General features: G+C 35.1%; 1 protein-coding gene across 3 annotated transcripts; it reads right to left on the bottom strand.

Moving 5' to 3' along the window:
* Nucleotides 1-27,726: 27,726 nt before the first annotated feature.
* Nucleotides 27,727-65,471, bottom strand: NFU1 (NFU1 iron-sulfur cluster scaffold). Of its 3 annotated transcripts, none has more exons than XM_074287135.1 (8): nucleotides 65,110-65,471; nucleotides 58,892-58,995; nucleotides 54,663-54,798; nucleotides 45,137-45,203; nucleotides 38,769-38,883; nucleotides 36,031-36,091; nucleotides 31,307-31,485; nucleotides 27,727-28,162 (listed from the first exon to the last, which is right to left on the bottom strand). In XM_074287135.1, the coding sequence occupies exons 1-8, from the start codon at nucleotides 65,166-65,168 to the stop codon at nucleotides 28,152-28,154; spliced, it is 732 nt and encodes a 243-aa protein (XP_074143236.1). In that variant the 5' UTR covers nucleotides 65,169-65,471; the 3' UTR covers nucleotides 27,727-28,151. The 3 variants fall into 3 exon arrangements, with proteins under 3 accessions (XP_074143236.1, XP_074143235.1, XP_074143237.1); XM_074287134.1 differs by having other exon boundaries at nucleotides 31,311-31,485; nucleotides 65,110-65,470; XM_074287136.1 differs by lacking the exon at nucleotides 65,110-65,471 and adding an exon at nucleotides 61,991-62,043 and having other exon boundaries at nucleotides 31,311-31,485.
* Between the last annotated feature and the right edge of the window lie 531 nt (nucleotides 65,472-66,002).

Genomic DNA, 66,002 nt, shown 5'->3' with positions numbered 1-66,002 from the left:
TTTTCAGATGAAGAAATAGAAACCATTTCTTATCATATGAAAAGATGCATTTTCACTTCTTTTATTATTGTTTGAACTTTATTTTCTTTCTCGCTTTTTTTCCTTTTTGATCTGGTTCTTTTTGTGCAGCAAGATAACTGTATAAATATACATGTCTGTATTGGGTTTACATATATTTTACCATGTTTAACACATATTTGATTACTTGCCATTTAGGAGATGGGATGAGGGGAAGGAGGGGAAATTGGAACATCAGGTTTTGCAAAGTTCAATGGTGAAAAATTAACCTTGCATATGTTTTGAAAATAAAGAGCTTCAAAAAAAAAAAAAAAAAAAAGAAATTTTTTTTTTAACAAAAAGCTTTTTCTGCTTCTTAATGCCTTTTCAGGGTATATTCCCAATAGTGTTGATTCTTCTCTTACTTTGTATTGGTGAGTTGTCCCTCAAAACCATTCTATAAGTTGGCAATACTACCAGTAATTAATGAATATAATCAGTTTCTCCACAATCTCTCTACATTTAGTTCTATTGTGTTGTGTGTATGTGTGTGTTTTTTGCTGATTTAGTAAGTGTGAAGAAGGATCTCCTAGAGTATATTGACATGGTTTTCTAAAGCCTAAGCTTGTCGCCATAATGGAAATGAAGCCATCAGAGAAGAACTTTAGTGGAAAGTAGTTGTACACAAGTACAATAAATAGTTGTATCCAATAGGGACAAAGCAAAGAACCAGTAAAAATGCTCCAGGAAAATTTCCATTTCTGCTGGGGAACATTAGGAAAGTCTTAAAGAATGAAAGGGAAGATTGAAATCAGTTTTGAAAGAAAAACTTCCAACAGGAGTGAGGAAAAGGCCATGAATCCTAGTTATTCCAGAAGATGATCCATGTAAACCCTTGGAAGTGAAAACCATCAGGGCAAGACCAGGAAATAACTAGTAGTTTATTTCTTTTGGGTAGAGCAGAACTTACAATGCATTAAATAGAGCTTGACTGACCACAAAATGTGACCTGTCAGGAGTAAAAATCCCTGCTTTATATTTATTGTGGCTTACTAGCTCAGACATGGGACTCAGTAATTGCTCTACATTCCAGACAACACCTAGTGTAATAAAACCAGCAATTTGACACTTTCCAATACAAGAGCACTCCAAACTCTGCTTTTTTTGGGAAGCAAAATGAACATTTAAGAGCAGAGTAAGAACCTGGGCAGTACATTCTTTGATTTTTGTGTAGTAACCACTCTGCAATCACTCCTCTCTACCTGGACATTCAGACTCATAGGCTGAGTTTCCAGAGGTTGTTTATCACTACTTAATCAGGGGTCTAATAGTAACTCTGATAAAATAGTTTTTAGAACGATAGAGTCTAAGCCCCTATCATTGTCAGCTCCATTATCAATCAATTGAACTACATATGCATTTAGAAAGTGACTTAGAGGGGCTCCTAGGTGGTGCAGTGGATTGAACACTGATTCTGAAATCAGGAGGACTTGAGTTCAAATCTGACCTCAGATACTTAATACATCCTAGCTATCTTGACCCTGGGGTTAAGTGACCCCAATTGCCTCAGAAAAAAAAAAAGTGACTTATAGGGGCAGTTAGATAGTACAGTGGATAGAGTGTAATGTCCAGGCTAGCTCTCTGGAGGACCTCTGGATCAGCTTGAGTCCTTGGTCTTTAGGTGGAGAAGTGAAGGAGGCAGGAGAAGTACCATGTGGCTGATCAAAGATGGAGTCTGGAATCTGGAGTCTGGAGCCTGAAGTCTTCTGTGTCTATGGCTGAGAGCTGTCTGGGACTTCCTTAAATACCTCAATATGATTACATCACTACAGCATGCTGAGCACACAATCATTACATCACCATAGAGAATCTTTATCTCACATTGAGTAGGTGCTTAACTATAAACACCATGCTGATCTAGATTCAAGTACACTTTTCAGCATTCTGGCCCTCTACATCTGCTTTCTTTTGTTTTAGAACACAGGTGATCACTCCCTCCATGAGTCCTCAAGAAGGGAGATAAAAACACCAAAGGGAAATGGGGATTCAAACCAGATATTGTTAGCAGGTTTCCTCTGGGCTGAAATTGAAACAGGTATACATAAATCCATCAGCATGGGAAGTATTACACAAGCACATAGTAATATAACTCAGGCTAGTAGTGATGTAACAAACAATATGAATACACATGTCCATAAGTCCTATAAGGAGGGTATATGAATAACAATCACACATATACCTCCTTCAGCAGCCAAGAGATAGTCCAAAACCAATCTATTGTCCATTATTTCATGTGTCAGGGAATCTAATGATTCCTGAAAGTTTTGAAGTACTGCAACAGTCTTAGCATGTCTTAGGGAATCCAATGATCCCTGCTGGTTTAAAGTCCTGCAGCAGTCTTGTTAACAATTTTTAATGTTCATGAGTCAATTTCTATAACTGCCATGTTCTTTCAGTGGTGGGCACAGTCAGAGATGGAACCATCTGATATTCCTTGGGTCTTCTCCTTCATTTCAAGGGTCTTCTTTGTCTCTCTCTGATGGACAAGATGAATACGGCTCATTGGCACCCATCTGATCCCTTCTTCATCTGTAGAGATACAAGCAAACCCTCTCCCCCAACAAAAAAGAAAATGGAGAGGATATGACTACTTAACCAGAGAAAGACAGATATAACCAAAGATACTAAGTGCAGCCAATTGAGAGAGCTCTTATATATTGAAATATTTGTGTTGATGCTTAAGTTCACAATCAAAAAGATTCCCAAATCATAAGGAGATACAAATAATTAAAACAAACAAAATCTCAAAATCAAACATTCTAGAATGACCAATGATAAAGACTGAGAATAGTAGATATCAGAATAATGTCCAATATTTTGATGTACATTATAACATTTAATTTACTAGTTATGATTAAAAAACAATCAAGTAATATTAGCACATACAAAACTAGCATATACTCATTCAAAATGTAAACATTGGCTTTTGATCCTAAACAAATTCTCCTGTAAAGCTTACATCAGTCAGTTGTTATTCAGTCATTTCAGTCTTGTCACGGTCTTTATGACTCTATTTGGGGTTTTCTTGAAAAAGATACTGGAGTGATTTGCCAATTCCTTCTTCAGCTCATTTTACAAATGAGGAAGTTAAATTCAACAGGATTAAGGGATTTGCTCAGGGTAAAAGAACTGTTATCTAAAGCCAAATTTGAAGTCAAGTCTTCCTGACTCTAGGCATTCTTTGTGTCATCTGTCAGTCAATTAATAAACATTTATTATGCACCTACTAGGTACCAGACATTTTGCAAAGTACTGGGGATACAAAAAATAGTGCTGTTTTCAAGGAATTTACAAATGATAATGTAATACAAGATATATACAGGATAAATAATCAATAAGGGGAAGGCAAAGCTTTCTTCCCCTCTGTTTTCTCTCTCCACCCCAGAATTAAGGGAGATTATGAAAGTTTTCCTGTAGATGCTGGGATTTTAACTGAGACTTGAAGGAAACTAGGATTCCTAGGAGGTAAATATGAGGAGAGAGAACATTGCAGGAATGAAGAACAATCAATAAAAAGTTGAGAAGTTAAAGGATGGAGTGTCTAGTTCCAAGAATAACAAGGACACTAATGACTATGGATCAAAGAATAATTAGGGGTAAGTGAGATGTAAGAGGCCTGGAGAGGGCAACTTATGAAAGGCTTTGAATTCCAAACAGAGGATTTTATATCTGATTCCGAAAGCATTAGGGAGCTACTGGACTTTACTAAGTGGAGGGTTGGGGTGGGGTGATAGATTTGGAAAACTACTCTGATAGCTTGGTAGAGCATGGAATAAAGTAGGAAAAGATTTATGCAGGCAGACCAATCAGCAGGATACTGTCACAGACCAGGCTTGAAATGACAGACCCTGTACCAAGGTACAGTAGTATGGAAGTAGTATGGAATGAGAGAAGGAGGCAAAGATGAGAGATGTTATAAAGGCAACACTGATACGTCTCCATAACAGCCTGATTGGATAAGAGAGATGAGAGAATGTGCAAAGAATGATATCTAGGTTTCAAGCCTGGGTGACTGGGAAATTGAGGATACTATAGGACAGGTCCTCAAACTTTTTAAATAAGGGGCCAATTCACTGTCCCTTGGACTGTTGGAGGGCCCAACTATAGTAAAAACAAAATCACACTCTGTCTCCACCCCTCAGCCCATTTGCCATAACCCAGCGGGCTGCATAAATGTCCTCAGTAGGCTGCAGGCCGTAGTTTGAGAACCCCTGCATAGGATTATGGAAGTTGGAATTTAGTTTAAGAAGTCTATGGTACCTCCTATGATTCCATGGTTCCAGCTGCCAAAAAACAGAGGGAAATTGGAGCCTGAAGGTTATCAGAGAGGTTAGGGATCAATAAGTAGATCTGAGAATCATCAACACACTAAATCACTATTGATCAGAGAAATTAAAATTAAGACAACTCTAAGATACTATTAGACACCTCTTAGATTGGCTGAGATGATAGGAAAAGATAATGATGAATATTGGAGGGGATATAGTAAAACTGGGACACTGATGCATTATTGATGGTGTTATGAACTGATCAAACCATTCTGGAGAGTACTATGGCATTATGCCCAAAAGGCTATAAAACTGTGCATACTTTTTGATCCAGTAGTATTTCTACTGGGATTATATCCCAAAGAGATCATAAAAAAGGGAAAAGGACCCACATGTGCAAAAATGTTTGTGACATCTCTTTTTTGTAGTAGCAAAAACTGGAAACTGAGTGGACACTCATCAGCTTGAGAATGGCTGAATAAGTTATGGTCTATGAATTTTATGGAATATTATTGTTCTATAAGAAACGATCAGGAGGATGATTTTAGAAAGGCCTGGAGAGACTTATATCAACTGATACTAAGTGAAGTAAGTAGAACAAAGAGAATATCATACACAGCAACAAGATTAGGTGATGATCAATACTGATGGATTGGCTTTCTTCAATAGTGAGGTAATTCAGACCAGTTCCAATGGTCTTGTGATGGAACCATCTGTACCAGATAGATGACTGTGTGTGGGGACTGAGTATGGATCACAACATAGTACTTTTACCTTTTTGTTGTTGTTTGCTTGTTTTTTTTTCCTCTCTCATTTTTTTCCTTTTTGATCTGATTTTTTTTCTGCAGCATGTTAATTGTGGAAAAATATGGGAATGTGAAAATAAGAATTGCACATGTTTAACATATATTGGATTACTTGCCCTCTAGGAGAGGGGGTGAGGGTAAGGGAGGGAGAAAAATTTGTAACACAAGTTTTTGCAAGAGTGAATGTTGAAAACTATCTTTGCATATATTTTGAAAATAAAATGCTATTATTGGACAAAAATGAGAATCAATAGCATAGAGATGATAATTTAATCTATGGGATTGATAATGAGAGCTTCATTTTTTAGGCAGAGTAACAGGGTAGCTAACAGACTATTCTAGACAGGAGGAAGAAATTCAAGATAAACCAAGCAAAAGGCCCAGGGTATATATAATATAAATGAACAAGAATCAGAGGGAATATGAATCAAAGGATAAGAGATTGGGGCATGTTGCTAAGCCTTATAGAAGAAACATGCAAGATAGGCTTTAAGAACCCAATCTAAAATAAGGAGGCCCAACTTATAGACTCCCACAATTAGATAATATCAGACCTAGAAGGAACTTTAATGATCATTTGGTCTAGGGAATATTTTTTTTTTGTGGTGATCTTTTTTGGGTCATAGTCTTCTTAGATAATTGTTGGTGAAACCTAAAGACCATTTCACGAAATATTTTTATTTTCAAAACACATGCATAAATAGTTTTCAACATTCATTGCAAAACCTTGTGTTTCAAATTTCTTTTCTCCCTCTCTTCCTTCCTCCCTCCCTTAGACAATAAATAATCCAATATGTTAAAAATGTGCAATTCTTCTATACATTTCCATAATTATCATCCTGCACAAGAAAAATCAGATCAAAAAGGAAAAAAAGGAAAAAGGAAAAAAATGTAAGTAAACAACAACAACAAAAAGTGAAAATACTATGTTGTGATACATACTCAGTACCCACAATCCTTTCTCTGGGTGCAGATGGCTCTCTTCATCACAAGGTCATTGGAACTGCTTGAATCAACTCACTGTTGAAAAGAGCCATGTCCATCATAATTGATCATTGTATAAAGTTGTTGCTATGTACAATGTTCTTTTGGTTCCACTCACTTCACTCAGCATCAGTTCATGTAAGTTTCCCCAGGCCTCTGAAATCATCCTGTTGATCATTTCTTATAGAACAATAATATGCCATAACATTCATATACCATAACTTATTCAGCAGTTCTTCAAATGATGGGCATTCATTCACTTTCCAGTTTCTTGCCACTACAAAAAGGGCTACTACAAACATGCAAAATATTTTTAAACGCATAAAATAAAATATATAGGATTATGAAGGAAACCAATCAATTTGAAATAGTAATCAAAATATATTAAAAATAAGTTCACTGACTCTAGATTAAGGATCTTTATAAGTCCAACCCTTTTGTTTTGCAAATTATGTAATTGAGGCACAGACAAGAAAAAGAGGTGAAGTAATCTGACAAAACTAGTAAGAAAAAATGCCCAAATTTGAACCCAGCTATTCTAATTTCTAAGTACAGGAATCTTTCTGCTGCAGCACATAAATCTTCTAAATAAATTGAACTGAATTCACTAAGTTCAAAAACTGTTATTGACTCTTTTTCAGCTCTAGGGTAAAATACAAAATCCTCAGACTGGTATTAAAGTCTGCCAAAATATCACTGCCATCTGCCTTCTTAGTCTTGAGCAGTTATGTGGGAACACAGTGCATAGTGTATTGAAATTCTTGAGTCAGGAAGACTCAAGTTTAAATCTGGCCTCAGACACTCACTAGCTGTGTGATCCTGAACAAGTCACTTAACTTCCATAGCAATCATTTCTGCTCTGACCAGAAATTCTGACAATCTTTCTATCCCAGATTAATTAATTTATTTAGATTTGGGGAGAGGGAGGTTTACTAGGTGAAAGAGGAGATTCTTTGTCCAATTGCTATCTAACATTAATCACTAAATGGATATGGCCTTGGTCAAACTAAGACCTATTGAGGATCTTAGCTTAAAAAGGCTAAGATCTCCCATTTTATCTAGGGCCATCTTCTGTTGTCTTGATCTATATATCTTGTCACAGACCCAGATGGCTCTAGAGGGGAAAGTGAGGCAAGTGAGCTTGCATAGATAGCCCTCTCTCACTTAAATCCCGCACTTGCATGTCATGGCATCATCTCCCTATGTCATGGTCCTTTTTGAGAACCATATTTACTTTAATCCACTGGAAAAGGAAATGATGAATAACTCTAGTATTTTTTCCAAGAAAACCCAGTCCATGCGTTATGTAGAGTTGGGTACAACTATTGAATACTACAATAGAATGGTAAGGGGCAGGGATATATAACTTATTAATTTTTATTTATTTAATATTTTTTATTTTTCCTCAGTCACATTTAAAATAATTTTTACATTTGTTTTTAGCACTTTGAGTTCCAGATTCACTCCCTTATCCCCATCCCCAGTCCCCATCAAGAAAACACATGTTAAGTTTTGCAAAACATTTCCATAAAAGTCATGCTGTGAAAGAAATAAAAGTCTCTCCTGCCCCTTAAAAAAAAATAAAGTAAAAAAAAGAGAGAAAGTATATGCTTCAATCTGTATCTAGACACAATCAGTTCTTTCTCTGGATATAGAAAGGATTTTTCATCATAAGTCCTTCAGAATAATCATGGATCATTATATTGCTACAAAAAGCAAAGTCATTCACAGCTGATCACAGCAGAACATAGCTATTAGTTTGTACACTGTACATTTCACTTGAGTTCATGGAGAACTTTCCAGGTTTTTCTGAGAGTAAATGAGCTCATCATTTCCCACAGAACAATAATATGCCACATTTTATTTAGCCATTCTCCAATTGATGGACATCCTCTCAGTTACCAAATTTTTGCCCTGAGAAGAGAGCTGCTTAAATATTTTTGTCCACATAGGTCCTTAAAAAAAAATCTCTTTTGGTGTTCATGTGATCATTTGTAGTGGTATCATTATGTCAAAGGATATGCATGATTTTATAGTCCTTTGGGCATAATTTGTATCTTTTTTTCATTTATGGGGCACAGCTCTTATTTTTTTATAAATTTAACTTAATTCCCTTTATGTTTGAGAAATGCGGCCTTATGGCAACAACAAAATTGTACGATGATTAGTTCTGATGGACGTGGCTCTTTTCAACAATGGGATGATTCAGGCAAGTTCCAATGTTCTTGTGATGAAGAGAGCCATCTACAACTAGAGATTGGACTGTGGAAACTGAGTACAGATCACAACATAGTATTTTTCACTCTTTTTGTTGTTGTTTGCTTGCATCTGTTTTCTCATTTTTTTTTCTTTTTGACCTGATTTTTCTTGAGCAGCATGATAATTATGAAAATATGTATAGAAGAATTATACATGTTTAACATATCATCTTAGGTATCTTATCATCTTATCATCTAGGGTAGGGGATGGGGGGTGAGGAGGGAATAATTTTGGAACACAAGGTTTTGCAAGAGTGAATTTTGAAAATTATTTTTGCATATGTTTTGAAAACAAAAATCTTTAATAGAAAAAGAGAAATGAGGACTTATCAGAAAAACTTGCTCAAATTTTTTTTTTACAATTACTATTGCTAACTACACTTGCCCCCATTTATTGTGTTTTTTCTCTCCTTTTACCCTGTTCCTCCTCAAAGATATTTTACTACTGATCACTCTCTCCCTCAATATGCCCTAAATTCTATCACCCTTCCTTCTTACTGTATCCTTCTATTTTCCTCAGGGTAAGATAGATTTCTATACCCATATACTCCCTCTCCTTCTTCTCCACCTCTTCTCCACTATAAAAGCTTTTTCTTTCCTCTTTTTATGGCACATAATTTACACCATTCCACTTTCTCCTTTCCCTTTCTCCCAGTATATTCCTCTCTCATACTTTAATTTCTTTTCTCTTCTTTTTTTTTAAAATATTAAGAGATAAAGAATTTAGATGAGTAAGAATTATATTTAGAAGATAAGGAAGCTTCTAGGTCACATATTGATTATTTCTTTCTAAGAAAAATTAGATAATTGTAATATAACTCACCCCATCCCACATATGTTTAAAAAGTCCTGCCTACCTGTGGATCCTCCTGCCTGACCAGTCCAACATCAAATATATCTTGAAAGCTTATATGTGACAAGAGTGCTCTCATTAGAAGAAAATGGGGCAAGTTCCTTGAAAAACCAGTTGACCCTGTGGTTTAAAAAAATGTACTTAGATAGGCTTGTTTAATACTACAAATGCTTAAGGCAGAGAGATTCACAATGGGTATGACTCTCCAACCAAATGTGAATCTTTTGTTAACAATCTGTAGCTTTTTTTCACACTCCACAGTATATACCTTGGTCATGTGGGTTTTTTGGTTAATGATCACTGAAAATGTGGCTTTAGGGTCACATAACAAAAGTCTCTTTCTTCAGAACATTTAGCAGTACACACCTTCCCTAAGGTTATAGTTTAAAAATACAAGTGGGTAAATAACTCTGAATCTGCTAAAATTCCTTATTCTTGACAATAGCTACTCCATAAGAGAATGTTTTCTTTTTTCATTTACATAGAGGGCCAGTATAGAATAAGTTCATGAACAGCTAGAGTCTGATCCAGGTGTTTATAATTGTAAAAACATATTTGGTAAAATTAAAATCATCTTAATGGAAAATGCATGCAACAGGATCAAGACATTTTAGCTATACTATTTACCCCTCAATAATGAACTAAAGACATACTTGAGGTAATTGCATATTATGATAATTTCTTCTATTTACCATTCTGTTTCCAATGGAGCTGGACTTCAACACATTCATTCATTTATTTATTTTTCAGCATTCATTTTTGTAATATTTTGAGTTCCAAATTTTTTTCTCCCTTCTTCATCTCTCCTCAAGACAGCAAGCAATCTGATATAGTTTATACATGTTCAATCATTTTAAGTTATTAAATTAATCATGTTGTGAAAGAAAAATCAGAACAAAAGGGAAAAACCATGAGAAAGAAAAAGCAAACAACAAAATAAGATAAAAACCATATACTTTGATCTGCATTCAGTCTTCATAGTTCTCTTCCTAGATGTAGATGACATTTTTCATCCCAAGTCTTGGTATTGTCAATGTTTTGCTTAGAAATGCCAAGTTGGATCATTATCTTCTTACTGTGTACAATGTTCTTTTGGTTTTGCTTACTTAACTTAGCTAAGTCTTTCCAGGCTTTTTCTGTTCATCATTTCTTATAGAACAATAATATTCCATTACATTCATATACCATAACTTATTCAGCCATTCCTCAACTGATTGATACCCACCCAATTTCCAATTCCTTGCCACTATAAAAAAAGCTGCTGCAAACATTTTGCACAAGGGTTCTTTCCCTTATTTTATGATCTCTCTAGGATATAAATCCAGAAGTGGCACAGCTGGATCAAAGGGTATGCACAATTTTATAGCTCTTTGGGCACAGTTTCAAATTGCTCTCTAGAATGGTTGGATCATTTCCCAACTCCACTAACAATTAGGCTGATGATTTTCCCCACATAATTGTACAGTCCTAATCTTTCTCCTAACTTCTAAACTATGATTTACAGCTCCCTATTTGACATCTTAAACTGGTGGTCCAGTACACATCTTAAATCTGACATCCAAAAGTGAACTAAATCTCTCCCTACCATCCCATACTCCTTTATCCTTTCAATTTTTCTTTTGAGGGCATCATCAACCTTCCAGTCACCCAGTCTCACAACCCAAGTGTCATCTTCAATTTCTTACTTTCTCATCCTTCATATCAAGTCAAGTTGCCAAATCTTGACTCTACTGTCATAACACATCTCCTACATTCCTCCTGATCTTCTCTGAACACCATCCTATTGCAGTTACCTCTGCTCATCACCTTATGCATGAATTATTGCACTACCCTTGCTGGTTATTCTCCATGCTTCAAGTCTCTTCCAACAATTTATCCTTCACTCAGATGTCAAATTGTTACACATATCTCCCTCCATTCAATAAATTCCAAAGGGCTTTTTATCACCTTCACGATCAAATATAAAATTCTATTTGTCTTTTAAAACCCTTTGTAACCTTCCTTCTTCCATCACTTTCCAATCCTCTTATACTTTATCCCTACTTACTATGGGATCCAATGACACTGGTTTTAACTATGTTCCCTGAATTTCCTCTACCATCTCCTGACTCTAGGCATTTTCTCCAGCTTTCCTCTATCCCTGAAATGTTCTCTCTCCTTATCTCTGCCTCCTGGATTCTTTAAAGTCCCAGCTAACATACAATCTTATATTATCAGCCTTTCCTGTGAAGTGAGCAGAGCCAATCTCCTTGAAAGAAGGGACTGTTTTTTGTCTTAGTATGTTATTTGACACATAGTTAAGTGCTTAATAAATGCTTACTGACTGAACTGCTTTGTGTGAGGCACTGTTAAGTTCTGGAGATCTAAAAATATATGGAGGTGGAATACAAATGAATAATTGATATAGAAAATAAGATAAATATAAAAGTTTTAATAAAAATGTCATAAGATACATCAAGGAGGAAAGATTATTTTCGCCTGAGATTGAGATCAAGCAAGGATTCACTGAGAAAGTGGTATCTGAGCAGCCTCTCCCCCTGTGGCTCCTAGAAGCTGTCCTCTGGTAAAATCATCTCAGTGGATTTAGGGTAACCAACAGGTCTCAAATCTGTTGATGAATTAAGGGGACATTTACCCCAAGAATGGGGACTTCCTAAACAGGACTTCCTCCTGTTGAAGGGGCAGATGAGAAGAATTTGTTCCAATGTCATGAGGCAGGTGTTGTGGAGCACTTAAAGCTTGGTCAGACATTGACCACCAACGTTTTGGCCACTGCCACTGCATCCCGAGCCATCATCTGTACTTTTCTCCACCACGGGACTTCAATTACTCTAGAAGAAAGAGTAAGGCCAATGACTTTGTGAAATTATTCCTCACTTAAATTCAATTCACACACAAGTGAAGACATTACTTCAAGAGGTTATTAGTCTGCTTCAGAAATGAAGGACAAAAAATAAAAAGATGAAGAAAAGGATGGCTTTTGACAAAAATAACTTATATACACATCCATGTACATATAATATATATTCACAATATATATGAATATGTATGTATATGTATATATGTGCACATACTCAGATAACATTTAGTATTGCATATATGTGCACATACTCAGATAACATTTAGTATTGCAGCCACACTAGACTATTTCCAACTTTTTTCTTAAAGCTCTTATAACTATGCTTTCTCATCTTCATGTCTTCCCTCAATATCATGCTGTCTCCCTCCAAGTATGAAATGGATCCCTTACAACTTCTTTATTTTGTTGAAACTCTGTCTCAAAGATAACCCTAGCACACAGCCTTTTCTGAATCCTTTTCTTTTCCCTCTAACAATTGAAAATTTTCTTTTTGCAACTCTCTTACCTTTTCAGGTATCTCACACTTAATTTTCCTCTGCATACTCTGTGATCCAGCTATAATGGCTTCCTTGTAGTTCTTTGAACATGACACTGCATCTCCTACTCCATGTTTTTTCATTGCCTGGCTCCTCATGACTGAAAAGAACTCCTTCAACCTCTGTCTTTTGATTTCCTTAAAGACAACTCAAATCCCACCTTTGATAAAAGGTCTCTCTCTACTCTCTGTTTTGCCATTCCTTAATGTTCTTCCTATTCCCCACTTCTTGCCTTCCCTTTGGGTTACCTCCCATTTAAACTGAATCTATCTTGTTTGCATGTCGTTTCCTCCATTAGACTGGGCACTTCTTCAGGTCAGGAACTACATTTTTGTCTTTCTTTGCACGCCTAGCACTTAGCTTGTCACATAGCTTAATAAATAATTTGTTGATGGACTGTTCAAACTTATCAGCACTTTGTCAGGAACCATCTTTTTCACTCAACTCCCTCGGATTTGTGTTCTTATTCTTCCTCTTTAGATAGTGATGTCCTTGAGAGCCACATCTGGTGTGCTTAAGTAAAAGGGTTTGCATATAGTAGATATTTGATAAATGTTTATTTAACTATATTAAATAACAAAAGCACAGAGAAATATAGAGGTAGAAGAGGTCAAGTAAGAAAAGCTTGATGGAGGAAATCTTTGAACTAGGCTTATTTGCCTTTTTATAAAAATTGAAGGAGCTGGTTTAATTAAATTTTTAATATTGTTTAAAACAAACAACACTCTGAGACAACTACATGGTGCAGTGGATAGAGCATTGGCTCTGGAATCAGAAGGGCCTGACTTTAAATCTGGCCTCATACACTTACCACTTACTAGCCATGTGACTCTGGGCAAGCCACTTAACCCCCATTGCCTTACAAAAACAACAACCAAAAAACCATTCGGGACATTTAGGTTCAAATTATTCTCTAATTAAGAGTAAAATTAAATGTGATTATGCTAATTCATTCTGATTTTGGGAAGTCAAGTTGAATGCTTTAAAAAATCTGAACTATATTATTTCTAAAAGATTTACAGTTTCATTACTTAGAAGTAATTCAAACCAGGCTTCTATTAGAGGTCCTTAGGGAACTTACATTAATAAATATATATATATTTATATACGCACATACACATACTCACGCACATATATATGTATACACACATGTCTGATTAACATACACCTATTTATTGTATATAAAAGCTAAGAACATAGAGAATAGTTCCTATGCAAGTTTAAAAAATATTTCTTCTAAAATCTCACTTTTCTTTTTCTTTCTTTCCTTTTTTTTTTTTTAAATAATCTCTTTTCTATAATGCTTTAGGATTTACAAAATCCTAAATTTTGTTCCTGAGATGTTAGTACAAATATTATTGGGTCCATTTTACAGATGAGAAAACTTAAGTTCAGATCATAAAACTATTATTTATTCACAGACACATAGCAAATAAAAGTTTAAATGAGATAGGATTTAAAAACCCAAGCTTCCTAACTTCAAGTATAAATCCCTTATATATATATATATATATATATATATATATATATATATATATATATATATATATATATATATATATAAATCCTGTTTGTGCCATTTTCAATATGAAGAAAGTCCATTAGAAGGTAAGGTAGCCTAGTTCCTGGTCTAGTGGACATATATTCTCAATGAACTGAGTGGGAATCAGTGGTCTTTAAAAGATACTCTAACTCTATGAATATTTGTTGAAATCATTCTGAAAAAATTGTCAAGAAGTGTCCTAGCAGTTAACCTGGATAAAAGTCCCCCAACAAAGCTCTAAAGAAATTTCTAAGGCTTTAAATAAGCTCTAACCATCGCCTCTCTGCAACTTCAACTTCTGATCTGATTTAAAATTCTCTTTTTTGACCATTCAAATTTCCATGAATATGTAGTGAATCAACAAGCACTTCTTAAGTGTTGACTATATAGCACTGTGCTAAGTCTAGGGACTTAAAGGGGGAAAAAAGGCACAAATGGTTCCTGCTCTCAAGGAGCTGACACTCTAATGGGGAGACAACATGCAAACAACTCTGTGTGCACAAGATAGAAAGGGTGTAAAAGAGAGCTAATTCCAGAGAAAAGGTGGAGGGGAGTAGAGGGGAAATCCTTGTAAAGGTATCTTGAAGAAGGTGCTATTTGAATTGAGTTTGAGAAGTTTGAGTTATTGGAATACAGGGGAGTCACCTGATGGTGGCTGCTGGAGATCCAACCCAGAATGGATCTCCTCTTGTGAGAGGATGATACAAGGAGACTGAGAGGCAGTTGCTATTCTTGGATCTCTCTGACTGAGAGGCCATTGCATTGTCTCACCTCTCTCCTCTTCCCTCTGCCTCCAATTTATTTCATTCCCAGTCCGCAACGCCTGTGTCAGCAAAGGCTGCCCTGCAACTCCTTCAGATGCTATGATTCACAGCTGTGGAGAATCTCGGAGAATTGACCTGTTCCTTAACATTGAGTGGAGGAGAAAGAAACATGTAGGAAGGGAGGACAGCCACTGAAAATGTACAGAGTCAGGAGAAGAAGGATCATGTGTGAGGGACAACACAAAGTTTAAGAACTCAGGGTACAGAAATAAATATAAAAGCACTGGAAAGGTAAGTAGGAGCCAGGTTGTAAAGGGCCTAAAAAACCAAACAGTGGATTTTGTATTTGCTCCTGGAGGTATTAAGTTGCTTATTGAGTAAGGGTCAGACCAGTTCTTTAGGAAAACTACTTTGGTACTTAAGAAAAGCCTGTACTGGAGGGGAGAGCTTTGAGAAAGGAAGACCAACTATAAGGATACTTGAATTATCAAAGCATGAGATCATGTAGGCCTGCATCAGGGTAGCAATTATATGAGCAGGAAAAGGACTTAAACAAGAGATGTTGTGAAAATATTATAATGGGTATTGAATATGTGAAATGCATGGTGAGGAACTGGGGATGACCCAAGCCAGGGTTCCCAGGAGGATTGTACTTGAAATAGTAATAGGGGAAGTTTGGAAGAGAGGACGATTTGAGAAATTTCCAATAGAAGTGTATTACTTCAAGCAGAACCATTAGAACATTGTACACAGTAATAGCAACACTGTATAATGACCATCCTTGATGGATCTAGCTCTTCTAAGCAATACAATGATCCAAGACAATTCTAATAAGACTTGGGATGGAAAATGTTGTCTTGCATCCAGAGCAAGAACTATGACATCTGAATGCAAATCGAAGCATACTATTTCCATATTATTTTATTGATCATGGTTTTCCCCTTTTGTTCTGATTCTTCTTTCACAGCATGGCTAATGTAGAAATATGTTTTATATGATTGTATATATGTATAATCTATATCAGATTATTTACTATCCTAGGGATGGGGGAGGAGGAGAAAACATTTGGAAGTAAAAATCTCATAAAAGTGAATGTTGAAAATTATCTTTACATTTAATTGGAAAAAATAAAATATTATTAGTGGGGGGAAAAAAGAAGTATATCACTTCACTCTCAGATTTTTTTGGGGGGGGAGAACTGTCTGTGAACAAAGAGGTAGCAAATAAACCTTAACAAGGATGATTTTCATTCTTTATCTAAAAATTATACAACCAAACATAATTTTACCTGGATGTAGATGTAGAAATTCAGGATATACAGTAAATGCCTCTTTTAAGAATATGAAAGCTCCAGGAAATTACTTTCTTTATTTAAAGCAGCTGTGGAAAAGTTATAAAGTACACCTGTGGAGGAGTCCAGAGCAGCAGGGAGGCAGAGTAGACTGATCTAAAGCTGGAAAAGGTGTGTCTAGGGGTGAGGTGTGGAGACATAGCCTTAGGTACACAAATTTCCTGGAGAATGTCTGCTTTCCTACTAGCAATGTGGGAACTACAGAAGATAGAAAGAAGGTGAAGGGATAAGAGGAGGATGGGATGATTCTTTGTTACTTTACTTCAATTAAATGTCTTTTGCTCTGATTTCACAGACCATCTAGTTCAGTGTAGTAAAGAGTGAGCAGGTGGTGGTTCAGAGCTGTAGATTTAAGTAGATTTAAATATCTCCAAAAGATACATTAGACTTGGGAGATAATCAGGAGCCTGAATCATGAGGAAATCTTTGGGGGAACCTTGTTATAATAGCATGTACTTTTCTATGGGTTATATTTGTTTGGGGAAAAAAAATGCTCCCCTAAAAGAAAATCTGAACAATGTATAGATTCACCTCTCTGTTTAATTTCAGTGGTTTTATCTTAATTGGTCTTGTAATGATTGGTAAAGGATAACTATGGAGGAAATAGTGCACTCAGGAAAACTGTTTCTAACACATTGCTACTATCTAGGTTTTATGGGAAAACATTTAAGATGGTGAGAAGTATTTCTCCTCATTCCCTCTCCCCCATTTATTTTTTTCTTTCCTAAGGCTATTATTTTAATACAAGCAGTTGTATTTTTAAAAACCTTAAAATGTTCAACAAGAATTGAAAACATGGTAAATATCTTTTCTGACCCCCAATCTAGATTAATGGTTTAATTTACTTAGGAAACTATCTAGTGAAAAATCTCCATCAAGGAAGAGAAAGCATTGTCCTGCTATTTATGTCTTAGAGAGTTTACTGGGGCACTTGAAGGTTAATTGAATTGTTGAGGATGACAAAATCAGTAATGATAGAGTGTAAAGGACTGAAACTCTGAGTTGATGCATTGAGGTTGGACAACTGAGCACTAAAGGCTAATTACTAATTGGACAATACTGTATTAGCATATACTTGGAAAATGGCCCTTCCCACTATTTTGTGCTGGTCAATCTTTTGGTGTATACAGAGAATTGTGGGGAGTACTAGGGGGTCGAGTAAGACAAGACAGAGGCACTTTGGATGGAAGAAAAAGGAGAGGAGAGAGGTCATGCAGAGCCTTCATCCATCCAATTCACTTCTACCCCTAAGACCAAGAATAAAGACCAAGGACTTTTGCTTATCCTGACTCTGGTTGATTCTAAGGCATCCACGGTGCTAACTCAGTCTTCACATTTGGCGCCTAACGTGTGGACCAAGGACCCTAATTTCACTGAAAAAGTCCTCCAGTGACCAGGAAATTGGATGAGTATTTTAATAGACAAACAGGGAACTTACTTTGTTAAGGGCCAAACTAGTAACCTTTTCTAGCTGAAATGGGGCAGGTGTTAGGAAAAGATTCTCCCCCACTCCCAAACCCACCCCAAAGGAGATCTACAGGAAGCATACTCAGACTGATATAGAGACAGGGTTTAATTATGACTTGGGAGCAGATTGATGGACTCGTGGATACATTAGAACATACATCCCCTTGATTCTTCAAGGAAGAAAATATAGGGGCAGATAATTAGAAACTAGTAGGAGATCAACTATGTGAATATTATAGCGATAATGGTTCTGATTCAATTTCCAAAGAAACATTCTATTTATACAACATAATACAGTTGCCCTTAAAGAATCCTGTAAGTTATAGAAAAAAGAAGTTTTCAGAACAGCCAGATGAGGAAGTGTGAGGAAAAAGAAGAAGACAAAGACCATATTGCTAGAGGTCTTGGGGACTTAAATGAGGTTCAAGGGTATGGTAATTCTTCCTCTTACCAGGCAGCTTCAACCCCGCCTAGGGAGCAGATTATTGACATGCCCCCATCAACTCCATCTTCCAGGATGGAGGGAGGAGGAGGAGTGGGAGGGGCAGTGATACCACTAGCAACTCCCCCCCAGCAATCACCCCCTCCTATGATTAGATTGCAAAAGGCAGTACTTAAAACCACAGAGGAAGGGCAGGATTTAGCTGATTCAATAGTTTAATTCCTCAGGTCAAGAAAGTAGAAGATACACTCCTTTTGATATAGAAATCCTTAAAGACCTGAAAAAGGCTTGCACTCTTTATAGGACTGCATCAGCTTATGTTAAGATGTCATTACAGAATTTGGCTTATGAAGTCTTAACTCCTAGTGACTGGAAATCTATAACAAGAGTATGCTTAGAACCTGGACAAAACTTGTTGTGGCTTTCTGAATATAGTGAGCTCTGTAGGTCACAAGCCCAATGAAATAATCAAAATAGAGTTAATACTTCAATCACCTATGACCAACTAACTGGTGTAGGTCTTTATGCAGACATTTCAGTACATATGAGCAAATTGCTGCTGCTGCTATCAAAGCATGGGGTTTTATCCCTGGTAAACACAACAAGGGAGAGGCCTTCAAAAAATAGCACAAGGGCCAAATGAACCCTTTGCTAATTTTGTGGGAGGTTTGCATACAATTGTCATATGAACTAATGGTGAAAATGCAGTAACAGAAATTGTGATAAAGCAACTTGCTAAAGGAAATGTTAATGAGGTTTGTAGAAGAATTATACTAGGACTACGCAAGGATGCTCCTTTAGAGGAGATCATAAGATGCTGTACCACAGTGGGCACAAATACCTTTTACAGGATGCAGACTTCTCAAGATCCCAACATGGGAAGACAGGGTCCCTTTTGGCAAGGGACTTCCAGAGATACTAGTCAATGCTTTCAATGTGGTAAAGTAGGGCATCTGAAAGCTCAATGTTGGCATAGAGACAGTGAGAAAACAGGGTGGGAGAACAAGACCCAGTATCCCATGTCCAAATTGCAACAGAGGCTTCCACTGGGCATCAGAATGTAGACTGATTCAGGGAAACAGAATGAGGGGCTCAGCCCCAGGGCCCAAGGCAAAAAATACTTGGGGCATGATGGCAGCTGACGCTACACTCAGAGAGTGCCTAGAAGTCCAATACTCAGACATGACCAATCAGCCAGGAAGCAACCTGATGGGAGAAAGGGATTACAATTGGGGAGAATAGAATTGTATGTAGCTGGGACAACTGAGATACCCCCTGGAGAGATGAAATCTGTTCCTCTCCAGCCTTTGGATCCCTTGCCTCCAGGCACAGTAGGCTTGACCATTTCATCTCCTGACAGTACTTACAAAACAGTGTCCATCCAAACATGATGTGGGAAACTGGGGAATGTGTAGATGACATCCCAGTCTCTAACACAGATAGACAATGTGTGATTTATCAACCAGGAGAAGTAGTAGCATCAGGTTTATTGATACAGACTCCTAATAAGCAATCTGGTGATAGTCACCCACGTTCTGACTCCAAGCAACAAAATCCAGGAATATACTGGACAGCAGCTGTGACAGCTGACCAACCTATGCTCATTATCTATATAAAATGTCATACCATTAGAAGGATTGGTAGACACGGTGCAAATTGTACAGTCTTTGGAGGTGCCAACTGGTCAAAGATTAAGGCAGACACCTACATGTCTGGCATAAGAGGATCAATAGCAGCTGAAGTTAGTGCTACCTCTTTGAGATGGACGTTTGAAGGCAAAGCAGGAGTTTTTACTCCTTTTATAGTTGAAAAACATCCCCATCAATCTGTGGGGAAGAGACATTTTACAACAATTAGGGTTAAAAATGAGTACTTCAGTTTTTTAGGCAGGGCTGCTGTTGAAGGCTTGCCAACACTTTCACCTGTTCCATGTAATGGAAAACTGATACATCAGTGTGGATAGAACAGTGGCCCTTAGGTAGCGATAAAATTCAGGCCTTATTAGATATAGTACAGGAGCAACTTGACCAAGGACACTTACAACCTTCTCTAAGTCCTTGGAATTCCCCAGTATTTGTTGTAAGAAAGAAATCTGGAAAATAGAGGATATTGACTGACTTAAGAAAGGTAAATGAAAAGATGGAAACTATGGGAACTCTTCAGCTTGGACTTCCATCTCCTACTCACTTGCCTAGAGAATTATATAGACATTATTATATAGAATTATTATAGACATTAAGGATTGTTTTTATTCTATCCCTCTAGATAAGGAGGATAAGAAAAGATTTGTCTTTTCAGTGCCCAGTGTTAACTGAGCCTTATAAAAGATATGAATGGACAGTTTTGCCACAGGGAATGAAAAACAGCGCTACTATGTGTCAAATGTATGTTGCTGCTGCTCTTACTCCAGTAAGAAAAGCATTTCCAAAACTAATGTTATTACATTACATGGATGATATATTGGGATGTGCACCTGAGGAACAAATGTTAGAAGCATGTCTACAAAAGACCATGGAAACGCTAAGGAATAACAAATTGCACATAGCTCTAGACATGCTTCTTTTCAATATTTAGGATATGAAGTATACCCTAAGGTGCTTACAGTACAAAAACTTTCCTTAAGAACAGAGAAGCTAAACACCTTAAATGACTTTCAGAAATTGATAGGAGATATCCAATGGATGCGTCCAGTGTTAGGCTTGACTACCTATCAATTGCAACCATTATGATATTTTAAGAGGAGACAGTGTTTTAAACTCACCACGTCAACTTACAAAAGAAGCACAAGAGGCTTTGAGAGAAGTTGAACTGGCTTTATCCAATGTGGTTGAAAGAGTCACTCAAAAACCCTTAGCTACACAAGAGGCACCCACAGCAGTCCTTCATCAAGGAGACAATGTGATAGAGTGGGTGAACCTCCCAGTACAACCAGAACAAAGCCTTACTCCTTACTGGCTAGAATTTTACTAAAAGGCACTAAGCGAGCAGTACAATTATCTGGGATAAGACCTGACAAGATATACACCTTTTATACTAATGTACAAATTAATGTGTGCTGTGAAACCATTCCAGAGTGGCAAATTTTATTGGCCACAGCTCCAAATTTTACACACGGGTCTCCATTAAAGATAACCAGACTATTACATAATTGGCAATGGATTCTTGAAGAAAAGGTTTCTAAAGTTCCTCTTAAAGGACCAACTATCTTTTCAGATGAATCTAAATAAAATATTTGTGCTGTATACTCTCTTGACTTAACTATAAAGAGAGTAGTCAGAACTCCTTTTCAGTTCACTCAGCAGAATGAATTATATGCAATCATTCTAGCTCTTACTTATTATCTGGGAGACATAAATATATCTGATTCAGCCTATTCAGTAGGTGTGGTACAAAGAATTGCCACAACCCAAATAAAATTTGTAGTCTCTAATATATATCATCTCTTTAAAGAACTTCAAGAGCAAGTGAGAAAGCATCCAGGTAAGATTTTTATCTTGCATGTCCAATCTCATAGTGGACTTCCAGGTCCTATTTTTGATGGTAATTCAAGGGCAGATAGCCTTCTAACCATATTGGCCAATAGTCCATTATTTCAAGAAGCACAAGAATCTCATTTTAAATATCATCAGGATGCTCGAGCTTTACATTTATAATTTAGAATAACAAGAGAGGAAGCTAGGAACATAGTGAAAGCCTGTACAGCTTGCCTTCCTTCCCCACGCTCCTACATTCCCTCCAGGGAAGAACCTTTGTGGTTTGAGACCCAATGAAATTTGGCAAATGGATGTGACCCATTATAAATCTTTTGATTATCTGTCTTTTATTCATGTTGTGGTAGACACCTTTCAGGATTCACCTTTGCAATATCAGCAGCAAAAGAGACAGCCTGAGTGGTCACTGAATTCCTTATACAAACATTTGCAATTATGGGTGTTCCACAAGCAATAAAAACAGATAATGGACCTGCATATACGTCTAAACATTTTGTATACTTTTGTGCATAGTGTAAGATTTTACACATCACCGGCATACCCTTTAACCCTTAAGGACAGGCAATAGTAGAGCGAAGAAACAAAGACATTAAGACACTCCTCCAAAAACAAAACAATGGGGGAGCCACAGGTAATCTAGAGAACATCTAAATCTAGTTCTTTATACAAGTAACTTCTTGATTTTTGACAAAGATGCACTGGCTCCAGCAGACAGGCTTTATAACCCACTGGAAGGGCAGTGTCCACTGCGAGCAGCTCCACTATCTTTATTTATTTATTTTTATTTTATTTTTTTTTATTCATTTTTCCAAATTATCCCCTCCCTCCCTCCACTCCCTCCCCCCGATGGCAGGTAATCCCATACATTTTACATGTGTTACAATATAACCTAGATACAATATATGTGTGTAAATACCATTTTCTTGTAGCACATTAATTATTAGCTTCCGAAGGTATAAGTAACCTGGGTAGATAGACAGTAATGCTAACAATTTACATTCACTTCCCAGTGTTCCTTCTCTGAGTGTAGTTATTTCTGTCCATCATTGATCAACTGGAAGTGAGTTGGATCTTCTTTATGTTGAAGATTTCCACTTCCATCAGAATACATCTTCATACAGCATTGTTGTTGAAGTGTATAGTGATCTTCTGGTTCTGCTCATTTCACTCAGCATCAGTTGGTTTAAGTCTCTCCAGGCCTCTCTGTATTCCTCCTGCTGGTCATTTCTTACAGAGCAATAATATTCCATAACCTTCATATACCATAATTTACCCAACCATTCTCCAACCGATGGACATCCATTCATCTTCCAGTTTCTAGCTACAACAAAAAGAGCTGCCACAAACATTTTGGCACATACAGGTCTCTTTCCACTCTTTAGTATTTCTTTGGGATATAATCCCAATAACAGCAATGCTGGGTCAAAGGGTATGCACAGTTTGACAACCTTTTGGGCATAGTTCCAAATTGCTCTCCAGAATGGTTGGATTCTTTCACAACTCCACCAACAATGTATTAGTGTCCCAGTTTTCCCACATCCCCTCCAACATTCATCATTATTTGTTCCTGTCATTTTAGCCAATCTGACAGGTGTGTAGTGGTATCTCAGAGTTGTCTTAATTTGCATTTCTCTGATCAGTAGTGATTTGGAACACTCTTTCATATGAGTGGAAATAGTTTCAAAGCTCCACTATCTTTAGATAATCACTAGGTGATGTGGAGAGACCCATAAAGTGGTGAATGGAAGGGACCAGATAGGTTAACTGCTTGGGGGAGAGGGTTTGCTTGTATCTCTACAGATGGAGAAGGAATCAGATGGGTGCCAACGAGCTGTATTCGCCTTGTCTATTGGAGAGAGATGGAGCAGACCCTTGAAATGAAGGAGAAAACCCAGGAAACATAAGGTGATTCCATTGCTGACTGTGCCCACCACTGAAAGAGCATGGCAGTTATGGCATTTGACTCATGGACATCAAAAATTGTTGGACTTCAAAACCCTCAGGAATCACTGGATTCTCTGAGACATGATAAGATTGTTGCAGCCCTGTCTGCAGGAATCATTGGATTCCCTAACATATAAAAAGACTGTTGCAGGACTTCAAAAACTTCCAGGGATCATTGGATTCCCTGACACGTGAAGCAATGGACAATAGATTGGTTTTGGACTCTCTCTTGGCTGCTGAAGAAGGTGTATGTGTGACTGTTGTTTACATATCCTCCTTCTAGGACTTCTGGAAATCTTTTACAAGACCATGTTGATTTATATTGTTTGTTATACCACTATTTGCATGTGCAATTCATTTTTGTTACACCACATTGAGCCTGCACTGGCTGTGAGGAGAGTCATCACTAATAGCCTGTGCTTTATCATTATGTGCTTGTGTAATACCTCCCATGCTGATGGGTTTGTATATACCTGTTTCTAATAAGACCCTTCATCCCAGAAACCTGCCAGCAATCCCCACTTCCCTTTGCTTTTCACCTCCCTTCCTGAGAAGTTGGGGGGGGGTAATCATCGTGGTGTTTTCATCTCCTTTTCTGAGAAGTCAGGGATGGTGTGACTACCTGTGTTCTAAAACAAAAGAAAGGGGGAGATGTAAAGGGCTGAAACTGAGTTGCTGCATTGAGGTTGGACAACCAAGCACTTAAAGCTAATTACTGATTGGACAATACTCTATTAACATATGTTTGGAAAATGGCCCTTCCCACTGTTTTGTGCTGGTTCAATCTTTTGGTGTATACAGAGAATGGTGGGGAGTACTAGGGGGTGGAGTAAGACAAGACAGAGGCACCTTGGACGGGAGAAAAAGGAGAGGAGAGGTCGGGCAGAGCCTGTGTCCATCCAATTCACTTCTACCAAGAATGAAGACCAAGGACTTTTGCTTATCCTGACTTTGGTTGATTCTAAGGTATCCAGGGTGCTAACTCGGTCTTCACAATAGAGGATAGACCTGAACCTAGGCCTTTAATGGTTGGATTCTCTTCCATCATATCATACTACCTTTCAATAATAATTCTAATTCTTCACATTGTGCTTTAAAGATAAATAAGCAGCACATCCCTGGTTGATATTAGGGAGTAATCAGTATATTAAATATGCTGTAGTTGTAGTGACACGTTAATTAGACTGGGGTGATTGAGACTTTGCCCCAGCACACTGAAATTGAAGGCAGTGTCTAATAAAAAGGTCTAAAAAGAGATTAGTGTCTTAGGATAGGGCTCCTAAAAAGTACACAACATGTGTATGTCTATATATAGATACACATACCCACACTCACACACACATACATATTTGCAAATGTAAGGGTAGGATTAATAGTTAATCAAGTCAACTCAACTTGTGATAAGTAATAAGATGTTCCGATCATAGATTTTAGACTAAATGCAAAAAGCCCTTTGCACTATAGTGATATAGAAAAAGGAGAGTGTTTGGATAGGTTGAAGAAATATGGACTTGCAAGGTGTTGTCTCTAAATTATCCAGCTGGAGAACTGGACTGATTCTAAAGGTAAGAGAAAACCTGACTTTCTAGTATTTCCATAAGGAGAAACTGTCTAGGGAGAAAGGAAAGGCTTTAACTTTGACTTGGCCAAGTATTCTCTCCCATCTCCCTTTGCCTGGAGAAGTTACTTATAAGCTGCCAGAAAATATTAGGCTTCCATCATCCTCTTGCTATTATCTTCACAGTATTTCCAGATAAGCTGATGACAATGTATGAATCTGAATCTATGATTCCACGGGACCTAGCAAAGAAACTATAGCTGCCTAATGGGAACTTTGTGAGCACTCCATGAATGAGAGAAAAGAACTTTTGCAGCCAGTTGTAAACCATCCCTTTTGCCACATGTCCTCACCAAAGCCTGAGACCATTTCCCCCTGGACTCTCTATATTATTTTTGAAAGTGTATCATATTTGTTTAGGGAAATATTTTGTGCCAACTTATATTACATTGTTTTAACAAATACTTTTCTTTTAAAAACTATTTGAAGCTGGTTGACAAATATGCATTTGGGAGTCATCCACATTGAATGGATGAGAACTGATAAGACTACCAAGTGAGAGAGAGAAGGATTCAAAATAAAGCTAAAGTTTAAGTGTGATATGAATGAGGATTTAGCAAGGAAGACCATGCAATAAGATAAGTAGGAAGAAAGCCAAGGAGAAGGCAGTTATCAAGAGTCCCCGAAATGGGGACTGTTATATGCTAGAGATCAAGAAGGATGAACATTAAGAAAAGACCACTTAATTTAATGATTTAGGCCAGCAACTTGATTGGCATTCATCAATTCATTCAAATTTTGAAAAACAGCATGGGGAGCAGAAAGCTAACCTTGAAGTCAAGCAGCAGACTTGTTCAAGCCCAGGAACTTGTTATGTATTGGCTGTGTGCTCTGGGCAAAACTCAAATTCTAATGGCTTAAATTCTTAACGCCTCAGGAAATTTTCTAAGACTATTAAGTTGCAGAGTTACTGGTATGCATTGAAGGTGGGGATTTTCCTTCTTGGCAGTTTCTCATATCAATGAAATCATGAGTCTTTCTAGACAGTTATTCACTAGAAATGGAGGGATTAATGGTAAAGTTAACCTGCTGTGGATCTCCCAAATTCCTTTCCTTTCCTTCAGCGACAACTTTTTACAGGGACATATGTTTAAGCAAGGTTTTTTTGTGTATTGTTTTGAAATATTTGCAGGAGGTACTTAAGTAACTGAAAGTGAATCTTTACATTTTTACTTCCCTTAGGCAAAATTGATTTATAGTAGGGGAAAAGGCACACAATAGCTGCTTTCATGGTAAAATCACAGGATCTCAGAGTTAGAAGGGCCTTTAGTCTATCTATATTTGCAAACAAATTCTATCTCATTTCTCACAAATGACCAGTATCTTCCTTAACACTGTCTGTGAAAAGCTCCTTCCTTTCCTTCCAATGCTTCCCTTTCATAGCTTTTTAAAATGCTCTTCTGTAACTTTCAGTATTTGCTTGCTCTTAGTTTTACACAGTCCAAACAAAACAAATTCCCTTTTTCACACAACGAAGGCAGCTAACATTTTCCCTTCTAAGTCTCCTCAGGACTGAACATTCCATCCACTGGTTCATGTGTGACAAAGTCTCTAGTCTTCTCACTTTGTGAGAATTAACCAACCTTCAATTTGTCTGGGTTTTATCTAAAATGTAACATTCTGAATTGAACACATTTCTCCAGATGGGGTTAGACCACGTTAGGACACAGTGGAATTATAGCCTCCCTCCCTTTCTGGAGATGATGCTTCTTTAAACACCCTAGGCTTCTTTAGCTGCCTAACCATTTTGAGTTGTAGTCTACTAAAAACCCTAGGTCTTGTTCACGAAAACTATCGTCCGTCCTATCCTTGTGATGCTGATTCTTTTATTTTTAATTTTTGAGGAGCAAGTATGGTATAGTAGAATTTATTCTACATTTGGAAGCAGAGTTCAAATCCTAGATCTGATACCTTGATTAATCTTGCTAGCACATGAGCTTCCTACAACATGAGGGAATTGAGGTAAGTGATCCTTAAGTCCTTTCCATTTCTAAACCTATGACCTGAATGTAAGAACTTATATTTCTCATTATGAGACGCAGTCTAACATTGTTATATTTTGACTCTAATCCAATATGTGAGCTAACATTTCCTGGCTTTGTGTCATCCAAAGCACTGATAAAAATATGGAACATGAGAGATAAGACTAGATTCTTAGATCACTTTATTAGACTCCTCCCCTCTAAGTTCAAAGATCACTTCAAGTGACCTAAGTGAGAATGGGAGTGTCCTGTGCCATAAACTTTCAACAAAAGATAGGCTACAGGTAAATATAACTAGAGTGGCATTTAAGAATAGAATAGCGATATTGAATTGAGAACTGATACAAACTCTTCCTTCTTTGGATTGAGGAAAACAGTTAGCTGCTTTAATTTAATCTTCTACTTTCATTTTCAAGAATCATTATCCGATGATAGTTTTCCTAGCACTATTTCAAAATAGAAAACAAACGAACAAACAAACAAAAAAAACGAACTAGGAATATGTGTTGACATGATTTTCTGGGCAAAGAGTTCATTCTTATTTTATTCACAGGATGTGAAAATAACTTTTTGTTAACATTTCTTTTTAATGTATGTGTGTGTACTTAGAGATAAACAAAATAGATAAGGAAAAATTATTTTGAGCCTTTCTATACTTTATACAAAAGAAAAATTGTACTGAAATAAAAAACAAAAAAAGAAAATATCTATTTGAAAACAAGTCACATTTATAGAATATCAATCAGATTGAAATAAATTATTTAACAAGTAATATAAAGAAAAATAATTGCCACATTTAATTATAGTTCTTTGAAGAAAATGACACCTTTTATTAGTCCTCAATAAATTTCTTCAGAGGTCCATGCTATTCACCTCAAGGAATTTGTAGTGTTTCAGGGTGAGTTTGCATCTTTTTCTTCTAGTTCATCATCTACAACCTAAACACAAAATAAAATGAATTAAATATTTCAAATATTAAGTTTCAAATTGCCTTTACACTATTCTGAATATGTTCATCAGAAGAAACTACTTTCTTGAATATGGCCTTCCAAATAATCTTTTCTGAAAGAATATAATCTCTAGCAATGTATAAGAATAAGAAAACTCCATTAAAATATTTAAGATGTTTTTGATATTTATCTGACTGTAGATTAAAAATTTACATGTTTATACTGTCATTAATAGAAAGAAGGAAAATCAAATATTTATATTTAAGAAGCAAACCAGTCAACCTCCCTGGCCAAGAATAGGTTTCTTTGGTATCAGTCACATAGGCATAAGAAATGATTCCAATGGTCAGAAAAATGTTATTGGCTTTTATTCCAACTGACCCAGTCAGGCCTCTTCATTTCTCAGACTTTTAGCACTCTCCTCTTTATAGTAGGTATAAACCTGAAAGTGACCCTATGTACAATGTATTTTAAAAAAAATTCTAAAATTTACATGATTGTAAACCAAAACACTGCTGAAATTCCTTGCTGTGGTAGCTGTACTGGATAATTTTTTAAACTACTTTTCTTTGTCATAAGAGAAGGTTAATCTGGGGGATGGAAGAGGTTGTAAAAATAATATAAAGATATAAGTATTACTAAGATATATTTCATTGCTCCCTCCTAATGAGGGAATAAGACTAGGCCTGTGATTTCACAGGTCCAAACAATTCCAAGGGAAGGAAACTCCTTCTAACCAAGTCAGGGTTAAGACTTTATTTGCAATTTATAGTCTTAGAGTGTTCTCTAAAGGGCTGCCAGGAAGAAGTTCTGGGTCCTCTGTTGTCTTTGTCTGGGCATATCACTGCCTTGTGGTTTCAGCTGCTTCTCCTTGGGCTGAGCATGACAGCTGCAGTGTCCCCCTTCCAAAACTATTGTTTTGGGAGTTAGGAGACTAAATGCTGCAGCCCTATCATCCTGCAGGAACTGTCCCATGACTTGCCCACCAGCCTTCAGAACTTCAGCATTGTGGACTCTACCCTGACAGACTTGCAAGAGTGCTTTTGCTGGGGAGGAGCTGCCCATAGTTGATGGAGGGAGATGAGTGGTATACTTGGCCAACATCACATCACTTCTCAGTCAAGACAACAACCAAGTGTAATGAGTACCCAGCAAGTGACAAGTGCTGAAGTACTTATTTTCTCATCAAAATCCTTCAAATACCAAATCTGATGAGTTTTGAAGCAGATGAGTACTGAGGTATCAATATACTTTGCTCTCAACAACCTCAAAGGCCTGGGTAGCATGTTATTGACTCTTATCTCACAGTTAAGTAAACTGCAGCCCAGAGAGGTGATTTGTTCTAAGTTAGCAAGTAGAGCTAAGACCCAAAACCATTTTCCTATTCCAAATCCAGGACTCCTTCTTTCCATTATATCACACCAGAGGGAAAGATCTTATAGAGTTTTGGTCATGTTGCACAAGTTGATGAATAATTCAGTAAATTATTTTCTTTGGAAAGGAAAAGAGGTCACATAAACAAAGAACTTCCTCCTTTTCACTAAGACTATTGCAATTAAAGTGCCACAAGTTCCTAACTTGAATATCATAAAACAACCACACCTAGATTAGTGAATACAAACATTTCTTTATAAATTCATTGCGTCTCTTTATATTCAATATAAAATAATGATCAGAAGACTAAAGCAAAACCTAAACAAATTTGAAATTATATCACACAAAGACATGTTTTGTGATGAAGAAATAGAAGCACTTAAGATTACTGAATCTAAACACTGTTCATTTCCAATGATATTTGTAACTGGAAAAATCAATACATTTGCAACTTGTCAACAAATTACTTTACTGTTTCTACCTTCCCCCCAAACTTCCCATTTGGACATGCTCAAGAATTTCGGACCATGTACACTGCTCCAGGCTGGGATTCCTCAGGCTACTCTTACCCCTTTATGAGTCCATCTATTCCGACAAAATAATTTATCAAAGACCTAAAGTAACTGGCTATTTTTCCCCAATAATTGCTGAAGAAGTAACTCAATTTTCCTCTCTGATCTAATCTAGAATGTTATGACCTACATATGACCTATAAAATAGGATTTAGGGATGATGTTCCTTCTCTCAACTTTAAAAAGAACAGGTTATATTCTGAACAGTGTGATATAAAATACTGAACTAAACATAAATAAGACCACAGAATAAACAACTGAGAAGATAAAAATTATTCTAATGAACCACAATCTGGTGATTCTTTTCTAAATCTCATATTCCAATACAATAGGGATTTGCAAATAATATAAAATTTAAGTGATTAGCCTTTTTCTTTTCACAGATAACACTTCTCATTCCTTACACAGCCACTACCTGATAGAAGACTGTAACCTCCTAATTGGTTTCTCTACCAATTCCAATCTATATTCCACACAGTTGCCAAAGAGATTTTCTTTAAACATAGTCTGTTTCCATCACTCCACTATTGCATATACTTCTATGGCTCCCTATTATCTTGAGGAAAAATATAAACTCCTCTGTTTGCTATTTAAAGCTCTTACACAATTCGCCCCAACCCACATACTTTTCCAGCTTCATTTTACCTCTTTGCCACAATTTAGGGACTAGCCATAATGAGAAAAAAAAGTTGTTCCTCATAAATGACATTTAAAACTCCTATCTCAAGAGTCTTCATTTGATGTCCTCCATGCCTGGAACATCCTTCCTCCTTCCCTCTTTTTTGAAATACCTTATTTCCTACAAGGTTTAGTTGAAATATTGCCTTCTACATAAAACTTTTTTGATCCCCCCACTTACTCTTTCTCTATATTTACTTATATTTATTTTGTACATATTCTATATATATATGCACACATACACATACATATATGTGTATTGATATTGTCTCCCAGGTAACAGGTAAATCCTCTGAGGATAGGGATTTCATTTCAGAATGGATTAAACTAGATGATCTCTAGTCTTTTACAATTCTGAGATTCTATAATTGACCTTTGGTCTGTCATATTAATGACTTCCAAGTCACAACTTTTAGGTGTTTATGCACAATGCCTGATATAAGGCACATTCTCAAGAACTGCTAGCTGATGAACTGATAACATATTCAAGTGGCAAAATAGTACTGACCTACCTGCTCTACACCTTCTACTTCTGGAATATAGAACTGCAGCATATTTTGGATTCCATTTTTCAGAGTGATGATGGAGCTGGGACAGCTGGTACAGGAACCCTGCAGTTTCAGCTGTACAATGCCATCTTCAAAGCCTTTGTAGATCACATCACCTCCATCTTCTTGCACAGTTGGCCTTTGGTCAGGGAATATTTAAAATAAACAGATTCAAGAGAAAATTAAAAGATTCAGTAAGATTTAGGTATGTACTAGCTTTATGCCAGTAAAATAAAGCTAAAGCTACTCTTCAGATGGAGAACAAGTAATCAAATTTTTTTCCAAGTAAATGATAACATTTGTTTTTTAGCTAGAAGTTATTTTATACCTTTAATTTTACTTAATTGACCAAATTTTTCCTTTTCAACTAAAAAATGTTTCTAAAATACTTTGAGCTTCATCATCTCATGAAATTGTACCACTCTAAGCTTCAGAAAAATGGATTTCAACTCCCTGAACTATGGCTTCCTATGATATTACCTCACTTACTCTTTCATTCATACTAATGCTAATCTTCATCTTTATTGTGACTTCTAGTTCTGTAACTTCTACTTCTTTATTCTCCTAGGCTTTCTTCTCCAATCTGGTTTTACTTGTTTTCACACAAAAAATGGAACGAGATTAATTTTAACTTGCTTCAGAAAGCAAAAACAGGAACGGGGGTAGAAATTACAGAGAAGCAGATTTCAGTCCTAAATTTTTTTATCTCCTCTTGCAAATGACATAATGCTGTAGATATTAAAAATTTTTCCAAAGTAGAATGGGCTACAGTAGAGTTCTTCATTATAACTGTCTTTAATAAATGACTAGATGACCATTTGCTGAGGGATAAGAGGGTGTGCTTGACTGGGAATTCCTCTTTACAAATGGATTAAACTGGATGATCTCTAAAGTCTTTTACAACTTTGAGATTCTATGATTGACTCATAGTCTATCATATTAATGACTTCTAAATTTTAAATCTTTCATCTTTAGACTTTTCGTTGGTGTTGATCTGCTGATCCTCAACCTTGGCTAACCCATCCCCATTCCATTTCTTTGTTCCTACTTGAGCTGCTGAGAAAGTAAAAATATTGAGTTGACTTTATTCATTATAAAATTTTATGAAGTGTAACATCATCTGGACCCTTGTTATTGCTAGTCATTCCATTTAATTTTTATTGGCTCCCTATCTCATTACCTACAGTAACTATTCTGAACCTTTAACTTTCTTAAGAATACAACCACAACCCTAACTCTCTTACTTACCAATAACAATTATACAAAGAATAATTGACAAAAGCATAGAGCCTTAGGACCACAGATCATTAAATTGGAAAAGACATTAGAGATTATCTCTAGTCCAACTTTTTCTTTACATAGAAGAAGAAAACAGAAACTGATAGAGAATGAATGACTTCTGTTTTATATATATATATATATATATATATATATATATATATATATATATATATATATATATATATATATATATATATATATATATATATATATATCCCCTTGGTATGACCTCCTCATTCCCCCTCTACTTTAAAGAAAAATGATTAGAATATAGCGCCCAAACTAGGATAACTAAGAATTCATTATAGAGCCCCAGCAATTTAACAATTGTTTAAGTATCTATTGAGTGCTACATAGTGTGAGTGATAAAAAGGATAAAAAAGGCTCAGGCCTTTAAGGAGATCATCATTTAGTCAGGGAATAAATCACATGCACAATGACCATAAGACAAAATAAAGTAATAATTACTATAATAGAGGTTTAAAAAATGCTATGAGAATTTTTGTTGGAGAGATGACTTTCATATTGAGGGATTCAAATTGAAGGCTTCATGGAGAAAAATAATACTTGAGCACGGCTTTGAGAGATAGAAGAATCTTAATAGTTAGGGGTAGACTATATAGAGTTTTGTCTGCTTGAAAAAGGGACTTAAGAATGAAAGAGAGAATATGCAACAATGGACTTAGAAAAGAGCAAACTGTCTAGTTTGGACCTAAAGCACAGACTGTGTGAGGGGGAGTGGTGGGAAAAAAGAGCTGGAAAGGGAGGTGGAAGGTTTTAAATGCAAGGTTTTAAAGAATTTAATCAATAGGCAGTGAAGAACCATGTTAACTTTTGGAACAGTAGAATGACATGATTGCAATTGAGCATTAGGAGAGACTAGAGAGGGGAAGAATAGCAAGAAAACATTTGTGTTGCTATAGAAAAAGTAATAAATTCAGAATCAGAAGCCTAGAGGATTGAATAATGATTGTCATTTAGCATTGTGCCCTTAGGCAAAGTACTTAATTCTTGGATGTTCAGTTTACTTGTTGGTAAAACACTGACATGAAGCAACCAGGTGGTTCAGTGAATAGTGCCCAGGCCGGGAGTCAGGAAGTCTCACCTTCCTTTCAAATCTGGCCTAAGACACTTCCTAGCTGTGTGACTTTGGGAAAGTCATTTAACCCTGTTTGCCAGTTTCTTAACTATATAATAAGCTGAGAAGGAAATGGAAAACCACTCCAGTGTCTTTGCCATGAAACTCCAAATAGTGTCATAAAGAGATGGAAAGAACTGAACAACAAAATTCCTATTGACAGTCTGCTACTCAAGGACAAATCTAGCTAAGTTTCAATCAGTAGATTGAACACAAGGTGAGGAATTTCTGGTCTATGGTAATTCATAAAACTAAGAAAAATGCAGACTTAATTTTGGGCATACCCACTTTCTACTTCAGCAGTGATGACTGCAGAATTAGGAAAGGGGACTATGGATAACGAGCACAACAATTTTGAGATTAATTGTATACATTCATTCAACTGTCAGTTCTCCAAATGTGAGATCTTTGTCCAATGAACAATGAGCTGATAAAGGATTAGCTCACAGATTCTCTAATCAGAGGCAAATGAAAGAATCAGTTTTATCATGAATCCAAAAAGCAACAAGAAACATCATTTTATGGAATACTTGGTCATGTACTGTAGTAGTTTTCTTAATTTTCTCATGAGACCAGCAAAAAACAAACAAAAATCACCATAAAGATAACTGTAACACACTACTGGATCTGTCTACCAAAGAGATAATAAAAGAGGGAAAAGGACCCACATAATGTAAAAATGTAGCAGCTGTTTTTGTGGTGGCAAGGAATTGAAAATTGAATGGATGCTCATCAGTTGGAGAGTGGCTGAATAAGTTATGGTATATAAATATAATAGAATGCTATTATTCTATAAGTATATAAACAGAATTTCCAGAAAAGCTTGAAAGACTTACATGAAGTAAGTCATGCTTATGACTTCATGCTGACTTTAGAGTGGACAGAATAAGGAAAATATTGTACACAGTAACAGCAAGATTATAAAATGATCAACTATGATAGAGTAAGCTTTTTTCAGTGATATAGTGATTCAAAACAATTCCAACAGATTTTGGATGAAAAATGTCATCTGTATCCAAAGAAAGAACTATAGAGACTGATACAGATTGAAGCATACTATTTTCACTATTTTAAATTTGTTTTTTTCTTTTTCATGGTTTTCCCTTTTGTTCTGATTTTTCTTTCACAATATGAATCATATGAAAATATGTTAAAAATTGAATATCCATATATAACCTATATCAGAAAGCTTGCTGTTTGGGGGAGGGGAGATGTGAGAGAGGGGGAAAGAAAAAAATGAAACTCAAAATCTTATAAACATGAATGTTTAAAATTATCTTTACTTGCAATTGGAAAGATGATATGCCATTAAAATAAAATAAAAAAAGGTAACTACACTTTATATCCTAATATCTGATAAAAAGCTGGAGAAATTTTACAAAGAATTTAAAACTCTTCAAAACAAATAATTGTGGACACTGGCTCTCTCCTGATTCTAAGTTTATTATTCTTTCCCCAAAAGAATTTTCTCAATTATATGAAGTCAAGCAAAGAATATATAAATACTTTTAGGTTCACTTCCTTCAAAATATACAAACCAAAAAATAAATCTCTTAAACATGCAATTACATAGTATAAAATTTCTCTTCTTTTTAGTGCTTTTATATACTTTCTGTATATATTTAAAAGAGTTACACAAGTTTGAAGAGTGCTTTGAAACTATCAAATGATTAAATAACATAGGAAGAAAAATGGAGCCATGTTCACCAATTCCTAGTGACTAGGAGGGAAAACTTATTTCTGGAATAACTTATCTTTTAAAATCCTGTCCATTTTTCATTTTTGTTTGTTTTTTCATGAAGCAACTGGGATTAAATGACTTGCCCAGGGTCACACACAGCTACAGCTAGCAAGTGTTAGGTATCGGAAGCTGGATTTGAACTCGAGTCCTCCTGACTTCAGGAGCAGTGCTCTAGCTAGTGTGCCATTTAGCTGCCTAGTCCTATCCAATTTTCAAGGCTAAATTCAAACATCACTTTTTCCTTAAAATATTCAGACTCCTTCTGGTTGAAAATAATATTCCCTTTCTCCAGAACAGGATATATCCATAGCATTAAATTTTTATGTCTTTATGCAATACAATTTGACATATATTCTTCAAAATTACATTTTTAACCGTTTTATTTTGTGAATTAGTTTTAAGTATAGAGAAGTAGAATTTAAGCTCTGACACAGTTATAAGTTAAATATCTTATATAAATTAATTTGCACATTTGCTCATAACCACAATCTTTCAGACTATTAAAATCATTTCCATGATGATACCTTATCCTTGTATCCAACAATTCTTTAATCATTGCTACAACTTCATCATCCTCTTCAGTTGCTAGGAACAAGCACAAAGCAAAGTTTTAATAGCAGCAATATGATAGAACTTAAAAAAAATTTAGGATTAAAAAAAGGAAAGATTTACATTTTAAAGCAAAATCACATTGAGGGACAAGTAAGATAATTTATTAAATATAATGGTATCTTTATATTACTTGTTAGCTCCATAATTTTTTTGGAAATGGAAAATTCTACCAGGAAGCAGGAAGTGAGATTAATTTGACATAATGTGATGAATGGCCAATGTGATATACAGTGGTGCTGTTTATGCCCTAGAAGAGTCCTACATTTTGAAATCTTAGCTAGAAAGAATGCAAAAATTTACTAGCCAGAGTAATGGGGAAAATGAGATGTTCTTTAGTTTTTGGTAGAGAATTTTAAATGAAAATTCACACTTCATATCTAATTAAAATTGGAAGAATTATATACAAATTTTCCCAGAATCAATGTTGGCAAAACTATTAAGGTCTTTAAAATTCTTACAGTTGTTAAAGTTTCCATAAGTAACACTTCTGTTCACTTTTTTTTGCTTTGGTGTCACTACTTTGTAAAAGACTGTATACTATAGAAAAACAATGGAAAAAATGTCTGCTAGACACCCAAGGAGATCTTTGAGGCACTGCCTGTCGTAGCAAAATTTCATACATAATACTGCCTCTGGGTTCTCAGAGGGCAGCCAGGAGAGGATGAAGATTGGGAAAAAAAGAGAAAGGGAACATTTGATTTGGCCTCTACTAGAAACTTTATATTAGAGTTTGTTTTAAGGTGACAAAACCAACAAATATATGAATATATAAAATGTGTGTGCTCACTTTCAAGACCAAATTCCTAGTTCTGGCATTCCTGCCAATATCCTATCCCTCTCAGGTCTGATCCAAACATCTGCTTTGAGTGTGAAGGGCCTTCTAAACAGCTATGTGTGCCTACAACTACTATCCCTGGCACCCCAACTAATCATCTTGCTCCAAGCCCAGTAGGAGTGGAAGCTTGAGGTCTTGGGAAAAAGAACTTGGTTGGGAGTTAGTGTTGACTAGGGTTATACACATGGCTCTGGACACTGTTATTACCCCACTGATGTGCTGTTTTTGAAGTGAGGTCAAATGACAAACCAAATATAAGATTTTGAGGGGGAAAAAAGACTATATGCTGATCCACATCAGTATTTGCTTTAGGCTTTAATTTTTTAAAGTTGAGAACCTGCTGATTTATAAACTATATGAAGTTTTTTCTGGGGGGGAGGCAGGCTAAGGGAATGGAGAGATCAGATTTGTGATATCTTTTAATGAGGAAATAGATTTGATCAATTCAAATCATTGTTTACTCTGAAAAGAAATGTTTTATGAAGCTATCTGGAACATTGAGACTTGCCCAGTCACAGAGATGGTATGTGTCAGAGGTAGAACAGAGAAAGAAGGGAAAGAGTAGAATGGTTCATCCACTCCTTTCAGCTTCTTAGAATCCCAGTTCTGTGGCAGGCACACTGACACTCTAAGCCCCAGCTCTAGTATCTTGACTATTATGAAGTTAATATTCAATTCAACATTAGGTACCTATGGTGGGCACAGCACATTAAAGAAATGACCTTTAAGTTATATCCACTGAATTTACAATACATTTCTTATTCATTCTGGCTTTAATTTTTTAGGTTTCTCTGATACCTTGAAGACTATCTCATTGCAGTTGCCTTATTTAGACACTAGATGACACTAGATGCACAAATTTAGGAAAATTTTTAAGTTAATATTTAATACTACCAACTTATTCAATTATTTTATTTGTGTCTGACTCTTCATGGAGCTTTCTTGGCAAATATACTGGACTTTGCCATTTCCTTCTCCAGTTAATTTTATAGATGAGAAAGATGAGGCAACAGAGTTAAGTGACTTGCCCAGGATCACACAACTAGCAAATATTTGAAGACAGAATTAAACTCTGGTCTTTCTGACTCCACCAGCACTTTAACCCCCATGCCACATAGCCGCCTCTACCAACTTCTATATATGAGCACAAATAATATGAGTCAATATCATAGTCACAGAGAAACTCAAGGATAAAAGATATGAGCCTTAAATTTAAACTAGTTGGCTCATTCAGGAAATGCAGTTTTTTCCCTAAACAGTCAAATCTAGACCTTGAAAAGCACATAGCACAAAAGATAAAGATTTATCTGAGAGATACATTTAAAAAAAAAAAAAGAAAGAAAGAAAGAAAGAAAAAAAAACTTCTCAGGTGAATAAATTTCAAAAGATCTTTGTTTTTGTCTTCAGAATCATTTGTTGGCATGTCCTCATAGACAGCATCAACTCCTTACTGAAAATTTCTTAGGATGCCAGAATCTTTTTTCATTATACATTAATTTACATAAGTAAACTACAATTGATAGTTATAAAACTTATTAAGTTTGATTGTCATTACTCACAGTACAAAAGACTTCATTTTATAAAACTCCTGTAAATAATGCCCTCCTTTTACTTTTAAGATATATATATATTCTCCAAACTGCTGGAAGGTATTAATTGCATAGGAAGTCATTTACAGAGATAAATATATTAGTAAGCCTCCAATAACTTCTCATTCATTTATTTATCTGACCTCAGAAAGAACACACTTTAGAAAGATATTAAGTGTGGAAGTATTAAAAAGACAAAAGCTACTTTCCAAATATTTCCATTTACCTGCTTCTGTAGAAAGTGATTCTTCATTAACTAGGGGCAAACCAGATGCAAAGAAATCCATAATTGTTGCATAAATATCTGGTTTCAGTAAATTCCAATCTAAGTCTTCACTCTCCTATAAATGTATGAAGAAAAATGTTACTATGTTTTTGCCCAATTACATTCCCATGTAATTATTTTTAAAGAACCTTTACAACATCATTTTAAAAAATTTGACAAATTTTATTTGACAGCTTTCATTCCTGGAGGCTCATTTCATTCCTTCTGGCCTGTAGTGACTTGAAAAAACTACAACCTCAAGCTAATGCTAGTAAATCTAAAATAATATGAATTTGACTGGAAAGGTAAAACTGAGGAAGACTAGAAACTGCCTCAGTTACCCGAGTCCTTTTGACTAGTAATAAGTGAGTTTTTAAATATTCCAGAGTATTAAAGACTGCAAAGGGGAAGAGGAGAGATACACTGAGGAATGACTATGAAGGAGAAACAAAAAGGCGTCCATAACTCCTGTCTCCCAAACGCACGAGTCCCTCACTTTGGAGCCAAAACACATCTCTTCCCATGAAGTTAGAATGTGAAGGCCCAGCTTCGGGGAAGATGTCCTACTTTGGCATATTTACAAGATTCCCTTGATAAGCCCATGGTAATATAATACAAAATAATATTCGAAAGACAGACCATGCTTACTCCATTCCTCTAAATGTGCTTATTAAGCAGTGAAATACTATGGGGGAATACAAAATAATATTCCTAAAGCAGAAGTCTGACCATATCATTTTCTTTCTCAGAAAGTTCCAGTGGTTCCTAAAGATAAAAGATAAATTCTATTTGGCATATAAATACCTTCACAAATTATCTCCCTTCACAAAATCTACTTTCCAGACAAAAATAGGTTTTCTCTTTACACAACATTCTGCCTCCCACTACCATACTTCTGCACAAACTCTGCCCCTAACTCGAAATGCATTCTTTTCTTTCCCTTACCTCAGATAATCCCTAGTTCCCCTCAAAGCTCAGTTGAAATGTCACCTCCCACATGAAACCACTCCTGATCCCCATAGATACTAAGGCTGCCCTCCAAAATAATTTATGTACACATCTCTACAACTAACTTATGCTCATATATATCATTTCTCTCCTCTCACATGTAAGCTTTTGAGACAAGAAATTGTTTCCCTTCTGCTTCTGTAATAATGAGTTAATATGCTTTATGACTATTTGAAGACAAAGGCCTATCTTCAGGGAGTTTACAATCTATAAAAGTTCTTCATTATGCAGGTATTCAATATATGAGTATCGATTTTTGTTTTGGTGATTGTGATTCTACTGATTTAGGAAAATCTTACTGTAAGCACTCTCCCAATGCAGTTCAGCAACTGATCTGTAATATAATCTAGTTGTCTGGGGCACCAAGAATGTAGCTGTCTGGGGCACTGAGAAGGTAACTTACTAGTTTGTGTAAATGTTAAAATTTAAATTCGAACCTTCCTAATACAAAGGCTGACAATGCTCAGATTGGTTTTTTTCTCGATTTTCATGATCCCTTTAACTGCCAGGCTCCTCCCTCCCTAATTACCTTATGCTAATTTTATATTTATTGTATTTATGTCTATTTTATATATACTTACAGATGGAATGTCTACTACTTAAAAGTAGGGACTGTTTCATTTTTCTGTCTTTGTTTTCCCAGCTTTTGGCACACTGTCTAGTCCACAGTAGCCATTTAATAAATGCTTTCTGACTATTATTTATTTAATTAATTATGCCACACTGCTTTCCCATAAGGTTGCAGGTTGAATAAGGAAGCAAAACCCTGCATAAGCTGGCCATTTATAAAGTCAATCTCTATTTGAACATCTCACCTTATTTAACACTAATATCTATCACCACCTATTTATCCAATCAACTAACATCTTGTTTTTTGTGAGTCAGGATCTAGTTATCATAGTGGGTTAGCCTCCAGAGCATTGGTAGATGCTTCAAAAGTAAAGAATATCAAAGAATTTTGAGGGGCCATTGAGAAAACTAGTGAAACTCCTGAACATATTTGCAAATTGGTCCTCTTTCTAAGCATGTTGTAGAAATGAAGGAAATCATATTCATAAATTTTGTCAAAAATTTTGTCCACTGCAAATCAATATTTGATTCACTGATTGTTCTAAAAGTTAGTGCTTAGTTAAAATTACCTAAGTTTTGTTAAAAATGTAATATTTTAACAATTTTTAGTTTCATTTTCCAAGATAAAGTCCCAATCAAGTCTTCCCCCCAACTATCTATTAAGAAATACAATTCCCCATTTTAAGTGTATTTTCTTTTTCTTTAAGCAGATTTTCCTATTTTAATTGTTAGATAAAGATAAAACATGTAATAAATAATAAAGCTCTCAAAGATTTACTGAAAGCACCATTCACACATTATCTTATTTTAATCTCTCAATAATTATTATGACTCTTAGATCTTAAAAAGGAGAAAAACAAAGACTCAGGAAAGGGTACGTGGTTTGCCCATAGTCACTATGTTTATGTAGGTGTCAAGGTCAGAAGTAGAATACATATTCCATGATTCCAAATCAATGCTCTTTCCCTTCTTCTAAGCAGTTACTTGGAAAAGTGTTAGACAATCGCAACTATAGGACTTTAGAGGAGTGATTATGTCCAACTGAGATAATTTGGAAAGAACTTGAGTAATGTAAGAAGGTTTAAGCTGCTAAGAGTCTGATAGGTAGAAAGCTATGAGAAAGATATTGCAGATCAGGGAGAATATAAATAAAAATATGGAGGTTTTAAAATTTAGTAAGGTTGGGTGACAAATAGGATGGAGTGAAAGCTTATGAAAGGTAAATAGTTAGAGGTAAAGTAAGATATGTTGGAGCTAAATTACTGAATGTTTCACTTTCACTGTTTCTTATAGCAAACGAATATGCCATTATATTCATACATCACAATTTTTTAGCTATTGCTCAACCAAAGAGAACTAATTTTATTTCTATTTCTTTTCTCCATCAAAAGTACTGCTATGAATACTTTGGTATCTATAAAAGCAATCAACTAGTTAATTTTTGGAAAAAACAAAATGCTGGGAATATCCCAGAGAAGAGTGGCTAAAATAATTAAGATGTTTGAGGCAGTGAGGTGGAAGAACATTAAGATGATTAGAACTCTAGTCTGAAAATATGAAGGATTGAAAGAGATATAGTGATAGCGTTTACGACTATGGGGGCATGGACATTAAAAATACCAACTCTTTTGCCAACTATCAGAAACTACAAATTGAGGATACCACTTGAAGTTTGAAAGAAACAACTTTACAAAAAATAGAGAAATACTACTGAACATAACTATTTTCAATTTTATAAATATCCTATATAGGGGATATCCATAATTGGTGAGGTCAATGTTAAAAGTGATTGTATTCTTCAAAATGACCTTCTATTATAAGGTGTTCTACTAAAACAAAAATAAGATAATTGAACCAAGATTTGATCTATTATAGTCATTTTTATGTCATGAGATAGTTCCTTGTGAAAACTAAAGAGAGGTTCTTAAAAAAAAAGAAAAAAAAAAAAAATATATATATATATATATATATTTGTTACCATTTAAGTTCCAAGCTATCTCCTCTATGCTCCTCCCACATTAGAGAAAGCCATCATTTGACATAGATACATATATATGTACAAAATCTATATATACACACATATATGTATATACACATCCACATATCTATATATGTATTGTAAATACATGTGTACATATATGTATATGTAAAACCACACTATGAATACTTCCACTTATCAGTTTTATCTGGAGAAGGGTAGCATCATCCTTCATTGGTCCTTTTAGTTAATTTGAATATTTCTAATATTCAGACTAGCTTAATTTTTCAGTTATTCTTCAAGCAATATTGCTACTACTGTATACAATGTTTTCTTGGTTCTGCTCATTTCACTCTTCATTATTTCATGTCTTTCTAAAACCTATTTACCTTATTTCTTATAGAATAGTAGTATTCCATTACAACAGTATACCAGAACTTATTTTGCCATTCCACAACTAACAAATATCCCCTCTATTTTCAGTTCTTTGCCATGACAGAACTGTAAGTATTTGAGAACATATGAGCTATTTTTCTTTTTCCCTGATCACTTTGGGAAACAGAGCTCATAGTGGTATTGCTGGGTAAAAGGATATACATAGTTATACAATTCTTAAGAGTGTAATTTCAGATTGCTTTCCAAAATGGTTCACAATTCCACCAACAGTGAATTAGTGTTCCAATTTTTCCACATCTGCTCCTACACTCATTTTCTCTTTCTATTATTTTAGCCAATCTTATAAGTATGAGATATCTTAAAATTGTTTAAATTTTCATTTCTGTAATCAATGATTTAATGCATTTTTTCCACATGACAGTATATAGCTTTGATTTTTTCATCTACAAGCTACTTTTGACCATTTATCAATTGGGGAATGATTCATATTCTTATAAATTTGACAAAGTTTACTATATATTTGAAAAACCGTCCATAAAAGTTTTTCTCCAATCAGCTTTCCTTATAATCTTGGCTATAACAAGAAAAAAAAATCTTTTTAAATTTAACACAATCAAAATGATCCATTTTATATCACATAATAATTTATATCTCTAGTTTATTCACAAATTTTTCTCCTATTCTTAAGTCTGATAGGTATATGCTCCATGTTCTTCTAATTTTACTTATATCATCTCCCTTTATGTTTAAGCCATGTAGCCATTTAGATCTTATCTTGGTAAATGGTGTTAAGATATTAATCTAGTTTCTATAAGACTGCTTTCTAGATTTCCCAACAATTTTTACTAAATGTTAATTTTTAAGGTCTTAGGTCTTTACATTTCTCAAACACAAGGTTACAATAATTATTTACTACTATATATTGTATGTTTACCCTAATCCACTGATTATCTTTCTATTTCTTGGCCAGCATCAGATAGTCTACATAACTGCCACCTTAAAATACAATTTAAGATCTGGTATTTCCTTTATGTTTTTTTTCATTGATTCTTTTCATATTCTTGACTTTTTATTCTTTCAAATCAATTTTGTTATTTTTTCCAGTTTTGATAATTTAATGGGATGGCACTGAACAAATAGTTTAGGTAGAATTGTCATTTTAATAATATTTATTATGCTGGCTCAACTCACCCATGAGCAATTAATATTTTTCCAACTACTTAAATTTGATATTTATTTGTATAAAAATTATTTTATAATTATGAGCATGTAGTTCTTGGGTTTGTCTTAGCAGGTATACTCTCATATTTTATGTTGTCTATAGCTACTTTAAATGAGATATCTTTTACTATCTCTTCTTGAAGGATTTTGTTTGTAATATAAAGAAATACTGATGATTTATTTTATATCTGGCAATGGTTAAAATTATTGTTTCAAATAGTTTTCTCTAGGATTTTCTAGGCATATCATTATATGTCTACAAAAACAGACAGTTTTATTATCTTACTGCCCCTTCTGATTCCTTCAATTTCTTTTTCTTGTCTTATTGCTATTGTTAGCATTTCTAATAAATATTGAACGATTCCCTTTTTGATTCTAAACCTTACTGGACAGGTTTATGCCCATTACAAATAATTTTTGTATTTTGTCAAAAGTCTTTTCTGCATCTATTGATATGAACATATGATTTTTGTTATTGATATAATCAATTATATAAATTGTTTCTTTGTATTAAAATACTCCTGCATTCCTAGTATAAATACTATTTGGTAACAATGTATAACTTTGTGACATATTATTGTACTCTCTCAGCTAGTATTTTATTTAAGATTGTTGCATCCATATTTACTAGTGAAAATGGTCTATAATTTTCTTTCTCTGTTTTTGCTCTTGGTTTAAGTATTAGTACTATATTTGTTTCATTAAAGGAATCTGATAGAATTCCTTCTTTGTCTCTTATTTAATATCTGTCCAACTTATTTAATATCTGAATTAATCTTTAATATCTGCTAGGATTCACTTATAAATTCATCCAATCCTGATGCTTTTTTTTTTTTTCTTTTTTTTTAGGAAGCTTATTAATGGCTTGTTCAATTTCTTTTTCTAAAATGACTTTATTTAGATAATCTACTATTTCAATTAATTTAGGTAGTTTATATCTTTGTAAGTGTTCTTTCATTTCATTTACATTGTTAAAGTTATTGACATATAAAAAGGTACATTTAATGAAACAGTATAAATCTCTTATTGAAGATGTTTAATTATAGACTAGGCAACATCATTAGTAGGACAGAATGGAGAATTAGATGGGCAAAAAACTGCAGCTGGAAACAAATGAAAACATTTCCAGGCCTATTTTCTGGTTTTCTTCTCTTACCTTTGTGATTGTGATGAAATCTGGTCCTAAGAAGACACTTTTTACTCCTTCAATCCTGAATAACTGCCTAAAATCAAATGGGGAAAAAAAAAGAATTTTCTCATCAATAAGATTCAAAAAGGTACACTGGCTAGGCAGCTAGCTTGGGAGTCAGAAGGACTTGGGTCCACTTTTCACTGCAGACATATACTGGCTGTGTGATGCCTCTCAAAGCTCCCAGGCATCTATGAGGATATATTGCCAAACTGTTGTTTACATGTAATGATAAGAGTTCCTCTAGAGAGGCTTTCTTTAAATAATGAAATGTTGGATCTGGTTAAAACAAAACAAAGACTAAACAATTTTGTGAACTATGACTTAAATTAGAAGTATGACCTCCCTTCTCCACATCAAAAGACAAGGTGGTAGCTGATAATTATTTTTAAATTGCTTTCATTTGTCCATTCACATCATTTGAAAGCAGAAGTCAGAACTAACTATTCCTTCCCACAGGGTATCCCTTTTCAAAATGTTCTAATTTGGGTGAAGTCACTACCATTCTTTCAAGTTTGTAACCTTGAATAACCTTAACCTTTCTGTTACTCTCATTTTCCATAACCTTCCATACCCATTTGCCAGATCTTACCAATTATTTTATCTCCACATCTATCCTCACCTTAGTATTCAAAGGACACCACTTTAATTCAGACCATCATCATCATTCTCTTGTCTTCTGAACTTAGCTAACACCAAATAAGAGGAACATTTCCATATACAAAGCAGATTTTTTATTTTTTAAATTTCTTTTTTATTTAATATTTCCCCCAGTTACACTTAAAAGATTTTTATTATATTTGTTTTTTTTAAAACTTCTGAGTTCCAGATTCTTTCCCTTATCCCCACTTCTAACTTTGATTAAGACGCCACATGAGAAGTTATGTAAACTGTGTCCATAAAAGTCATGTTGTGAAAGAAAACATAGATCTCTCATCCTAATTAAAAAAAACCCTCAAGTAAAATACAGTTAAAAGAGAGAGAAAGACAGAAACTATTATTTAATCTATATTTAGACACAATCAGTTTCTTCTTTGGGTATGGATTTTTCATCCTAAATCCTTCAGAGTAAGTGTAGATCATTGTACTGCTGAGAATAGCAAAGTCATTTACAGTTGGTCATCTCAGAACACAGAGCAGAATTTTTTTTTTTTAAAGACTATATATGAAGCTACAAACCATATTATAAACAGCTTACTTTTTCTCTTTAAGCATATACTGTCATTGGGAAAAGAGTTAAAATAATTAAAACAAATTGGCTCCAGAATCTTAGAAATGAGTGAGACATGGGCTATCAGACATTTGCATCTTAGACTTATTCTTTAAAAGAGAGCAAGCAGAGATTTGAGAATGAAAAGGATGAGAACTGAGAGATGCAAAGACAAAAGAGCATCCTCTAGTTTTCTGAAGGGTCTCACTAAAAAATTAGTGAAGGACACTAAGGACAGAGGACTAGAAGTACTGATAGCAAAATGCTCATTTCTTTCTGAGATCACAAAAGTTATCTCCTGTAATAGCTCACCCTTGATTCTACCCTGGCTTATCATTCACTCCTTTCTATCCTCCTGCACTTCTCCTGACTTGTTATATCCCTCCCCATGTGAGAGTGCTATCCCATTAAAAACAAAAACACAAACAAAAAACCCCATCACTTCATCTGTAGATCGGATTTCACTAAGTTATATCCATAATCCTCCTGACCGCCCTCTTCCTTATTTCTACCAGATTAACACCTTCACTGTGGTCTCCTTGTGTATATTTAGAAACAAGTCTCTTACTAATATCTCTATTGTCACTGTTGTCAGTCCAGTCCTTGGCTGTTGCATTTATGGACTTATGCATTTTCTACTGGAGTGCTAAATACCTACTTCAATTTCATTTTTTTTTCTAAAAAAAATTTCAAACCCTTCTTTATTATTGAACAATTATCTTTTGTATTGTACAGCTAAGCTCATATTTGTAGAATATGTTTTATATAACTTCACCTATGCCATCTCAATAGGAGAAGGATGAAGAGGGAAGAAATGAGAGAATCTGGAACTCATGTTTGTGACAGCTCTTTTTGTAGTGACTAGAAAATGGAAACTGAGTGGATGCCCATCAATTGGAGAATGGCTGAATAAGTTAGAGCATATTAATGCTACGGAATATTATTGTTCTATAAGAAACGACCAGCAGGATCATTTCAGAGAGGCCTGGAGAGACTTACATGAACTGATATTAAGTGAAATGAGCAGAACCAGGAGATCATTCTATATGGCAACAAGATTATATGATAATCAATTCTGATAGACATGGCTCTCTTCAACAATGAGATGATTCAAATCATTTCCAATTGTTCAATAATAAAGAGAGTCATCTACACCCAGAGAGAAGATTATGGGAACTGAATGTATACCACAACATAGTTTTGTTATTGCTTGCTTGCATTTTTGTTTTCCTTCTCAGGTTTTTTTTCTTTCTAAATCCGATTTTTATTGTGCAGCAAGATAACTGTATAAATGTGTATACATATTTTGCATTTAACATATATTTTAACATATTTAACATGTATTGGACTACCTGCCATTTAGGGGAAGAGGTGGGGGGAAAGGAGGGAAAAATTTGGAACAAAAGGTTTTGCAAGGATCAATGTTGAAAGATTACCCATACATATGTTTTGTAAATAAAAAGCTATAATAAAATAAAAAAAAAAAACAAAAAGAATCTGCAACTCAAAGTATTGAAAGCAAATGCTGAAAATCATTTTATATGAAATGGGGGAAATAAAATATCTGCAAAATAATTCATAATGCTCTTTGGAACACATTATTCCATTTCTTCTCCTTTTTTTCTGTTGATTGTGAAATATTTTTACATAATTCAAATGTCCTTTTTCCTTTGTATTTAATGGTTTTTCTCTTGATGGCTTGCAGAATTTCTTTCTGAATTGAAATATTAAATTACTATGTGTCTTGAAGTTTGCACCCTTATTTTTTTTATGGATGTAATTTGTGAGTTCTTTCAATTAAATTTTTATTTCCTATGTTCAGAGATTCAGGGCAGTTATATTTCATTATTTCCTTCATTATGGGGTTGAGATTTTTTTGTCCTTCTCTCTTCTTGTAGGAGACCTGTGATCCTTAGATTGTCTATGCACACTATCTTTCAGATAAATGTTTTGCTTGCATAGTGAGCATATTTTCTTTTTCTTTTTGCAAGACAATTGGGGTTAAATGATTTGCAGTGTTTGAGGTCACATTTGAACTAGGTTTTTCTGACTTCAGGGTGGTACTGTACACACTATGCCATCTAGCTGTTCTACATATTTTCCTTTAATGTTCCTGTGTTTTGCTTTTCCTCTTCAGGAATGGCCATAATTTCAGTCATTACCCATGCATATTCCAGGTGTCCTAGACCAAGACTTCTTAAATTTTTTCCACTCACACTCCCTATTCACTCAAATATTTTTTACAGGACTTCAGATATATAAATACATAAAACAGATATACAAATCAAACATTTACTGATAATAAATTATAATTTCATGATTTTAGCTTAAAAGGCCCAATATTTAGTTTAAAAGATTCAATATGGGGTTGTGACTCATACTTTAAGAAGCTGGCTCCTAGACCGTGAAAACTGCAGAAGATTTTTTATCTTTGGTACAGAATTTGTTTTGGAGAGGTGTGAGAGATCATGGAGATTGGAGAAAATGTCTAATCTGCCATCTTGTTGCTTATGTCACCCAAAAGTTCACTAATGGCAAAATGATGAAAAAATCAAAGGAAGCCCAAAAGATTAGGAGCTGAGTCACATAGAACCTCAGGGAAATCTTTTCAGAATAGACTGAAAAATCTAGTGGTAGGAGATAATTTCTTAATTAGAAATGATGCTAATGTTAATTTCTCTAGTCAGAATGTCCTGTCCTGTCACAAGTAAGGAATGTTAACTTGGACAGGTCAAAGGAAGGAAGATACTTCATAAACATAAAAATCAATCAACCAATTAATAAATAAATAAATAAATAAAAGGGCAGCTAGGTGGCACAGTGGATAGAGCACCAGCCTTGAATTCAGGAGGACCTGAAGGAGGAGTTCAAATCTGGTCTCAGACACTTAACACTTCCTAGCTGTGTGACCCTGGGCAAGTCACTTAACCCGAGCCTCAAAACAAACAAACAAACAAAAAAACACATGTTAAATATGTTAAAAGTATAAGTTAAATACAATATGTGTATACATGTCCAAACAGTTATTTTGCTATACAAAAAGAATCGGACTTTGAAATAATGTACAATTAGCCTGTAAAGGAAATAAAAAATGCAGGCAGAAAAAAATAGGAGGATTGGGAATTCTATGTAGTGGTTCATAGTCATCTCCCAGAGTTCTTTTGCTGGGTGTAGCTGGTTCAGTTCATTACTGCTCTATTGGAACTGATTTGGTTCATCTCATTGTTGAAGATGGCTACATACATCAGAATTGATCATCATATAGTATTGTTGTTGAAGTATATAATGATCTCCTGGTCCTGCTCATCTCACTTAGCATTAGTTCATGTAAGTCTCTCCAGGCCTTTCTGAAATCATCCTGCCGATCATTTCTTATAGAACAATACTATTCCATAACATTCATATACTGTAACTTATTCAGCCATTCTCCAACTGATAGGCATCCATTCAGTTTCCAGTTTGCATATGTGGGTCCATTTTCCTTTTTTATTCTCTCTTTGGGATACAGGCCCAGTAGAGACACTGCTGGATCAAAGGGTATATACAGTTTGATAGCCCTTTGGACATAGTGCCAAAGTGCTCTCCAGAATAGTTGGATCAGTTCACAATTTCACATCCCCTCCAACATTTACCATTATCTTTTCCTGTCATCTTAGCCAATCTGAGAGGTGTGTAGTGGTGCCTTAGAGTGGTTTTAATTTGCATTTCTCTGATCAATAGTGATTTAGAGCATTTTTTTCATGACTAGAAATGATTTTAATTTCTTTGTCTGAAAATTGTCTGTTCATATTTTTTGACCATTTATCAACTGGAGAATGATTTGTATTCTTATAAATTTGAGTCAATTCTCTCTATATATTTTAGAAATGAGGCCTTTATCAGAACTCAGATGTTAAAAAAATTTCCCCAGTTTTTTGCTTCCCTTCTAATCTCGGCTGCATTGGTTTTGTTTGTATAAAATCTTTTAAATTTAATATAATCAAAATGATCCATTTTGCATTTCATAATGTCCTCTATTCTTCTTTGGCCATAAATTCCCTCTTGCACAGATCTGAAAGGTAGATTATCCCTTGTTCTTCTAATTTGCTTATAGTATCACCCTTTATTCTAAATCATGAATCCATTTCGACCTTATCTTGGTATAGGATGTTAGGTGTTGATCAATGCCTAGTTTCTGTCATACTATTTTCTAATTTTCCCAGCAATTTTTGTTAAATAGTGAGTTCTTATCCCAAAAATTGAGATCTTTGGGTTTATCAAACCCTAGATTACTATAGTCAGTGACTATTGTGTTTTGTAAACCTAATCTATTCCACTGATTGACTACTCTATTTCTTAGCAAGTACCAAATGGTTTTGATGACTGCTGCTTTTTAATATAATTTTAGGTCTGGTATAGCTAGGCCATCATCCTTTGATTTTTTTTTTTTTTCTAATGAAAATTTTTTAAAGCCAGTTGGAGATGTGAGCTAGAAGACAAGTCAAAAGCAGATATATAGAATTAAGAATTATTTCCACAGAGATAGTAGTGGAAACAATGGCAATGAATAAGCTTGACAAGAGAGAATATATAGAGAGAAGAGGATCAGAGACAGATTTTACTGGAATGTTAATATTAACTTAAATGAGTAAAAGAATTTGGGGAAATTACAATTAGAAAACTAGAAGAACAACTAGAAGAATGTAATGAATCCAAAACCAAGGAAGAAAACTACATTCATTACATGAGGTAGTCAACAGTATCAAAAACACTGAGAAGTTGATAGTGATTGGAAAAAGGCTTCTGGATCTAGAAACTGGTGAAATTTGAGAACAATTTCAGTAGAGAAATATGGGAAGAAAGGGTTTTAAGTAAAAGGTAGACTATGAGGAAGAAGAGATATAAATTTTTATAAATTTTAAAAGAAATTTAATAATGGGAAAAGAGAGATAGCACAGAAACTAGCTCAGAAAGACCTGAGGATGTTTGCAAGTAGAGGATAATGAGTAATGTAATGAGGGAAAGACTAAAATTAAGACAGTTGGGAATGACTTTTGTCTAAGGTCCTAGAAGTACCCAAAAGAGACTCTAACCTCTACTCCAAATCTTTTTTTAAAATAGTATTTGATTTTTCAAATACATATATAGTTTTCAACTTCACCTTTGCAAAATCTTGTATTCCAAATTTTTCTTCTGTTCTCTGCTCCTCCCACTTCTTCTACACAGCAAGCAATCCAATATAGGTTAAAGTTAAACATGTGCACTTATTCTATACATATTTCCATATCCATCTCCAAATCTTCTTTAATACAGGACTGCTATCCTGTTTCTCCAATTATTGCTCATCAAAAGGGTTTCCATTCTCTACCACCCCAGTCAACTTGTTCCTGATACATTCCAGTTTGCCAATATTTCTCTTAACATGAGGAACCTAGAATGCAACATATTACCAGTTCATGGTTTTACCAGATTCCCCTAATCTGAATACTATTTCTTTATTGATATAATCTAAAAATGTATTATCTTTTTTAGAAGTCTGATTATAGTTGGGACTCACATCTGATCAAGATCATTGTCAATTAAATTCCCCAGGTCTTTTTCACATTAACCAAGTTTCAGGGATCTTGAACACATACAAAAAACTGTTTCAGGTTTAAATGAAGACTTTACATTTATTTTCATTAAATATAATCTTGTTAATTTCAGTTCATTTTCTGACTAGTCAAGATCTTTTTGAATTCTGATTGTTATTAGCTCACCCAGCACATCTCTTCCTGTTTTGCATTATCTGCAAATTTTTCTATATTTGTTTTTATCCAAGTCAATAAAAAAGTGTACAAATGAGAGGCATAAAGATAGAGAGTCCTATGACATACCATTGCTTCCTCATTTCAGATTAATAATGACTTTTTTGTTGTTCACTTGTGTCTTCATGACACCATTTGGCAAAGATACTAGAGTAGTTCATCATTTTCTTCTCCAGATCATTTTACAGAGAGAATTTGAGACAAATGGGACTAAGTGACATAGCCAGATCACACAGCTAGTAAGAATCTAAGGCCGGATTTGAATTTATGAAGATAAGTTTTCCTGATTCCAAGCCAGTGTTCTGTGCTACGTAGCTGTTCCAAACACTATGTAATTGTTGGAAGACCTACTTAGTTTTTATTGTTGTTTAGTTTGTTTTCCAGTTATAGTCTGACTCTTCACGACTCCTTTTGGAGTTTTTCCAAGCAAACATACTGGAGTAATTTGTCATTTCCTTCTCCAGCTCATTTTACAGAGAGGAACAGAAGTGTATGGGGTTAAGTGAATTTGCCTGAGATCAAACTCATTAAGTATTTGAGGCTGGATTTGAACTCAGGAAGATGGGTCTTTTAAATTCCAAACCCAGTGTTCTATGCCACTTTGCTGCCTCTTACTAGAGATAGGCTAACCATCATTCTCATGTATCGTTATTTGATAGGTCCTAAATCAAACTTAACTGCTATTACTCAGTTCATTCATATTTCTTTACCTTGTTTTCAAGGCTACAGCAAGAACCCCTGCAATTATCTTGCTAAAATATAATTATATCGTACAATTATATCCTAATACTTTAGGAACCTGGAAATAAGGTTAGTTTGGCATGAAAACTTATGCTCAGTTTCATCCTAACATTAAGTGAATAATTAAGGGCAGCAAAAGCCAATAACTGAATTCTTTGAGTTCAGGAAATGACATTCTTCTAAAAGACTAAATTTAAAAAGTTCTTCCCTCCACCTGGAGTTTTGACATAAAGCTAAGATCACTGGAGATAGAATGTGAATCTGGATTAATTAGAAATTTTTAAAAAGTATACTTGAACCTATACTTATTCTGGTTGCCCTGAATCATGCATACAGTGGACAGGAATGGAGAGATTGAGAGGATATATATTATCTAATTATATCTGTCCCTGAACAGCAGTTATAGATTCCTAAAAAATTATTTTGATGTCTAAAACTAAAATCTCTTAGCACATTTTCTCTGAAAACCAAGCAAGATTAAATTTAATCCAACATTCCCCTTTTCACAGTTTCATGAAGTGGCATATTTCACACTTCCGCAATGGCTTTTCTATTATTTTCCCTCACCAGCTTCCAAAAATTAGGCTAGACTATTTCTAATGTCAGTTATAGAACTGGTATTTATGTTCTTTATTTCTGTATTGGTTCTAGTTGGAATGGGTTCAAAACTTGGTTTTGAAATATCTAGAAATTCAGCTATTTTTAAATATATGGAGAATAGTTTGCTTTTAAAACAACAAAAGCATGGGAAAGGTTTTTTTAACCATACTTTAACATTGAAATGTATTGCATTCTCTTCTTTAGAAAATAACAGACATTTATAGAACTTCTTTGTGAAGTGGCCAAAAATGGGAAATTTATGGAATGCCCATTAACTGAAGGATAATTGAACAAGTTGTGGTATATAATTGACTGAAATAGAATATTATTGTGCCATATGAAATGAAAAACTGTACAAACCTAAGGAAACTGAGCAGAACCAAGAAAATACCATATATATCAACAACTACATTATACAATGAACTGTAAATGACTAGCTATTCTCAGCAACACAATGATCCAAGACAATTCTAAAGGACTTAAGATGAAAAAATGCTATCTGCCTCTGGAAATGGTGTCTGATAGTGTCTGAATACAGAGAAGCCTTTCCTTCCTTTCTTTTGAGTTTTTTCCACAAAATGACCAATATGGAAATGTTTTATATGAATACATATGTATAACCCTACATCAGATTGCTTTCCATCTCAGGGAGGGAGAAGGGTAGAACTAGAACTCAAAACTTATCAATGAAAATTAAGAATTATTTTTATATGTTGTTGATCATCACATAATCTTGCTATTAACTGTGCACAATGTGTGTTTTCCTTTACTTCTTTTTTCCTTTTAAACTAAATTCAGTCCTTCTTGTTTATGTAATAAATTCTATTAAAAAATAATCCTGAAGTTCATGAAGCTGTAAGATGATAAATAAGTTACAAAGACAGAATGTATTAAAGTTATGGAGGAATTTAGGAAGTTGGATGGAGGCTAGTAGATGATAGCAATAAGAATGGAGAGGGAGTAGTATAGTAAATTTAAAATGTCATTATTTGGGATAAGCATTTTATAATAATTACCCTTATTGCTTTTCTTTTATTTTCACCCCAAAGTATAAAAGTTTTTATTAAAAGGAAACCTAGATCACATAAAATATGTTAACAATAGTTCATCAGTCACTCATATTACTTGAGGAAATATATGAAACATTTTAAAGTACCTAGCCAGAGGAGAGCGGAATGCTGTAGCTGGTGTAGGAAAATCCATGGTCTGTGATACTAGCACTGGTTTTCCTGGAATAAACTTCAAACTGTTCGGGTTGGGGGTATCCTGTGTTTGAATAAACATGCATCTCACTGAAAGATGAAAGAAAGAAAATTATGTTATTCTGGAAAAAAAAGGCACTAAAAATTTCTCAGTTTTCAAGTTTTCCTTTAAAAATTCTAAAATTCTCAAAGTTAGATTACAGTCTTCCAATAGATTCTAGATAACACTGTTATTAAAGAATTCTTGGTCATTTTGCAAAGTGGCTTTAACACAATATTTTAGCATTTTGTCCCACTCCACCCATGTATCTTCTCTATAAACCTGATCATGAAGCAAAATGCTTCACTATGTTTGGTGTAAACCTGCATACTTCCTTAAACAAACAAACAAAAAAACCAACAAACAAACAAAAAAAAGATTAGCAGTTTAATACTGAAAACATTTATAAGTAAGAATGCAAATTGTTTTCTGAATTATTGATTTCAGAGAACCAAGATAATTTCTATCTTTTCCTGTTTCTTCTAGTTCCCAGATTAAGTTAAGAATAGATTTACCTTTGGTCCTAAGATAAAGAAAAAAACTGTAATTTTCATTTTCTATCTTGTAATTATGACAACTAATAGGATGAAATGATGAATCTGGAATTTATAGTATTGTTGGAACTGAATGTGGACCACAACATAGTTTTTTCACCTTTTTGTTGTTTTCTTGTTTTTTGTATTTCCTTCTCATTTTTTTTTCTTTTTGATCTGATTTTCATTGTACAGCATGATAAATGTAGAAATATGTATGGAAGAATTGTACATGTTTAACATATGTTGGATTACTTACTATCTAGGGGAAGGGTAGTGGAAGGGAAGGAGAAAAATTTGGACACAAGACTGCAAGGATGAATGTTGAAAACTATCTTTGCATGTATTTTGAAAATAAAAAGCTATTATTTAAAAAAATTATACTAATAAATTATCTCTTCAGGTACTTATCATGCAACAATTCTTTTGAAAAAAATAAAAACTCTCCTAAGCACAAGCAAAACTATTCAAATATATGAATAAGTGTTATGTCTTAGGGAGATTGTACGATAACAAGATAACAAAAGTGTGCTATTTTAAGCTTAAAAGGAATACTATTTGGCGAGAAATGTGGTTGTCATGGAAATGCTCTATAGTCACCATTCTGAAAATACTCTCAATTTGTCAGCTTGTGGTATCTTGACCCTTTCTGCTTATTTGAAAAGGGAAGAGAAAGAAATGGATGTGAGGGAACAAAGAGAATGAGAAAGTAGAGAGGTAGTATTTGTTATTATTTATTATTTGTTTTAATTCTGTACTGAAGGGGTATTTGAGGAAATCAATCCCACTGGGTAGGGAATTGGAAAATGGCTCACTTGAGTTCAAAAAAGATAAAGAAAACAGCTAAGATAGGGAAAAGTCTTAATTTTCTGCATAAATCATATTGACTAAATCCAATGCAAAATAATACTGTCTAATCCCAACCAGGCCCTAATTTGACAGGGCAAGTCTTTTACTCACTTCTCACGCATTTCTTACTGATCACAGTGTCTAGAGAAGTTCTTCCAAACCATTTCTTCTTCTCAAACACCCAAATACTACCTCTTCTCACCTCATTCTCAGCAAATAATTTCATATACTATGTTATTGAGAAAATTGAGGCCAGAGGTAAATCCAACCTCCAGTTTTTGTATTACCATGTGTTCTTTCTAATTTCCCTTGTCACAAGGAAATAAGTAGCTATCCTTTATTAAACCTTATACTTGTGTCTTTAATCTCATACTCTTATATTTTCTCCAACAACTTACTCCTCCAATAATTCCTCAGTCTCCTTCCCAAAATCTACTTTCAACTTTTTTCACTCTTCAGCCTACCAAATAAAATACAAATTCCTTAAAGTGGCTTGCAAAGTACATAAAAATATGTCTCCAGCCAGTCTTATTTCACAGCAATGAATTATAATTGTTCAATAATCATGTCCTGACCTCTGCTGGCTGCAATCCTTTCTGTATTCCTTTAACCTTGACTCCACACTTGAAATGGACTTCCTTCTGTTCTTATTAACATTAACTCCTTTCAAGGCTCAGCTTAGGTATGAAATCTTTTGATCCACAAATTCAAAGTGGTTCCTTCCCAAACCCCCCTCCCCCCACCTCTCATTATACTTTTTGTTCTCTTTCGCCATTTATCATTTTCAATTCTCATTCTAATTAACCCTCTGTAGACTTTTACATTGTTGACACTTCTCTTATTACATACCCTCATCAACATCAGAGATACTAGATGTCCCTTGTTCTCCTTTCTCATTAATCACTGCTTTTTCATCATTTTTGAAGACTACTCACATTATTAGGCTCCTAATGTTATGCCACAGTTCTCTTTTATTGTCCTGACTCAGTTTCCCTAATTATCCTGACTCCTGCCTCGGTTTCCCTGCTTCTCAGTTCTGCAAAACCTCTCCTCCCTGTTTATCAGAATACTTGTTAAGAATAAAAGATCTTATATTTTAGAATATCAGAATGGCTCTCCCCATCCCAAGGGCTGGACAATAGTAAAAACAAAAACTCACATTCTGTCTCCACTCCCCAGCCCATTTGCCATAACCCAGAGGGCCACATAAACGTCCTCAGTGGCCACATCTGGCCCACGGGCCGTAGTTTGAGAACCCCTGCTCTAATCTCTATCTTGCTCAGTTTCTCTGGCATTACACTAATGCGGGTGTTCCCCAAAACTTGGTTCTCTTTTCTTTATATATTCAATCTTAATTATTCATATGATTTCAAAAATACTTCTATGAAGATGACTCCTAAATACTTATCTTCACTTATCTGACTTCCTTCTGAGCACCAATCCTTGGTCTCAAACTTCTCCCTGGTTAGATCCACTATGATAACCTATCAGTATCTCAAAATATCTAAAACCTAGCTTATCAGTTCAGCAATACTGTGTAACAAACAGCAATGGACTGATAGTCAAGATGATCTAGGTTCAATCCTACCTTGGACACTTAATATTTGTATGTGTCTGAGCAAGTCACTTAAGTTTGTCAGTTTCCTTATCTGTAAAATGACAGGCTGTCTTTAAATTTATGATTTTGTGAGATTCTCCTCTAACCCGAATTCTTATTCTGACTTTATTATTTGTCCATTGACATCCCCAATCCAGCTGTTCAAAGGCTGATGTTTTGACACTTTCCCTTACCTTTCTCCAAACTAGTTTAATGGATGATGAAAACCAACAGCAAACAGTACATGTTCACTAATGGCAAGAATTAAGAGGCTATTGGAACCAGACTACAAAATTAAGAAGTCTAGCTGAATTTTTGTCAAATACTGATGTTATTTTATACCCATGTTTGAGGTAGTCTGTGACTACAGGAAACAGGGTAACCTAGAAAATAAAATATCCATCTTTCTATCCAAGTTTTCTTTCTCTAATGAAGCAGTTAGTGGCACAGAAGTCAGGAAGATTTGAATTCAAATGTAGCTTTAGATATTTAAAAGCTATATGACTCTGGATAAGTTTTTTTTAACATGTTTGCCTCAGTTTTCCCACTTGTAAAAATGGAGATAATAAATGACACTTACTATGCAAAGTTATTGTGAGGAACAAACAAAATAACATTTGTAAAAAGCACTTAGCTCAGTGTCTAATTTACTAAGTGCTTACTTCTTCCCTAATTTTTATATATACTACCCCACCCCCACCTACAATATGATACATATATGTGTGTGTACATATACACACACATATCTAAATATATATAAATTAAATAAAAACTCATACTTCTATTGCCTTTTAACAAGTTGCCATCTGGAGTAAAGAACTAATGAAATATTAAAGGTAGCAGAAAATACCAAGAAAAATCATATAAAAAGAAAAATTTCAGCTATTTGAGCATATAAAAAAATGACCTTATCATAGGCTGAGATTGTAATATTTGCCCAATTAAGGAAATGCTAAAACAAACAAACTACTATAAAATGAGTGAAAGGGTTTTCTCTAAAGTTTCTTATAGTTCTAAATTCTATTATCCCAAGAAATAATGTATTTATTTTATGGATCTCTAAATTTTAAAAAATACAACATATTTTCTTATGTTGAAGAAAGTCAGGCTTAGTACAGTTTAAATTTTATGAAACTCAATTTATATTAAAAAATAAAATTTTACCTGTGTTATATAGTGCTGTGAATGGAGGCAAAAGTTGTCTTTGTGCAAACTGATGAAGAGGCTGCTTCCTAATGCTGTTTGATTTTAAATTTATGTTACAAAGCCTAAATTAAAAAAGAAAGAAAGAAATTACATCTGAGTTTCAATTAGTGAAGGTCAAAAAAAGACACAAAAGTGAAAAGTAATCATCAATGTAAAGTATTAAAATCACAATAATTATAGGACTTGCTTTTCATTTAGCATTGCAATATTTCTCCACAAAGTCCTATTGCAATGCCTAAAGGGTGTAGGTAACCAGGGTTTTCAAAGGTTATACCAGATGGAACATAAGATATGCTAAGTTCTATAGTCTTAGAAAGGATTAAAAAATAGTCTATTTTCAGAAGACAAACTTAGCCTTAAAAAGGCACATTACCAGTAGGCTGGTCACATTAATGAAGAAATTTTTGGCCATACTAACCCATATAAAAAAGAAAAAATATTAGTTTCATTTCCTCTTCTAAAGTAGTGACAGAAAAGCAGGAACAAGGGTAGAGGATAAGAATCAAAAAAATGTTCAGACTGTTAAAAAAATTAATCTATTTGTACTCTAAATGTAAGATTCTTGTACAATGAGCTGAATAAACAACTGGACATACTGCTGAGGAGGTAAATCATATATATTGACATTCTTACTATAAGCAAAAACAGACTAATGCAGCTAAATAAAAGGATGACTCAAAGAGCTATTCCTTGAAAAGGCAAAAAAAAAAAAAAAAAAAAAGGAGTGGGTAGAATTGGATCCACTCAAAAGCAATAAGTAACATTATTTCCCAGGATTGTTGGTCAACATGTGTTGAAGTACTAATGATGAGTATTTTTAAAAAGACAACCATGAAACTAATTGCAGCTTTTACATCAACATGAGTTCTAAAGATTAAGATGTACAGAAATTCTATAAGGAATTTCTTAATAGCCTCCAAATGAAATCAGTGTGCATTAATACTTAATAATGATAACTTCAATGCAAGAACTTTGATGTAACAATAAGAAAAAGTAGAAACAGGGAGAAGTAAATGTGAAAGCATTACTTTGAAAGACTGAATGAGAAATTCAAAGAATCCTTATGTGATGAACACTTTCTTTGAAAAATGTTTTTTGCAAATAATGGCCATGTAAGGTATATAAATAATACCATAAAAATCAAGTATATTAAATCGTGAGAAGAATTGTTATTGGATTGATATGGGAATCATCCTTGTGTTAAAGAATTTTGAGTCATCAGAGTTGATAATAGAATTAGTTGTTTTAAAGAACAAATGAAGAAAAAAAAAGCACATAATTAAAATGATTTTGTCTATTAAACAAGCAACTAGACAATCCTAAATGAAAAGCAGTCAATCAAAATGACATTGACACCAATCATAATTTTAACCAGAATTTTAATCAATATAAATTGCCATAAAATGACCAATAAAACCCAGAAAGCACCTTAATCATCAAATATAAAACACATCTACCAAAAACAGACAAACTACCAAAGATAATACCAGAACAGATTATAAATTTGTATAATCTCACAAAGAAGGGAGATGATAGTTTATGAATCATATTGGATAAGTAAGCAGAAAGAGGAGAAAAGTAATATTAAAGAAAGTTTGGCAAGATACCCTACTAAACAAAATCATTCCAAAGACATTTAAAGATGAAAATGGAATGACAACAAGCAGAAAAAAAAAAAAAAAGGAAAAATATTTGCAAAAATCTCGACTTTTTTCCATTAACAATAATAGAATCTCCACACTTGGACCCTAACATTACAGCCCAGATTGTACTTACAGAAAAAAGCAAAAAGATATTAAACAGAACAAAGATGGGGAAAGCAGCTAGTTTAGACCAACTGTAATGAGGAGACCTCTATTGCAGAAGAGATAACCATAAAAAGCAAAGTCAACATACAAGATAAAAGGAGGGAAAAATATCAAAGTCACAGAAAAAAATCTTAGGCCCAAAAAGGTAACCAAGAAAATTGTCAATGATTGCTACCCTATATGCTTCCTTTCCTATTTATTCAAAATTGTTTGAGTCAGCTTCTTTAATGAGTGTTAGAAGGAAGCAAGGAGAACAATATGCAATATCTTACCAGTTCATAATTAAAATGTGAAAAATATAGAATACTTAAGTTCCCTCTAAACTTACTGTTTGTTGATTTTGAAAAATTGGTAGGATTTGATAGGACAAAATGTTGCCTTATAGGCTCTTTTACAACAGTGTCATTTCATCAAAATCTTTCAAGATCTCTTGAAATACATAACAGAAATAATCCTGTTCAATGACCCTCTGATCTAAAAATCAAATAAGGCATAAATGGAGATGTATGATTGCCAAGAGTTCATCACTGTGATGGAGGAGATCTAACAGAAAAGAGTCCCAAGTTGAGGAAGGCCTCCTTGGGAATTATGAGATCTTTCAGATGTTGGTTTGTTGATATTGTGTTAATTGCATCAAGTCCCACAACACTGCAGAGCTTCCTGGAAGAGATCCAGGTTCTTCTCAAGAGTTAAAATTCTTGCTTCCCCACTACAGTGGTCAAATATCTATTTCTTTTCAAATATGTCATTATCCTAGATGCCCTCCTCTCAACACTTCTTTTCCCTCCCATGGTCATACTCAATTATTGCATAAACTCTAAGAAATCACAGAAATACTTTGTAGTGACAAGAACTACTGGAAACATTTACAAAGCAAGTCTATCCTTTCACAGGTCTTGTATTATATTAAATATAAAAAGTCATTCAAAGCATTTTGGTCTAAACATACAGCCACATAGTTAGCACATGAAGCCTAAGTATAGAAAGAATGTTGTATTCGGATTAAATCATGCATTTGTATGGATAACCTCTAAGTCTGTTTATTTTAAGCACAGTTCAGATGGACAAGCTGTTTTAGAGTTTAAGAAAAGGAAAGTTGGACTGCCTTGAGGAAATTGCAAAGCTATGTATATGACTCCAAGCTCTGAAAGTAAAGGTCCATCTTTTTAATATTTTCTTTGTACTAGTGTTGCTATATGGTAGAGAGACTATCAGAAAGACCCAAGTTCAAATCCAGTCAGACACTTACTTGATGCATGATCCTGGGTGAGTCACTTAACCTGTTTGCCTTAATCTGCTCATCTGTAAAAAAATTAAAAACAGCATGCCTCCTCCTGGGCTTGTTGGGAGGACCAAATGAGATTAAAAATTGTAATGTGCTAAACAGATGTTATATATTACTATTATTTAAAACAGTGATATCTCCTCAATATCCAAAGATTTGTAGTAACAATGAGATATCAAAGACTAATCTGATCAGCTGTCTTTATTCTTCTCTTCCACTAATAGTTAAATTGATCAGCTGTTAAAGGAATCTAAGTACTACCTGTGGAAGCATTTCTGTGTCATTAGCAGACTAGGAATAGAGAAGGAACTGAGAAAGAGAATGGAAAAAGCGGGTATAGTGATGAACCAAGAGTAAGGTATTTAGTGGCTAGCCAAATATTGAATCTAACATAAAACTTGTGTGTGATGTCAGGCAAACTATTTAACCTTGTCAAAATACATTGCACATACTTAAATAAGAAGTAAGAATCTACAAGAATATCACAAATCCTCTAATTAGACCATGAGCTCCTTGAGGATAGGGACTGGTTTTTAACTTTTTTTGCATCGCCAGTGCTTATTTGTGCTTAATAAATGGTTACTAATTTCAATATAGACTTGAAAAGTTTCAATGGTTGAAAAATTTGTGATCTGGCAACTTGTTGGTGAGCCTTTCCAAACTTCGTTAAGTCCAAAGTTTTAGAAAACCAAATCAATAATACCATTGTTATTAGAAAAGGAAATGACAACTCTGTCCCTTGGGTATACTTAGAATCCCTCTGACTCCCCTTCCTTGGCCACCACTCTCCTATATATGGTGTCTCCCTCTCATCAGAATCAGTTTACTTATATCCTTTGTACACATGATTGGTGCTATATCCACGCTTTTTTCCTCTCCTGCCTTTTCATTTCCCCTATACCTGACACAAAGTAGGCATCTAATAAATGCTTTTTGATTTATTTGTACCAGCCTTGGGCCTGTATTCAAAGTTTATTATACCTGGATAGAACTTGCCAGAGCTTACACTCTGATAAACCCAGGACTTTCTTTAAGGTATAATGAAGCATCAGAACCAGGCTTTAAGAGACACTGCAGAATAGTTATTAAGTCTTTTAAAAAGTTTAATGAATTTCTGAGCCTCTATTTCCTCACCCAAAAGATGACCAGGTTCTGAATAGATGTTTATTTTCTAGGTCTAAGATCATATTATTCTATGAGGAATTTGCAGGTAGTATAAAGTAGAAAAGAATGGCAAGACATAAACTAGCATTTAATTAAATACCATCCTATATTTTTTCTAATAAAAAATATTTTATTTTTTTGTTTGTTTTTTGCTGAGGCAATAATTGGGGTTAAGTGACTTGCCCAGGGTCACACAGCTAGGAAGTGTTAAGTGTCTGAGGTCACATTTGAACATTGAAGTCGTTCTGACTTCAGGGATGGTGCTCTCTCCACTGCGCCACCTAGCTGCCCAAAAACATTTATTGTCTTTTATGGCAACTCTTTTCACCCTGACTTAAACTTTTCCTGAATAGGGACTTCCTTTTACTTAAGCCATAAGGAGATAAAGTAGCAAAATCATGGGCCTTGCTGTCAGAATACCTTGGTCTGGGATCCAGCTCTGATATTTACTGTTTGATCTTGAGCAAGTCGCTACCATTTATTAACTAACCCAGGCCTTCTCACTATTAGATAAATATAGCAATACTAGTTAGCTAAGTACCTAATGAAGTCATGCGTTTAACGAACTATATAAACTATGAAACATTGTTATTATCTAAATGAGCTATTACTACATTTTCCACCATAAAAATATTTAGTAAATTCAAGCTGACTTGAATTTAGCCCACTAATATTTCAGTTCAATTCCCTGCCAAGGCGGTGTACGATTCTGATACTTAATTTAACTGAGGGAGGAGCGGTGGGGAGAGATGAAAGGAGATTATCAACCAACCAACCAACCCGTTTTACTAAGAGATTATTTTGTGTTATATACAATGTTGAGTAATGGAGATACAAATCTGATATTCATAATAAAAGCTTACTGTGTTGCACTTAACAATCTCATTTGATCACCCCAACAACCCTATCAATTAGACGCTATTATAATCCCCATTTGACAGATGAGAAAATTGACTTCATTAACTTGCTGAGTCACATTCTCAGCTCAGTCCACTTGGACCTGCCACCTTGCTGCTAGAGGAGGTTACATTCTATTGGGGGTGAAACATACATATATAGATACATTAAAATAGATACATGGTGATAAGGATACAAATAACTTCTCAGAGGGAGGGTGAGAAGTATCAAGAATAGGTTTTAAAGAAAAGCGTTGGAGAGACTGTTTTTACTTGTGGAAACTAAATTCCCTTCCAACTGTGACATTGTTTTGAATGTCTCGTGGGCAAGTTTAACATTGTAGCATCTCTACTTTAAGGTGCTGGCCATCCCTTTTGTTTTGTTCTCTGTCGCACGATAAGTAGGATCCCTCGGCCATTCCAGCCCCACAATCCCTTCTATTTCCAACACTCTAGATCTCTGCCTTTCTACCTTCCAGTTTAAAAATCTACTTGTTCTAAAGACGCTTTCACCTCTATAATTTTGCATCCTAAGCACATCGGCTTCCAGCTCGAATAATTTATATTCTAGGTGCTTTGGTTCTGGACTCTTCTGTTCTAGAAGCTGACATTCCCCAGGGTCGGGGACCCCTCTAAGCCCGCCACAGAAACAGCAAAGGGGGTACTGAAGGTCAGGGTATCCAGGGTTACAAGAAAAAGAGCCGAAAAGACACGGTGGGGGGCGGGCCCAGAACAACCACGCTCCAGGGCCGGAGCGAGGAGTGACCGGAGCGGCCCCGCCCCTCCAGGACGCCGCTTCCGCCTGGGACACGGGAGGGAGGAAGAGTGGAGAAAAGAGGGGGCAGGACAAGGGTCCCATTTTCCCCGCCCCCAGGAGGGTAGGGCGAACTCGAGATTGTGTCGCTAGGAGACACGACTGATACGGCTCCCTAGCCCGAGTGCGGTGAGAGAGGGCACCCCTGCAGTCGTTTCAGCCTCACGTCCTCCCGTTCCCCGCCCGCGGGCTCCGGGAGCATCACCTACCGGCCGCGCAGCCCCGCAAAAACGGCTGCTGTCCCCCAAGCCAGCCGGCCGGCGGCCATCTTTGACACTTAGCTGCGCAGACGTGTAGCGAGGACCTTTTCTCCCCGCCTCCAACCTTCCTCCACTGTGGTAGCCCCTACCAAACGCCTGTTCAGAAAGGCCGGAAATGAAGCGTCCCGGAGCCGAGCGTCCTTAAAGAAGTAGGGCGGGGGGAGAGGTCCGTGGAACTGACTGCCCTCTGCTGATCAAGTCAGAAACTGAATAATTCCTATTTCCCCACTCCTAAGACCTTCCACTACTGCCTCCCAGCGTTGTAGTGATGAAAGCATTCCGGTGGGCTAGGTTGGAGACAGATGGAACCAGTCAGCCTGGTTGTTAAGTGTTTAGCACGAGGACCTTGGATTGATTTATTGTTCAGTCGATTGTCTCACTTTAAAAAGTGATAGATAAAATGTTAATCATGTAGATGATACTAAAAAGTGTGTGCGCTTTTTTTTTTCTCCAAAGAATCACCAGTAGGTAGTATCAAAGAATCACAGTAGGGAGTAGGGAATGCTATGCAAATGAGAGATATTATTATGGTTATTAGTTGGTTATTACGGTTATCTTTTTATAGATGAAGAATTTACCCAGGTTCTCATAAAGGAACTGAGATCCAAACCTAAGTCAGATGACTTAAAGCGACTTTTTCCAGTACTCTCTTTGGGTTCGACTTCAATCCAGATGCCCAGTTTCCTGGTGTTAAAAATAAGCTAGTGTAGCTTCCCGGTATCCTTTAGTTCAGGTGTCCTCAAACTTTTTAAATAGGGGGCCAGCTCACTGTCCCTCAGACTGTGGGAGGGCCGGACTATAGCAAAATCAAAACCTCACACTCTGTCTCCACCCGTCAGCCC

Source organism: Sminthopsis crassicaudata, chromosome 2, assembly GCF_048593235.1.
Source record: "Sminthopsis crassicaudata isolate SCR6 chromosome 2, ASM4859323v1, whole genome shotgun sequence".
In the NCBI taxonomy this organism is placed as follows: domain Eukaryota; kingdom Metazoa; phylum Chordata; class Mammalia; order Dasyuromorphia; family Dasyuridae; genus Sminthopsis; species Sminthopsis crassicaudata.
Note: the sequence above shows the minus strand (reverse complement) of the source record. Positions and strands in the feature narration are given on the sequence as shown.

Excerpts from the sequence above, each read along its gene's own strand:
- NFU1 (XM_074287134.1), bottom strand. The coding sequence starts at position 65,168 with ATGGCCGCCGGCCGGCTGGCTTGGGGGACAGCAGCCGTTTTTGCGGGG. Across the intron at positions 31,486-36,030 it reads TTGTTGGATACAAGGATAAG|GCCAACTGTGCAAGAAGATG; the intron begins GTATCATCATGG and ends CCCTGACCAAAG. Across the intron at positions 28,163-31,310 it reads AAGTAGAAGGTGTAGAGCAG|GTTGTAGATGATGAACTAGA; the intron begins GTAGGTCAGTAC and ends TTTTGTGTTTAG.